Source organism: Zea mays, chromosome 4 (assembly GCF_902167145.1).
Source record: "Zea mays cultivar B73 chromosome 4, Zm-B73-REFERENCE-NAM-5.0, whole genome shotgun sequence".
Lineage (NCBI taxonomy): Eukaryota > Viridiplantae > Streptophyta > Magnoliopsida > Poales > Poaceae > Zea > Zea mays.
Genome location: NC_050099.1, coordinates 195260937 through 195333025, shown reverse-complemented (window position 1 = coordinate 195333025; position 72089 = coordinate 195260937). Strand labels below are relative to the sequence as shown.

The following is a 72089-nucleotide window of genomic DNA, read 5'->3' as shown; positions in this document are numbered from 1 at the left end:
GGGGCTCGACTACGAATAATGATGCTAGTATATATGCTATATAGTACGTTTAGATAATGTTTAATTTTTGTAGGACTTGTTGAATTATTTCCAGTGGTAGTGGGCTGGGCTTCTGAAGCCATGGAACGAGGCTTTACGTTGGCAGTTGGCACGGTGCTACTACCACCTAATAATAAAACATAAATAAGCCTAAGCCCAAACATTATTTCCTAGCACAATGTCACATAATCACATGGGAGAAGTTTCTTTTGCCCCTTAAGGGCTCATTTGGTGACCAGAGATCACGGGAGGATTGGAGGAGATTCCGATCCTGCCGTGAGCCCGTGATCACCTTATCACCAAATCAACCCTAACTATCCATGTGGTCTCAGAATTTTAGAAGACCGAGCATATCTTTTCTTTGTTTAAAAATCTTACTGTATTTACCAATTTTTTAACTTCTAAACCTTAGTCACAGGTTTTAATAAACTGCTGCATTAATTATTTGTGTTTCTTATGCCAATTAGTTATAATCCACAAGTGCACGGATTCATGTTGTAGCCTTTCACCTAAGACTATTCCAGGGTACTGAGATCCATAGGGAAGCGATAAGTAAAGAAACACAGACTAACCATAATCGACTGATAAATGAAGCTAGAGTGTAAAATGCACATTAAGGTAGAGCAGGCTTTCTATTTCAAGGATACACATTTAACTTCCTAAGCATACTAGTATCAAGCCAATCTAGATTACTTAGACACTGAGGCTATAAAACCACTTCCAGGCACTACTAGAGTGCTGATGACCCAGAAGAGAAAGGCAGGCAATATAGAAACTCAATATACCGTTAATGTAAACTATTCGAATGATTGGGTCGGGATACATAGGACACACACCCGTTGTCCTCAGGTGGGACTACCAACCAAATCTATGTGGGATGGAACAATCAACCACTTGGTAAAACTTAAGCCTAAACACCAAAACAAAAAGAGAAAAGAAAAAACCCTCACCTACCTCCTTGATCGGTCTACGACCCACCTCCTCACCCAAACCACCTTCTCACAATCTCACCCGTGTCCTCTACCTTGCTGTCACGCTGGGCCCGCCTGTCGGTGCCATCCCATGTCCCTCGGTCCTTAATGATGTGTGGAGGGGAGGAAAACGCTCGTATCAAGTAGTTTCAGTGAAGTGGAAGCATCATAAATAATTACCATATATAGACTCTAGGAGCTGCTCCAATCCTCTTTCGTTGGAAACCAAACATTAAAAAAACAGTAATGTAACCGCTCCATTCTCGTCCGCTCTTCAACCAAACACAACCTAAGTAGGAGGATCTGAGCTCTGTGCGTGCCCCCGCTCCTCACACACCCAGGCACTCCGTAGTTCCAATGCTCCTGCACGCTGCACGTCGTCGCCGACAAGCCAGTGTTCCGCACCACTGATGAGTCCCCGATGTTTCCTTTGCTTTGGTAAGCACCACCCGATAGGGACATACCCCGAACACGCCAGAGTTCCTTCCCTTCCTGACATCCTGTTCCCTCTTCTCTGCTCCTGCTAAGCCCCTCTCCTAGTGCAGGTTTGGAGCAGTGACATCAAATAACATGAACAAGGCGGTGCGATGTAGGAGCCACTGCCGGAGAAGAAGGTGTCGAGCGGGGGATGGTTCTGGATGGGGACACGGCGCGTCCGTTCGACATCATCATCGGCGGCGGCACCTCGTCTAATGCCATGCTACGGGCTACGACCCTTTATCATTGCGGTGGGAACAGTCTAGAAGCGTCGCGACGATGGGAGTTGTTGAGGCAGCCAGGCCGATTATGCCCGTTTGATGTCAATCTAACGACTCTTAGAAATCACGATGATGTGGATGGGCTAATAGGCGCCGTTTCCGTCCGGCTTTAATAATAAGGAAAAGAAAACATCTCGTAATATATCTCATGGTGCACCGTCGGTATACCAAACACTGACAGCAATCGAGCAGTCAAGATGAACGCGCAGAGTAATCTAGAATTGTTCCAGAGGATGGCCTGGCATGTCATCTAGACAGCCAGTGAGAACAAGCAAGCAAAGTAGGAAGAAGTAAAAGACGAAACACGTCGTCGTACTAACGTAACATGTCAAAACGGCAGCGCGTGGCTCCCTGGTCAGCGACCATGTATGGTATTGCTATGGACACTGGACGTATATGGTCGCCCGGCCCCCAAGCCAAACAGCGGCGCGGCCGAAACCATCCAAACCACACACGGATTTGAAAGTTGAAACCATCCAAATACTGGTGCATGTCAACGCAACATTGCATGCCGAACACAAACGCGGTCTCGATCACGGGCGGCGGGTAGGACATGGAGCCTCCGATCCTTCCTTCCGCCGATGCGACACGGTCTGCCATCACAGACCACAGCCGGGACCGGCGGCGGGCCGGACGACGGCTGCTGCCTCCTCTGTAGCTAGCAGACGGCGACGCCCGAGCCGCCCGCCATGGCTACGTGCACCTGCAAGCTTTTGCCTTTTTTATTACGACGGGGAGAGACCAGTGTACGGTACCACTAGGCAGCCTTCGTCATCATCCACATCCACCTCAGCCAGTCAGCCTCAGCCCCAATCACCCTGGCTGACACGCCGGGCCGGTCAAAGGCCGCGGTCGACCCTCACCGTGGCCCACGCGCGCCAGCGACGACGACCTCGGCACCTCGCTTTCTCGCCCTCCGATCCATCCCCAGGCAGCCTACCCATTTACTATAAACCAACGAACTGGAGGTCATCAGAGACAGACACCACAAAAACCTTTTCCTTTCCCCGGCCGGCCTCCCGCCACCGTTCTCATGGGTGTTGGTGCGATGGAAGCATCTTCCCCGGCCTGCGACGACGCCGGCACGACCATATCGAGGACCTCCCGGCGGACGTCCTCGCCCTCGTGCTCCGCCGCCTCGACGGCGCGTCTCTGGCGGCGGTCGGGTGCGCGAGCTCGGGGCTCCACGCCCTCGCCACCGACCCGGCCACGTGGCGGGCGCTCTGCCTCGCCATGTGGCCCGCCGTCCGCGACCTCCCCTGCGTCGACCACCGGGCGCTGTTCGCCGACGCCTTCCCGGTCCCGTGCCCCGTCTCCCCTCCCACTCCCACTCCGCAGCCCCTGCCCGCGCGCCTCGTGTCGGCCGTCGACCTGCGCCACGCGGGGGCCTGCGTCCTGTCGTGCGTCGTGGGCACGGATGCCGCCTCCGACTGGTTCCTGGGCGCGCCGTTCCGCGTCGACGTCGACGCGCCGCTGCATGAGGGCTTCGCGTCGTCGCCGGCCGCCGTCGCGCCGGCCGACCTCGAGCTCAGCTGGGTCCTCGTCGACCCGGCCACGGGCCGCGCGCTCAGCGCCGCCAGCCGCCGCGCCGTGTCCGTCGACCGCAAGTGGCTCACGGGGGACACCGTGGCGCGCTTCGCCGTCGTGATCGGCGGCGGCGTCGCGCTCGAAGCCGCCGTCACCTGCGACGACGGCCGGTACGGCCACGTCCGGGAGGTCAGCCTGCGCGTCGAGGACGCCGACGGCGCTGGCGTCAGCGGCAGGGACGGGCTGGCCGCCGTCGCCGCCGCCATGGCCGCGCCCAGGCGGGGGTGCCGCGGCGCCGGGGAGGACGCGGCCAGGGTCAGGTACGAGGACTTCGTCAGGGAGAGGAGGGTGCGCAAGGAGTGGAAGGCCAGGCGCGAGGGCATCCTCGACCTCTGCTGCTCCGGCGTCGGGGCCGCTGCCTTCCTCGGCTTCCTGCTCATGCTCACGTTCCGGTGATGAGACAGTGCGGTTGACATGTACAGTGTAGTTCAGGGAATATTGTCAATATCATTGAAAGTCAACATCATATCTTCTTTGCCCTTCTATAATTCAATTTTTTTCAGAAAGCGAAGTTTATAGGAAATAAAAAAATATATCAAACTTCTAGAATCCCAGTGTCGTAATTTGTCCACGCCAAGTAGAAGGATCTATTCTACTAGCGACACTCTGTATTCTATTTCTAGGCTCAAATGAAATACTGTTGCCTGCGTACACGTACCAGATCAAACCTGCTGAGCCTGTGGCCTTAGTCGGTCCAAGCACGACATGCCATGTTTCTGTTTTTTTTCCTTATTTTTCTATATATCAAGTAATTATATTTTTTACTTTCTAATTATTAATGTCTATATATTTAAAACATCTCACTTCACTACACCATAAACGCACAGGTGCCCTAGCGGTATAGCCTGTTGACTTTGAGCTAACTTAGAAGGTGTGGGTTCGAACCACAAGCTCACGAATCGTATTAATTCCATGTTTCAAATATAGATAATTTGGTATCTAACTCGATAAAGACAAGCTGTAGACCCAAATTGAACGTCAAAAAATCGTCCAAGAGTAGCTCCACAGCTTATAGAGTACTAGGTATATGCACATGCGTTGCAACGGCACACAATCACATAAACGAGAAGTTAGATTTTTATAGAGTACTAGGTATGTGCTCATGCATTGCAACAACACAAAATCACGGAAACGAGAACCTAGATTTTTTCGAAAACTACAAAAAAACATATTGTCGAGGGGTGATAATTAGGGATACCTAAATTACCACCTAACAAACGCACTCATAGAGAAAAAGACTAAACTCCCGAGGGGTGGCAGCCGAGCCACCTATAAAAGCCGAGGCATCCCCTCGAGCGGCTCTTCGCCTCGCCCGAGAACAACACCACTCATTATGTCTCGCCCGAGGTCGCCTCAGCCCAGTCCGTCTCGCCCAAGCTGGTCTCGTGCAGATAAGACAAGGGCGCTTGGAAACAGGTAGGGAACATGGGCATTTAATGCGTGTGCCAAACCGTGTCGTGGCAGCAGAGCATAGTGGTGGATAAGATAGCAATCACGTCTAAACGTAGCGGTATGATTACACCTATGCCAAACAGTGTGTGCACGTCGCGTGGCACCCTCTGATGGGACGCCTAAATACAACAAGCCGGGTGGGCGAGTCTTCGGGGACTCCGTCTCGCCCGACCCTAGCTCAGTACTAGATATATGTAGGATTACGGGGAGGCTACGCTAGCGCAAAACAAAAATTTTCATCCCCATAATACCAAGAACTACTGCGGTTATAGGTCATGGAATTACCACTAGACGCGCAGAGCAGCGGAAGCCGTCTCGATGTAGACGAACGCGTCGAGCAGTGCCGTGCAGTCGCCGGCGTCCTTCAAGTCCTCGCGCGGTTCGTCCAAGTGCTCCAGATGTAGCACCTCCGAGGTATCCACACGTACAGGGAGGAAGCGCCGCGTACCGAACTGCTAGGTTCGCGACGGCGGCTTGGCGAGGGCGAGAGGTGGGCGGCGGCTGTCAGTTTGCTGGTGGCGAATTAGGGTTATCCTTAACCGCGCCCCCGCCCCTCATTATATAGGCGTTATGGTGGGCTTCTGACGCCGAGGCCCATCATTAACCCTAAAGCCCAGTCTAATTTCGGATCTAATCCGAATTAGGCTTCCTTCCCCTTAAGTGTGTGACCCTATAGGTTCACGTACAAATAGACATAGCCCGAGTACTCTTACTTGGCCCAATAATTGACAGCGGCCTCTAGCAAGACATGTCAACTCCTATGTGTACGTAAAGATCATATCAGACGAACCATTGCGACATTAAGTACATGCTGTTCCCTTTGTCTCACGATATTTGGTCTGGCTCTAAGCTGACCTCTCTTTCTCGATACTGTGAATTGGAATCCTTTCAATGGTTAACTCTTAACCCTAGCACGGCCATGCATTTCTTAATCCAATCACTCGAGGGGCCCAGAGATATCTCTCTCACAAAGAGAGGGACAAATTCCATCTTGACTGACCATGCCTCATAGCATGCTTCCTGACAAACCCAAAACTACCTTTATAACTACCCAGTTACGGGATAGCGTTTGATAGTCCCTAAGTAAGTCAATTCACATCTTGAGAACATGCGACAATCTCAGGTCTAAGGATACAGTATTCATGTTGCAAGAAGAGAACTTTATTACAATATCTCACGTTGGGTCGGTCCAGCCTCATGTCATACATGCGCCCACATTATTAGTTTAACATCTCCATGTTCATGACTTGTGAAATGTAGTCATCAACTAATACATGTGCTAGTCATCGACTCTGACTAGGGACATCATTTAGAATAACCATATAAGTAAAGAATCTCACAAACAATTCACATAATTGCTAATCAATACAAGGTGCCTTCCATGGATATTCAATTAAGCAATATATATATCATGGATACAAAGAAATATGCTCATCTCTATGATTATCTCTAGGGCATATTTCTAACAATATATGCCCATGCATTGCAACGGTACACAATCACAGAAACGAGAAGCTTGATTTTTTCGAAAACTACAAAAAACATATTGTCGGGGGCGATAATTAAGGATACCCAAATTACCCCAAATAAATGCACTGATAGAGAAAAAGACTAAACTTACGAGGGGTGGTAGCCGGGCCACCTATAAAAGCTAAGGCATCCCCTCGAGCATCTCCCACCTTGAGCGGTCTTTTCTAATTTAGCTCAAACGTTGGCTTTCTATGAGGAATTCTAAAATGTTACTCCCTCCGCTTCATTTTAGTTGTCGCTGGATAGTGCAAAATTGAACTATCCAGCGACAACTAAAAAGAAACGGAGGGAGTACCTAATATATAGGACCGATGAAGTAAATGTATATATTTTTAAGTACCAAAATAATCGCATATACAAAATCTAAAATTCAGAGGTATATATCTTATTTTTCTCTCGTATTTTCATATAAATCTTATCTTTATCCAAATATATATATATATTATTATTTTTTAAATGGGCTAGCAAAGAAAAGAAAATTCGACCAATTCGTATGCACCGAATTCAGATGAAACCATTTATGACAAACTAAGGGTCTGTTTGGTTTGATGCCTAACTTGCCACACTTTGCCTAACTTTTCTGCCTAAGGTTAGTTCTTCAATTCGAACGACTAACCTTAGATAAAGTGTGGCATATTTAGTCACGAACCAAACAGCCCCTAAAACATATAGAAAACATTTAACCATAAGCCGCGTAAAGTACTTGTGCATGATCCATAAACAGTAGTCGCAGTAGCCCCTACGTGTACAAAATCGCACTTGCTTCGGTAGCTAAAGAAACCAGCGACCTTGAGTTCTGAGCCGATCCATGGACTAGGTGCAGCAGTGCAGCGCTATGCAACGCGAAGCAAGAACGCTGTCGGCATGGGAAGCATGCTGGGTGCTGGCGCGGCGGAGATGAAGCACGGTTCAGCGTAGATGGCCCGTGGCTTCCATACAATCTCCTCCTTATCCGTGTCAATGTCGTTGCTGGAAGCAGTACTGCTCTCGCCGTCGTCCAGCGCCACGGCGGCCTGCGGCGGGCGATATTTCTTGTGCACGTCCCAGCGCTCTGCAGACGACGACGCGCGGCTCATCGTCCACTTGCCGCTGCTTACGTGGGAAGACGTGCCTGAAGACGACGACGACGACGACGAAGCTGGGATTGCCGTCTTCTTGTGCGCGTCCCATCGCACAGCGGAGTCAGCTCGGCCGGGCTTGGGGGGCAGCGCTGTCGCGCTTTTGCAGGAGGATCCGCGTCGTTGGGCGCTGCTCCAGACGCTGTCGGCGGTGGAACGAGGGCTTGACGTTGACGATGCTGAGGACTGATCTGTGCTGGCGGCCAAGCCGGTCATTGTCTTGCGCACGTCCCACCTCTCGTCGGAGTCGGCGCGGCCGGGCTTAGGCGGCGTTGTCGCGATCTTGCGGGAGGCAGATCCGCGTCGTCGGGCGCTGCTCCAGACGCTGCCGGCGGTGGAACGAGGGCTTGACGATGTTGAGGACTGATCTGTGCTGGCGGCCAAGCCGGTCATGGTCTTGCGCGCGTCCCACCTCTCGTCGGAGTCGGCGCGGCTGGGCTTGGCGAGCGGCTTCGGGAGGACAACGGCGACGCACGGCGTCGGGAGCAGCGGCAGCATCTCGCACTTGGGCGGGGTCGGGACGAGCGCCGGGAGTGCTGCGTGTGCCACGGCGAGGTGGACGCGTGCTACCGGTATCGCCATGGTACGGTGGTGATGGATCCAAGACGCACGTACGGAGTCGGGTGGTGAGCAGAAGAGACGAAGCGGAGCTGCGATGATGATCGGTCGCTGGTGGCAACAGTAGATAGATATATATAGGTCCCAGCCACAGAGCGCGCATGGACGCTGGGCGAGTCCGATCAAAATCACGCCAGGTGGCAACAGCAGATATAGATTTAAATTTAGTTAGATTTGATCCGCAATTTTGGAAATATATTGCTTTTCGGCCAGAGGCGACTCGAATTGTAAACCCTGGTGCCATCTGGTCTGGTTTACGTCACCCGTGCTCATCATCATTGCACTAATCCACACGCGCGAATAAATAAATAGTTCATAAATAAAATCTAATTTACAGATAGATTATATTCTAGTATAAAATCTAAAGGTTGGTAATCTAATTTGGAAAACAATACAATCTCTCTCATCACACTATAAAAGTGGGGATTTCTCGTCAAGCATGGTTGATGATATTACTAAGCAATGACAGCATATCACCGATAAATTATACTCACTCCGTCCTAATTTTTCATTTGATAGTTTTTATATCAAGCTTGTTGTTCATTTTTTTAAAAAAATCAAAGCTATATCTAAATATATTTTATGCTAAATGATATCACTGTAACTTTGTAATAGTTATGAATTTTTTAAATAAGACGAGTCAGTTAACCTTGGGATAAAAAAACTGTCGGGTACCATAATTATGGGTACCCAGATCACACCTCTAAAAACCACTAGACGCTTAAGTAAGAAGGGAACACGTGCAAAACACACTCCCGACCAAACCAAGGCAAGGGATCCAAATCCCACCTCGCCCGAGGCCAACTCCAAATAGGAGACCCGAGTCATGAACTCGCCCGAGGGTGGCCTCGGGCAGGAGACACAATCATAACCGTGACTCTCCCCAGGCTAGCTTCGGGTGAGATGCATATTTTTGATTCGCCCGAGGGCACCTCAGACGATGCTCAGGAGCTATCCGCTTCGGCCAACCACTTTGGTTCCAAAACGTGCGTTCGTATATTCACCTGCCTCGCTGAGGGCGCCAAAGTCAACAAAGAACGACATGACTACGGTCTTATCTACTTTCACCGCCCACGATGACGCATAGGGCGTGAATACCGTGTACTCGGTAGATATTCCACATTCCGCCGTCCGTAGAGGCCTATGAACAATTTCAACGCCTTGTGGGTGAACTGAATAATCATCAAATAATGGATAGATATGATGTGTGGACATACCCAAAAGGGGCCTCCTGTTATTCGTCTCAGAAAACATAGAGATTTATGACAAATGCACCTCCTGCCCCCATAACATTCGCCTGGTTGTGGAGATCCTAGTGCCAACCCAAAAATAAGCTCTTCTTTTGGTTAATTCTGCAAGATCGGCTGAATACAAAAGACATGAATAAAAACACTGTAATTGATGGTACAAATGTCATGAATAAAAAGGGAAAATAATGTAGACCTCACATACAGTAAATTTATTTTTTAAAAAAGCTGCCACAACTTTCCCTTCTCTTGCTGGCGTTCCCCTTTTTTGTGTGTGTGGAGTGTGGACGAGCTCACGACTAGGGATGAAAGTGTTAATCTGAACTGTTAGGACAAATTTAATATTTTAAAATAGATATGTATAAAATTTGATGTTGATCTTTTCTTATGTTATCAAGCACATTAGTACAAATATGAATAAAATATTACATAAAATGTTTTATGTATTATTTGGTCCCTACAACACAAATAGTTGAAAAAATTACCGAATTTGTTTCCGAATCCATACCGAAGTTTATATCTATTATTTAAGAAAATATAGGATGAATTTAAGGTTTATCTTTTATGAATCTTTACAAGCTGGATGTTAAAAACAAGAATACAAATTTGTATTGTAGATTCTATATGCTATTTATTCGCAATCAAAGAAAAACAACTAAAAAACTCATTACCGAATAAGTATCGTTTCTGACCGTTTTCATCCCTACTCACGACTATGACAGAAGTAGGCTGCTAGGTCCAGGTTGGATGCACGAGAAACATGTGTATGCACTTCAGTTCCTCTGACTATGGCTAGTACACTCGTGGACAATGCAGATGAAACAGGTTCATAGAACTGCCCAAATGCTACATATATAACCAATCTGCAACTACATCATAATATCAGAGTGGCGCAGCGGAAGCGTGGTGGGCCCATAACCCACAGGTCGCAGGATCGAAACTTGCCTCTGATAAAATAAAATGTTTTGTTTTTTTACACCTACGATTTGGCTTTTGCACGACGCACCTCATAATTGTATGCCTTAACGAACGAACGGTGTCATTTCACATGCGGTACGGTAAAAACCAGATTTTGAACACTGATATTATGAATGCTGGGATGTTCCATATTAAACAACACACCACCGTACCTCTCTTAATTTGGTCTTCTGTTTTTTGACACACGTTCTATTTCTCTCCTCTATTTCTCTCTTGGACTCCATACAATAAATAAAATCAGAGATAATCAGTCCTTATACCGAGACTTACCTAGCACAGACTTTTATATGGAGTTAAACATCGACCTTCACATAATTTTGATTTTGATGTGCGCTCGCTATTCCTTTTTTGTGATTCATTCCATGGACCATCTGATGAATACATGAAGACTAAGTAGAATAAATGTATCAAGACTAAGTAGAATAAATGTATCAATATAGCAGGTGTTGAGGACCATTTGTGGCACTAGACACGATCGGATAGTCCGGGCTGCGGAAGGTCCACCTTTAGGGTATGGCCGATTACAACACCAACAATCTAACTATAATCAATATATCTTCTGTTCTTTACCTTTTGCCCTAGGGGTAGACCGTAACGTAGCTTTCTCCCTCTAATCTTCACCTCTCTTATGCTCTACGTCGTATAGAGACGTCTTAGATGGCCTGCCGATTCCAAGACAAACCCTAGGATCTTTCCTCCCCGATGGGGTTCCTCCCAGGAGCGAGATCCAGGGGTTGTTGGCGAACGCCGCCGACCCTGTGCACGCGCGGACCCAGGAGCGAGATCCAGGGGTCGTCAGCAGGGAATTCCTGCCTCTGCGCAAGGTCGCGGACAGTCCCCGCTACCGCAGAGAGCACCACCACCGGTACATATCGCAGTGATTGGCGCCTAGATCAGCGCCAACACACTTTTTGGTGACCCTGTTTGGGATTTACGTGAAGATCTATCAGATCGGCCCTCATTGGCCGGCTCAAAAGATTGTTCTGACATCTCTTCCAGCAACATCATCGAGCCGACTATGGAAACTTTGTCCGGTGAAGATTAGCAGGAGTTTGAAGAACATAAGGGAAGCAAAGGTGAAATTCCTGGTCAAATTCAAAGTGTACAGGAATCACAAGGTCGTCCGACAGCAGGCGACTGATCTGGCTTCACTCCGACCTGCTATAGCTACCCCCAAGGTAAGCGAGATAAATGAAATCTAAACTCTTATAGCTTATATAGATGAGCAACGAGAACAAATGCAACAAATCATAAGGAGTATGCAAAATGATTATAAGAGGCTAGCACGTGCATTTGATAAATCTATTGTCTCAATTTTTCCATCGCATGAGGTTGAAACCGGGAAAACACGCGCAATTCATCGGCTGCATATTGGCATGACCAATCATATCCCCTTTACGGGATACCGATAGACACATATTATGGACAACCATAGTGCCAGACAGTCCGAATACATCACCGGACAGTCCGGCTATGCGACCGGACAGTCCGCGCACACAGCCTGACGGTTCGCGTGTTTGACCGGACGGTCTGGCGCGGAGTATACAGAACCTAACGGTAATTATTATTACCCATCTATACATTTGTCCTAGCCAAACCTCCTGGTACATCCTACAACACCTCAACACCGTAATATGACATCCTAGACACGTGGTGGCGACAGGAGTTTGCTTTGCTGAGTGTCTATGAGCCGGGTACTCAGCAAAGGCTCCGCCATCGTCGCTTGGCATCGTCACGACGATTTTTCTTTGCCGAGTGTCAGCTGACACTTGACAAAAAATTTACGGAGTGTTCGATTTAAAGTATCCAGCAAAGAGGACGTTGCTGACAGTTCACCGAGACCTTTTTACCGAGTGCTCCACTCGGCAAAACGTTTGCGGAGTGTTATCGAAGCTCGGCAAAGAACTCTGTTCCAGTAGTGAGTGAAGAAGGTTCCTCCATTCATGTATCATATGCATGCATTTGGCTGACATTGTGACACCCTTATGCATGCGAAAGAGTTGTGTTGCGTCATGCGTGCAACTGAGGCCCGTCATAAGCGAGCTCTTCCTGTCGGCCAGCTCGTATGGCTGCATGCGTATGCATATAGGATTACATATAGCTAGCTAGCTTGTTGTTGCTCTTCTCCTCTGACTTGTACTATATAGTTGTATATCTGAGTGTGACGTGGAACGAGAGCTAGCGATTTGTGAGGTGGAACGAAGAGCAGCACACAGCGGTGTGCATTTTCTGGACTCTGAAGAAGAGGCGTTCGAAAAGAAAAAACGTCAGAGACTTCACATCCTGTGCTGTTGATTATAAACACATGCAGCTGCTGCATGCAGACCTGCAGTGATATGATAGAGTAGTGTTGTATGCCCATCAACCTCATTTTGACCGCTGCTCAGCATTGACGATGAAGTGGTCGGGCATTATTTTATTCATATTAATTGCAACGCACATATATACTATATATATATATATATATATATATATATGCACCTGGATGCATTCTCTACATTGAATGCACCCACCTGCAATAACACCCCGAGCACGCCCTTGGCCCTCCTGTACGCGCGCCTCCCTGCCCGCCGCCTGCCTCCCTGTCCCCGCGCCACCCTCTCCCCCACCGCCGTCGAGCGCCACCCTCTCCCCCACCACCGCCGGGCGCCTCCCTGTCCCCGCGCCGCCGAGCGCCTCCCTGTCCCCGTGCCGCCACGCGCCTCTCTGTCAGCGCGCCTCCCTGTCCACCGCATTAGGTGTAATTGCAACTGATGTATAATTCTACTCAAATATCTGTTAAAAATGTAAACAAACTGATTGCAACTGCTGGTGTGTTGTAATTGCAACTGGTGGTGTGGTGTGGATGCAACTGCTGAGTTGCTCTGATTTGATTGCAAGTACTGAATAACTCTGGAAAAATTTGTTAAAAAATATAATTGCAACTGCTGGTCTGGTGTGATTGCAACTTCTATATAACTATGTCCAAAAATCTGTTAAACAAACAATGATTGCAACTGCTGGTCTGGTGTAATTGCAACTGCTAGTCTGGTGCGATTGCAACTTCTATATAACTATGTTCAAAAATCTGTTAAACAAACAATGATTGCAACTGCTGTCTGGTGTAATTGCAACTGATGGTCTGGTGTGATTGCAACTTCTATATAACTATGTCCAAAAATCTGTTAAAACAAACAATGATTGCAACTGTTGTCTGGTGTGATTGCATGTAACACCCGGTTTTAAAGGGACTAAACCGGGTGCATCTCATACATGCGCCAAGAAGACAACATATATAATAACAGAGTGTATAGAGATAAATGTCATAAAACATCAGAGTACTTATTACATAGCGGAAGACTTATTACAAAATAAAAGTGTAAACATAAAACGAACTAAGGATCGTCGGCGCCAATGTCGACTGAGAAACGCCACCTAGATCAGATCAAACTCCTCGCCTTGTAGCTCCTCCTGAACCACCTGCTCTTCTCCTGTGGGGGGGTGTGAGACAGCAAGAGTGAGCTCACATACGTTCATCGCTCAACAAGTTGTGGGGAATGATGTGGCATAAACTCACCAAAGGTGGGAGTTCATGTAGTGTAAGGCTAATCAATGGAATAAAGGCTGAGGCTGAGCATTGCTTTTATAAGTTGGTCAAAATTTTATTAGCAATTACTAAGTGTAAGTAAATACCAAACCTTAATAATAATAAAGAACAATAATAGTAAAATAATCCCAAATGCGATGCAAATGTCAAATTGAATTTAAGTTCCATAATTAATCATGTGAGGGTCCGAGCCGCTCTTGACCGTGAGCACGGCTAGTATACTAGTTTTACACTCTGCAGAGGTTGCGCATCTTTACCCACAAGTCGTGTATCCCATGTCGCCTGGGTTTGCAAGGCCCTTAGACACTACCGAGGTGAATGGCTAGGGATCCACTACGAGGCCTTTACAAAGTTCCACTAGCTTCCGAAAACCCGCTACAGTTTATAGGAAGATCCAGTACAGGGTTCCTGGCTGACAGCCATCGCAGCAAAATCAACCAGGGACCTCCCCGCACTGACCTCTCCCCTACTGCCCTTGCCCCTTTCGGGTAAGGTAGTCTTCCACTAGCTTTCCTAATTAGTCAGCCAAGGGCGTCCCATTATACCCTTGTGGTAGCACTGTTTTCCCGGGTGGTCGCTCCATGTTCCCATTAATTTAATGATCTTAACATGAACAATAATAATAACAAGTTAATAACAGAATAATCATGAATAGTGTATCTCCATACCCAATCCACATAAAGCAATAGCAAGTACTACCCAAAAATATTTCAGGGGTGAACAAGGTATAGAGGTAATCAAAACTGGGGTAACATAAAGGCTCCCATCAAAATTATCCTATGCAGATCATTAAAATTAATAAGAACATGGCTGGGAAAGTAAGTGATCAAGGGCACAACTTGCCTTTAATGAGCTCCTGCTCAGCTATCTCTACTTGTTGAAGCTCAGGTTCCACAGTGGGTTGCTCGTCTACTCGCATCAACACAATACATACATAGTATAGCCAAAATCAACATCACACCAAACAGATGAATGAAATATACAGTAAAAATCTACACATTAAAATGAAACCATAGGAACTGGAATCACTAAATTTTGAGTTATAGAATTCAAGTTATGAATTTCCTAAGATTTAAGGTGATTATAATAGGATTAGATGATAAATTAATTTTCTAACAGAGTTCATGTCGAAACAGTGATTCTAAATGATAGAGAATATTATTACCAAATTTTAGGAATTGGAATGACTCAATTTGGAGCTAAAATGAATTTTCTATGAATTAACTAAGTTCTAGGAATTATTTTTGTATTAATAATACCTTTACTAATTCATTTATATGTTTTAAACGTGCTCTGGACTGGGCATCAATATCTGTGAAGCGCAGGGGCCTCGGGGATAAAATTCCAGAGACCCAGAGCACAGTGCCCGAGGACGGCGGGTTCATTCACTGAAACCCGAGGGGCTCTTAAGGAAATGTGCAGGGCCGAAGGGGTATGAAGCGGTCCTAGCCGTTCGATTCCCAACCGAGGGCCCAGATTAGATCTAATATATACCGAACCGGTAAGCGACACGAGCGCTCGGATCAACATCCAACGGCTCGAATTTAATGAAGCCGAGATCTCGCCGCGGCCCACGGATCTCAATCGCACGGCCCACATGAATCGACGTCATAATCAATCGTGAACCCTACGATCCAAATCTAATGGCCATGATCACCCTGAGTGAAACGATACACAGATTCTAATCTCAACCGTTGGCCGCCAGATCAACGGCTGGCGATCTCTCCCCTACCCCGAGCACCCGAGACGGCGGCGCCGCCCCGCGCCTACGGCGGAGGCCATGGCCGGCGGCCCAATTCCCGTGTTCCAGCCCCCCAAACCTAATTCCGAGCTGAGCTAGACGTAGAGGAGAGTAATACAGAGCGTAGGGAGTTGATTTTTACCTCGGATTTGGGGTAATGGCGGCACGACCCCGAGGTTGCGCGCCCGCGGGTCTCCGGTGAGGAATTCCGTGGCCTCTGTAGACACCCCTTCCTCACCGATGCCGCGGATATTTCCGCCACAACCAGATGAAGCCTCCGCACTCTCCAAGACCGACCGAGGTGGCGACGAAGAGCGGTCCGACGTCGAGCTCGCGGTGACCGAACACCCGTAAGCGACCCTCCTCACGATTCGCGTAGCGGAGCTGTGCCCTGGCCGTCACAGTGATGAAATAGGGCAGGGGAGGTGCGGCGCGTGGGTCCTTATGCCCCGGGGCGCGCGGAAGACTCCGTCCCCAACTCCCCGATCGATCCGCGCGAGTTCGTTGTAACGCCCGAACGCGAACTATGCGGTGAGGAAGACTCTGACCGCGTGGGTCCCGCCAATCAGTGGAACACGGCCGCGCGAGGTGGGGAGCAGGCAGTCCTGACGCGTCGGGCCCACCAACCAGTGAGATACCGCAGCGCGCGCGTGTGGGAGGTTAGATGGGCCGCGCGTTATAGTTTTCCTGGGTGGGCCGAATTAGATCCCGCGGCCCAGGTTGGCTTTTAATTCTTTTTCTTTTATCTTTTTCTTTTTTTTTCTTTTATTTTCTCCTTTCTCCATTCTTTCACAAATTCAAATTTAAATCCTAATTTGAATTCAAACTTGTGTCAAGTTTATTCTTAATTTATAATGTGACTTTAAAAGTATTAAATTTTGGAAATATATATTAATTTTCTTTACACTTATATTCTTTCCTCTTCCCATTTTCATTTCCAAACCCTAATTACCATTTGGGTTTCAATTTCATTTATCTCTTGTTATGCCTTGATTAGTAGTGTTGAGATGGTTGTTAATATTTAAATGCATAACAAACAAAACTCCAACGAGATGCACTTCTTTTATTTTAGTGTCTTTGGTTTGATTTAATCACTCTTCAATTTATGTATGCTCTGTTCATGATGCAAATAAGGCACATAAAATGAGGAAATCTCCATATAATGCTTTTATATCATTTTGAGTATTACAAATCCTACCCCCCTTAAAAATAATCTCGTCCTCGAGATTTAGGAAGATCTAGGGAAAAGGTGGGGAAAATCTATGTGAAGCTCTTCTTCTCTTTCCCAAGTTGCTTCATCTTCTCCGTGGTGACTCCATTGGACTTTGCACATCTTTATCACCTTATTTCTTGTAACTCGAGTCAAAGTATCTAAAATCTTGATCGGGTACTCCGTGTAAGTCAAATCACCTTGAACACTGAGCTCATCCATGGGTAACTGCTCCTCAGGAACACGGAGACACTTCTTAAGTTGAGACACGTGGAACACATTATGCACATCTGATAGACTAGCAGGTAACTCAAGTTGGTATGCCATCTCTCCAATTCTCCTAAAGATCAAGAATGGTCCAATATAGCGAGGGGACAATTTGCCCTTAACCTTGAATCTCCTCATTCCACGAAGTGGTGAGACCTTGAGATACACATAATCTCCTTCTTCAAATTCCAGTGGCCTTCTTCTATTATCAGCGTAGCTCTTTTGCCTGGTTTGAGCCACACTCAAATTCTCCCGAATTATACGAACTTGTTCCTCTGCTTCTTGAATCAGTTCAGGCCCAAAGAATTGTCTCTCTCCAGTCTGATCCCAATATAAAGGAGTTCTGCACTTCCTCCCATATAAAGCTTCAAAAGGTGACATCTTCAGACTGGCCTGATGGCTATTGTTATAAGAGAACTCAGCATAAGGTAGACTCTTATCCCAACTACCACCATGCTTAAGGGCACAAGCTCTTAACATATCCTCCAGTACTTGGTTAGTCCTCTCAGTCTGCCCATCAGTCTGCGGATGGTAAGCCGAACTAAAATTTAATCTTGTATCCAATGACTCGTGCAACTTCTTCCAATATCGAGAGGTAAACTGCGATCCTCGATCAGACACGATCTTCTTTGGCACACCATGTAGGCAGACAATCCGTGCCATGTACAACTCTGCTAACTTGGCTCCAGAATATGTGGTCTTCACTGGAATAAAGTGGGCTACTTTAGTTAGCCTGTCCACAATCACCCATATAGAATCATATCCAGTAGACGTGCGGGGTAATCCAACAATGAAGTCCATGCCAATCTCTTCCCATTTCCACTCAGGTATCTTCAGTGGATGCAGTAGTCCGGCTGGCCTCTGGTGTTTAGCTTTAACTCTTTGGCATACATCGCACATAGCCACATGTGCAGCCACATCTCTCTTTAGTCCATACCACCAATACTTTTGCTTCAAATCCTGATACATCTTAGTACTCCCAGGATGAATAGAATAAACTGAATCATGTGCCTCCTTCAATATAGTTTCCCGAAGACTATCAATATCGGGAACACAGATCCGATTCTTGAACCATATCGTGCCTTGCTCATCCTCCGTGAATTCCGGAACTCGACCCACAATAATCAGATCCTTAATTTCTTTTATTTTAGCATCATCAAGTTGACCTTTGCGGATTTCTTGCTCCAAAGTAGGTTCCACATCAATCGTAACTCCTTTAGTATGAGCAACTATCCCCAGGTTGAGTCTCCTGAAGTCCTCGACAATCTCATCAGGTAGCTGGGCAACAATAGCTGAATGAACATGCTCCTTTCGACTCAAGGCATCTGCAACCAAATTTGCCTTGCCCGGGTGATAGTGAATCTCCAAATCATAATCCTTAATAAGCTCCAACCAACGGCGTTGCCTAAGGTTGAGATCCTTCTGAGTGAATATATACTTCAAACTCTTATGATCCGTATATACTTGGCACTTGGTCCCCATGATATAGTGTCTCCAAATCTTAAGCGCATGCACAACGGCTGTCAATTCCAAGTCATGAGTGGGGTAGTTCAATTCATGTTTCCGTAACTGACGAGACACATAGGCAATCACATGTCCTTCTTGCATAAGCACACATCCTAAGCCTTGGCCACATGCATCACAATAGATATCAAATCCTTTTTGTAGGTCGGGCATAACCAATACTGGTGGCGACATCAATCTTTTCTTCAATTGATCAAAGCTGTCTTGAAACTTCTCGTCCCACTTGAATTCTTTCCCTTTCTCCAAAAGCGATGTCATGGGCTTAGCAATCTTAGAAAATCCTTCAATAAATCTCCGATAATATCCTGCGAGTCCCAAGAAACTCCGAATCTCAGTAACTGTAGTGGGCACTCTCCACTCCATAATCTCCTTTACTTTAGCAGGATCCACAGCTATTCCTCCATTAGAAATAATATGACCAAGGAATGGCACCTTGTCAATCCAAAACTCGCACTTGCTGAACTTAGCATAGAGTTGATTATCTCGTAACTTCTGTAGCACCAACCTTAGATGTTGTTCATGATCACTTTCATTCTTAGAATAGATAAGAATATCGTCGATAAACACCACGACGAATCTGTCCAAATACTCCATAAACACTTTGTTCATCAAATTCATGAAATAAGCTGGTGCATTGGTTAATCCAAATGACATAACAATAAACTCATATAATCCATATCGAGTTGAGAAAGCCGTCTTGGGAATATCCGATGGTCTAATCCTCATCTGATGGTAACCCGATCGGAGATCAATCTTCGAGAATACCCTGGCACCTCTCATCTGACCAAATAAGTCCTCAATGCGGGGTAACAGGTACTTTTTCTTCACAGTGCCATCATTAAGGGTCCTATAATCCACGCACATCCCTTGCGATTCTTCTTTCTTCTGTACAATTAGAACTGGCGCTCCCCAAGGTGAGGAACTCAGACGAATGTACCCCGCTTCTTGTAACTCAATTAACTGCTTCTTAAGCTCCTTCAGTTCTTCTACAGCCATCCTGTATGGTCGTTTAGAAATAGGGGCAGTTCCAGGTAACAGATCAATCACAAACTCAACTTCCCTATCTAGTGGCATCCCTGGTAACTCTTCTAGAAAGACATCCGGAAAATCCTTAACCACACGGATGTTGTCACCAACAAACTCCTCATCTACTAAGAATGTCGCTAGTCTGATGGGGGTAGTTACTGCAACTTCAACTTCAAATCTTTGTCCTTTGGAACTGGTGAGTGCTACGGTTCCCTTAGCGCAGTGTATAAACTGTCTTTGCCCTCTTTTTTTTTAACCATGACATACCAAGGATCATGCATATAGTGCTCTCTTCTAACACTATAGGGGTAGTCCATCTGGGATAGAAATACAGGGTAAGAAAGGAAGAATTGTAGACAAGGCAGTGATTACGAAGCATGTTACTTCGAGGGATTTATTAGCTAAGTAGATTAGTGTGTCACCTACTAATGCTAATACATTACCTTATGGTGGAACATGCTAAGATGCCCGTCTATACTATTTCAATCAATCAAAGAAGCAAATCAAGCATTTATCATCAGAACAATCAACCAACATTTTTTTATAGAGAAAATAGTTTTAATTTTTGTCTTAGGTCTCCTATCTCTTAAAAAGTTCATAAATGTAGGATTCCAAGGTGTGAAATCCGTCTTGTATCAGAATAGAAAAGGTAAGAATGATCAGAGTAAAACAGTAGAAGGTGAGACAGGATCAAGATAAGTATAGAGAGAATCAGAGTAAGGTAAGTATAGAATGAATCAGAATAAGGTAAGTAGGTAAGGGTTTGTCCATTTCTAACTAAGTTTCGTCCTACAGTCAACATTTCCTCTGATACCACTTCTGTAACACCCGGTTTTAAAGGGACTAAACCGGGTGCATCTCATACATGCGCCAAGAAGACAACATATATAATAACAGAGTGTATAGAGATAAATGTCATAAAACATCAGAGTACTTATTACATAGCGGAAGACTTATTACAAAATAAAAGTGTAAACATAAAACGAACTAAGGATCGTCGGCGCCAATGTCGACTGAGAAACGCCACCTAGATCAGATCAAACTCCTCGCCTTGTAGCTCCTCCTGAACCACCTGCTCTTCTCCTGTGGGGGGGTGTGAGACAGCAAGAGTGAGCTCACATACGTTCATCGCTCAACAAGTTGTGGGGAATGATGTGGCATAAACTCACCAAAGGTGGGAGTTCATGTAGTGTAAGGCTAATCAATGGAATAAAGGCTGAGGCTGAGCATTGCTTTTATAAGTTGGTCAAAATTTTATTAGCAATTACTAAGTGTAAGTAAATACCAAACCTTAATAATAATAAAGAACAATAATAGTAAAATAATCCCAAATGTGATGCAAATGTCAAATTGAATTTAAGTTCCATAATTAATCATGTGAGGGTCCGAGCCGCTCTTGACCGTGAGCACGGCTAGTATACTAGTTTTACACTCTGCAGAGGTTGCGCATCTTTACCCACAAGTCGTGTATCCCATGTCGCCTGGGTTTGCAAGGCCCTTAGACACTACCGAGGTGAATGGCTAGGGATCCACTACGAGGCCTTTACAAAGTTCCACTAGCTTCCGAAAACCCGCTACAGTTTATAGGAAGATCCAGTACAGGGTTCCTGGCTGACAGCCATCGCAGCAAAATCAACCAGGGACCTCCCCGCACTGACCTCTCCCCTACTGCCCTTGCCCCTTTCGGGTAAGGTAGTCTTCCACTAGCTTTCCTAATTAGTCAGCCAAGGGCGTCCCATTATACCCTTGTGGTAGCACTGTTTTCCCGGGTGGTCGCTCCATGTTCCCATTAATTTAATGATCTTAACATGAACAATAATAATAACAAGTTAATAACAGAATAATCATGAATAGTGTATCTCCATACCCAATCCACATAAAGCAATAGCAAGTACTACCCAAAAATATTTCAGGGGTGAACAAGGTATAGAGGTAATCAAAACTGGGGTAACATAAAGGCTCCCATCAAAATTATCCTATGCAGATCATTAAAATTAATAAGAACATGGCTGGGAAAGTAAGTGATCAAGGGCACAACTTGCCTTTAATGAGCTCCTGCTCAGCTATCTCTACTTGTTGAAGCTCAGGTTCCACAGTGGGTTGCTCGTCTACTCGCATCAACACAATACATACATAGTGTAGCCAAAATCAACATCACACCAAACAGATGAATGAAATATACAGTAAAAATCTACACATTAAAATGAAACCATAGGAACTGGAATCACTAAATTTTGAGTTATAGAATTCAAGTTATGAATTTCCTAAGATTTAAGGTGATTATAATAGGATTAGATGATAAATTAATTTTCTAACAGAGTTCATGTCGAAACAGTGATTCTAAATGATAGAGAATATTATTACCAAATTTTAGGAATTGGAATGACTCAATTTGGAGCTAAAATGAATTTTCTATGAATTAACTAAGTTCTAGGAATTATTTTTGTATTAATAATACCTTTACTAATTCATTTATATGTTTTAAACGTGCTCTGGACTGGGCATCAATATCTGTGAAGCGCAGGGGCCTCGGGGATAAAATTCCAGAGACCCAGAGCACAGTGCCCGAGGACGGCGGGTTCATTCACTGAAACCCGAGGGGCTCTTAAGGAAATGTGCAGGGCCGAAGGGGTATGAAGCGGTCCTAGCCGTTCGATTCCCAACCGAGGGCCCAGATTAGATCTAATATATACCGAACCGGTAAGCGACACGAGCGCTCGGATCAACATCCAACGGCTCGAATTTAATGAAGCCGAGATCTCGCCGCGGCCCACGGATCTCAATCGCACGGCCCACATGAATCGACGTCATAATCAATCGTGAACCCTACGATCCAAATCTAATGGCCATGATCACCCTGAGTGAAACGATACACAGATTCTAATCTCAACCGTTGGCCGCCAGATCAACGGCTGGCGATCTCTCCCCTACCCCGAGCACCCGAGACGGCGGCGCCGCCCCGCGCCTACGGCGGAGGCCATGGCCGGCGGCCCAATTCCCGTGTTCCAGCCCCCCAAACCTAATTCCGAGCTGAGCTAGACGTAGAGGAGAGTAATACAGAGCGTAGGGAGTTGATTTTTACCTCGGATTTGGGGTAATGGCGGCACGACCCCGAGGTTGCGCGCCCGCGGGTCTCCGGTGAGGAATTCCGTGGCCTCTGTAGACACCCCTTCCTCACCGATGCCGCGGATATTTCCGCCACAACCAGATGAAGCCTCCGCACTCTCCAAGACCGACCGAGGTGGCGACGAAGAGCGGTCCGACGTCGAGCTCGCGGTGACCGAACACCCGTAAGCGACCCTCCTCACGATTCGCGTAGCGGAGCTGTGCCCTGGCCGTCACAGTGATGAAATAGGGCAGGGGAGGTGCGGCGCGTGGGTCCTTATGCCCCGGGGCGCGCGGAAGACTCCGTCCCCAACTCCCCGATCGATCCGCGCGAGTTCGTTGTAACGCCCGAACGCGAACTATGCGGTGAGGAAGACTCTGACCGCGTGGGTCCCGCCAATCAGTGGAACACGGCCGCGCGAGGTGGGGAGCAGGCAGTCCTGACGCGTCGGGCCCACCAACCAGTGAGATACCGCAGCGCGCGCGTGTGGGAGGTTAGATGGGCCGCGCATTATAGTTTTCCTGGGTGGGCCGAATTAGATCCCGCGGCCCAGGTTGGCTTTTAATTCTTTTTCTTTTATCTTTTTCTTTTTTTTTCTTTTATTTTCTCCTTTCTCCATTCTTTCACAAATTCAAATTTAAATCCTAATTTGAATTCAAACTTGTGTCAAGTTTATTCTTAATTTATAATGTGACTTTAAAAGTATTAAATTTTGGAAATATATATTAATTTTCTTTACACTTATATTCTTTCCTCTTCCCATTTTCATTTCCAAACCCTAATTACCATTTGGGTTTCAATTTCATTTATCTCTTGTTATGCCTTGATTAGTAGTGTTGAGATGGTTGTTAATATTTAAATGCATAACAAACAAAACTCCAACGAGATGCACTTCTTTTATTTTAGTGTCTTTGGTTTGATTTAATCACTCTTCAATTTATGTATGCTCTGTTCATGATGCAAATAAGGCACATAAAATGAGGAAATCTCCATATAATGCTTTTATATCATTTTGAGTATTACATTGCAACTGCTGTCTGGTGTAATTGCAACTGCTGGTCTGGTGTGATTGCAACTTATGTGAAGAGGTTGAGCCGTTCGCGGAGAAAGAGGGCCGTGGGCGGGAAAGTGAAAAGGTTCTGTCGGGAGCGTGCGGGAGGGACGAAGACATGCGGGAGGGACGAAGACGGCCTGGGTGGGACGGTTGGCTCGGACCTGGGGCGTAGGTTCGGTCTGGGTGCATTCTCTATATTGAATGCACCCAGGTGTAATATATAAATACAGTATATATATATATTACAGGTATAACGGAGCCTGGGTGTCGGCGTTTCGAGACCGGGGGGTCCCTAAGCCGACGAGTGAGTGTGCCGCGTGCCCCAGCCCAGATGGGTCGAGCGCGTGGGCGAGCGCGAAGGGGGGAGAGCGAGGTGGCCGGAGACGGGCGTGAGAGAGGTGGAAATCTCGCGGCCTTCATGTTCGACCCGCGCCCAGGTCGGGTGCGCTTGCAGTAGGGGGTTACAAGCGTCCACGCGGGTGAGGGAGGCGAGCGGCCCCAAGAGAGCGCCTGTCCCGTCCTCGTCCCCGCGCGGCCAACCTTCTCTAAGAAGCCCCTGGTCCTTCCTTTTATAGTCGCAAGGAGAGGATCCAGGTGTACAATGGGGGTGTAGCGGAGTGCTACGTGTCTAGCGGAGGGAGAGCTAGCGCCCTAAGTACATGCCAATGTGGCAGCCGGAGAGATCTTGGCACCCTGCTGGTGTGATGTCATGGCTGTCGGAGGAGCAACGGAGCCTGGCGGAGGGACAGCTGTCGAAGCGGTTGAGTCCTTGCTGACGTCCCCCTGCTTCCGTAAGGGAGCTGAGAGCCGCCGTCGTCACAGGGTTAGCGGGGCGCCATCATTGCCTATCTGGCGGAGCTAGCCGGATGGGACACCGGTCTTGTTCTCTGCGGCCCGAGTCGGCTCGGGGCAGGGTGATGATGGCGCTTCCTGTTGACGTGGCGGGCCTGTGCCCTAGGTCGGGCGACGTGGAGGCTCCTCCGAAGCCGAGGTCGAGTCTGTCTTCCATGGCCGAGGCCGAGCCCGAGCCCCTGGGTCGGGCGAGGCGGAGGTTGTTCGGCAGAGGCCAGGGCGGAGTCCGAGCCCTGGGGTCGGGCGAACCGGAGTTCGTCATCTTCTGGGGCCTAGCCCGAGTCCGAGCCCTGGGTCGGGCGGAGCGGAGTTCGCCGTCTTCCGGGGCTTAGCCCGAGTCCGAGCCCTGGGTCGGGCGGAGCGGAGTTCGCCGTCTTCCGGGGCTTAGCCCGAGTCCGAGCCCTAGGTCGGGCGGAGCGGAGTTCGCCGTCTTCCGGGGCTTAGCCCGAGTCCGAGCCCTGGGTCGGGCGGAGCGGAGTTCGCCGTCTTCTGGGGCTTAGCCCGAGTCCGAGCCCTGGGTCGGGCAGAGCGGAGTTCGCCGTCTTCCGGGGCTTAGCCCGAGTCCGAGCCCTGGGTCGGGCGGAGCGGAGTTCGCCGTCTTCTGGGGCTTAGCCCGAGTCCGAGCCCTGGGTCGGGCGGAGCGGAGTTCCCTATTGCGCCTTTGGCAGGGCCTGACTGCCTGTCAGTCTCACTCTGTCAAGTGCACTGCAGTCGGAGTGGCGCAGGCGGCGCTGTCCTTCTGTCAGTCCGGTCAGTAGAGCGGCGAAGTGACGGCGGTCACTTCGGCTCTGCCGGGGGCGCACGTCAGGATAAAGGTGTCAGGCCACCTTTGCGTTAAATGCTCCTGCGACTTGGTCGGTCGGTGCGGCGATTTAGTCAGGGTTGCTTCTTAGCGAAGGCAAGGCCTCGGGCGAGCCAGAGATGTGTCCGCCGTTAAAGGGGGGCCTCGGGCGAGACGGAAATCCCTAGGGGTCGGCTGCCCTTGCCCGAGGATAGGCTCGGGCGAGGCGTGATCGAGTCGCTCGTACGGACTGATCCCTGACTTAATCGCACCCATCAGGCCTCTGCAGCTTTATGCTGATGGGGGTTACCAGGTGAGAATTAGGCGTCTTGAGGGTACCCCTAATTATGGTCCCCGACAGTAGCCCCCGAGCCTCGAAGGGAGTGTTAGCACTCGCTTGGAGGCTTTCGTCGCACTTTTTTGCAAGGGGACCAGCCTTTCTCGGTTGCATTTTGTTCCGGTGAATGCGCGCGAGCGCACCCGCCGGGTGTAGCCCCCGAGGCCTCGGAGGAGTGGTTTCACTCCTTCGAGGTCTTAATGCCTTGCGTAATGCTTCGGCTGGTCTGGTGGTTCCCTCATGCGAACTGGCCGTAGCCCGGGTGCACGGTCGGGGCCCAAGTTCTCGGGCTGGTATGTTGACGCTGTCAACGGTTCGGCCGGAACCGGGTTTGCGAGAGCAGCCCCCGAGCCTCCGCACAGGGCAAGAGGGCGATCAGGGACAGACTCGGCTTTTTTACATACGCCCCTACGTCGCCTTTCCGCAAGGAGGAGGGGGGAGTGCGCCATGTTACCCTCGATGGGCACCGAACATGGTGTCTCCGGTGAGCTGCAGGCGGGTGATCCGAGTGGACATCCGTGCCCCGTTCGTTGGGGGTCGGCTAGGGGCCCAGAGGCACGCCCAAAAGTACCTGCAGGTGATCTGCCGGACCCGGTCCCCTGGCGACGGGGTCCGAGGGCTCGATGCCTCCCTCTGATGGGATTCCGTTACAAGATCGCTCCCGCTGGTCTCGGAAATGTCCTAGGGTACCTCGGGAGCGCAGCCCGAGCCTTGGTTATGTATCGAACGTACCCCTGGTCATCCCTCGCTCGGTGTCTGAGGCGACTGTGAACCCTTCGGGGGCCAGCCTTCGAACCCCTGATCAGTAATGGGCGCGGAGCCCGAGTAGCCTGAGGCGGCCGTGGAGCCCTTCGGGGGGCCGGCCTTCGAACCTCTGACCAGTAGTGGGTGTAGGGCCCACGCGATCTGAGGCGACTGTTGAACCCCTCGGAGGGCCAGTCTTCGAACCTCTGATCAGTAGGGGGGCTCGGAGCCCGGTTCCTTCGCAGGGAAGGATTCCTTTCGGGGTATCCCCCTTTCCCGGTCCCTGTTGCAAGAGATAGAGAAAGAGGAAAAAAGGAAAAGGATGTGAAATCGAACGACGTGGCGTACCTTTTTTGGCGCGGTTATTACGGCGAAGGCGAAGCGTCGCCCGCTTCTCCTGCCAGACGCGCCGCCTGTCCCGCCGCGGAGTTAATGCGACGGGGCGAGTAGTTGGCAGGGCGGCCATTGCGCGTGCGCGAGCCGTTTGAGGAACGGCTGTTTCGCTTCGCGTTTTTTGAATCCCGCGTCCGGTCCGGGCGGAGCGCTGGAAACGGTCTCGCCCTGGTCTTTATATACTCGGGAGGGGGTCTGGTGACGGTTCTTCGCTCCGCTTCCTGCCTCTTCCTTTAGGTTTTCGCAACCCGAGAAACTTTAGCCAGAGAAGAGGAAAACTGCCCTTCCTGCCCCTTGCGCCGCCATCCCTTCCGTTTTGGTGATGGCCGATCGGGTGACCATAATCTCCCCGCGCGATCCGTGGCCCTTTTCCACGGTGACGGCGAGCGATCTGGAGGAGCTGGTCGGCGAGGGTTTGCTTCGCCCCCTCACCGATGAGCAGCGACCAGAATGGATTCCTCCCGTGGGCGGAGTCGCTCCATCCCCACCGCCGGGGTACGTCGTGAGCTTCGTCTCCTTCCACGAGCGGGGATTCGGTGTGCCGACGGGCCGCTTTATGCGGGCAATCCTGTTCCATTATGGGGTGGAGTTGCATAACCTCACCCCCAACTCCATCTCGCAGGCCGCTATCTTCGTAGCGGTGTGCGAAGGGTATTTGGGATCGCCCCCCATTGGGATTTGTGGACTCATCTCTTCTTCGCCGAGCTTTTCGCCGAGCTTTTCGCCTTGCCGACGGGGGAGAGGAAGGTCCGTGCAGCGGTGCAGGCCGGCGGCTGCACTCTCTTGCTGAGGCAGTCGCGGGCGTCGCAGTACATTCCTGCCATCCTCGCGTCCTCGAACAAGGGGTGGCAGCGCCGGTGGTTCTACCTCCGGAATGATGGTGAGTTGCTCCCGCCGTTCTCCCAGCGAGTAGTCACCGCTGCCACCGACGCCTGGCGTCACGGGACCCCGCACGAGAGACAGAAGAACCTCGAACCCCTTCTCCAGGCCCTGAAGGCGTTGCGGGAGGGGGGACTCACCGCTGCGGGAGTGGTTGCCGCCATCCACCGTCGGAGGGTGCTTCCCTTGGCGGAGCGGCGGCTGCCGCTTTGGGAGATGACCCCGGAGGCTGACTGGGAGGGGTCACGAATGTCCCCTGATCCTCTTCCCTTCGACGCCCTCCAATGGCGGGTGTCGGCTGCGATGGGGAAGCCGGACTCCCACGCCTACTCCCAGCTTCGGATGCGCCCCGACCAGGGGTGCGTAACTCTGGTGAGTGTTCGCTCCTTCCTTCTTCATACATTGGGTTGCTCCTGGTTCTTATGATCGGGTTTCCTTCTCCCCTTCTTTAGGAGGTGGGGTGGCACAAACCCTCCCTGCCACGGGTCCCGGAGGACGCGGTGGACCGGGCAGCGAGGCGGGTCGCCGCGGAGGAGAAGTAGAAGAAGAAGGACGCGGAGAAGGCCCGGGCCTGTGAGCGGAGGCGGGCTCGGGACGCCTTGGAGAAGCGTCGTCGCCAGCAGGAGAGGGAAGGACTCCCGAGGGAGCCGTCGCCGGAGACGCCCGACGACGACGATGACGACGATGATGAGGAGGAGGACGACATGGCCGCCCGTCTCGGCCTCAGCCCCGGCTTGGGGTGTGGCCAGGAGCCGTTGAGCCAGCCCCCGGGCGGGCCGACACCGTCAGTCCCCGGAGTCGGGGCGTCGGGGTCCCGGCCCGAGGCACGGGGGCGACCCGAGAGGTCACCTGACCCCTCGGCCGGAGGAGCTGAGGTGGCTCCGGAGGGCCAGGTCAGGGCATCTGCTCCCGAGGGGCCACCGCTCGTACCGGCAGCGCATGGGGGTGACCCTCAAGTCATCGCGACCGCGCCCGGGCAATCTGCTCCCCGGGCGTCCAAAGCAAGGGTGGCGCCGAAGTTGACGGTGAAGCGGACCTCGGCGGCTGTTTCGGGAGCCGGGATCCAAGAAACCTCCCCCCAGGCGCGGTGGATCATGGCCCGAAGTGGGTGAGTATCTCGGAATGTCTTCGTCTTGGCTTCCCATTCATATGTCTGGGCCGTGATTTTCCTTTTCTTTTTCTTTTTTTTATATCCAGCAAGCGAAGCCATGGCCAGACCGACCTGGCACCCCGGAAGGCCCTTAAGACGGCGCCGGACTGCGCGGCCAGCGCCGCCCCGGGCCTTGTCGTTCAGCCGACCCTTTCGCAGGGCGTTCCACCGCAGGGGGCTCGGGCGTCGCCTGTCTCTGGGGAGCGGGTTCCCGAGGCTGGCTCTTCTGTCGAGGCGGCCATCTTGATAGGGGAGGCAGCTGACGCCGACGTGGTCCCGAGCCCGCCTGTCGTGCCGGCCATGCCGGCGCCTGCCGCTACCGAAGTCGCCGTCGTCCCAGTCGGAGAGCGACCGGTTGCTGCCAGTGTCGGGATGGCTGATGCGTCGGCGCCCAGTGCCTCAGAAGAGGTGGGCGTGGACGCGCGATCCGCCCAGCTGGGCGGCAGCCTCATCGCTGTGCGGCGGAGCCCCGAGGCCCGGCGCCAGTTGCTCTGATTCTGGACCCGCGAGGCCTCGGACCCTGTCTTCGTCCTCGACGATGAACAGGAGGACCAGTCCTGGGATGAGCTCCGCGAGCATGCTGAGGCAATGGTGGGGTCGCTCCGGTCGTCGCTGGAGGTTTTCTGCAGGGACGTCCCCAAAATCCTCCAGGTAGCGGTTTCAGGCATACCTTTTCCTTTCTGTGAGCGAGACGTTCGTCGTGACGCCTTGTTTCCCTCCCCCAGGATCTGACGGACCGGAGCGCCGCCAAGTCGTCGTTCATCCGCCGCGAGGTCGGTGTCTGGGGCTCGCTGCGATCCCTGAGGACCTCGCTCGCCGGGGCTACTGCGCGCCTTTCTCAGCAGGATGCCAAGGTAGCGGACCTCCAGTTGCTCTGCGCTGACCTGAGAGCCGAGGCGGCAGTAGCGCGCGCGGAGGCGCAACGGCAGCGGTCGGAGTTCATCCAGGTTGTCGAGGAGCGGGACCAATCTCGGGGTCGGGCTGCCGAGGCCGAAAGCCGGGCTGAGACTCTCGCGGCCGACCTAGCCGCAGCCCAGGCCGCGGCCTCGGAGCAGCGTGCCCGAGCCGGAGGTACGCCTTGGCCGTCCCTGGTTCTTGTTCTTGTCTGTTTCCTCTGCTTGTGCTTGAGGTCTTTCTTCTGGTTGTTCGCAGAGCTCGAGTCCGCCCTTGACGAGTCCGCCAAGGCGCTCGCCGAGGCTCTTGCCGGAGCTGCCGAGCAGAGGGAAGCTGACCTCACGGCCATGTCCGAGGCCGTCTCGGACGTTTATCGGATCCTCGGCTCCGGCGACGTCCCTTCAGGAAGCTCCCCTCAAAGCCGCCTCCAAGCCTTGGGTGATCACGCGCGCGGCAGAGTCCGCGAGGCGCTACACCACGGCGTCAGGCGGGCCTTCGCCGTGCTCGCTTCCCATTACGTTGTGGACCTGGAACGGGTTAGTGAGGGGTATTGTCTCCCTGACGAAGACGAAGCTGCCCTAGCGGAAGTTCAGCGGCTCGACGCGGTCGCCGCAGGTCCGAGCGCGGCGCTGGCGACCACCTTTGAGGCGGAGATCCTCCCCCCTGCGCCGTCGCCGGAAGCCGAGATGGACCTTACCGACGGCGGGGACGGAACTGAGGGCGCGGCTCCTTCCCAAGGCGGCGCCTAACTCTTGTTGGAACAGTTTCTGTTGGATGTGTGTCTCACCGCGGCCGCTAAGGCCTGAACACTTTGTCTTTCTTGCATGAAGTCGTACTCTCCTTTCTTTCAATTTGCGTGTCCGGCCTAGCTTGTCAATAATAGGGTGGCTTCCCGAGTTGGGTCATTTTTCGTGGCAGGTGATGAGTGAGGTGTCCCTAACCCGGAGGCACAGGAGTTCCTCGGCTCGGTCGGCCTCACCACTTACATGTACCCACGTTCGCTCCTCGGGACCCTGCTTCTGACATAGCCGGGAGAACGCAAAAGCCCCTTTTTGATCGAATTTTTTTGATGCGGAGAAGTACACCCAATCTCGACGCAAAGGGGTTCCCCTTTTTAGCCCCCGAGGGAGGGTCGGGCTCTGCCGAGGCGAGGCCGACCCTTCCTTGACGACTGAGGCGCAGAGGCTGCCTAACGGGTCGGGCCCCGGCCCGAATATCTGGCGGGTGCTTGGCGACATCCCTCGGTATGCCGGGCATGTCCGAGGGACTCCACGCAAAGACGTCGGCGTTTGCGCGGAGAAAGTCGACGAGCACTGCTTCCTATTTGGGGTCGAGCCCGGAACCGATCCGGATCTGCTTGGAGGTGTCGCCACTGGGGTCGAGAGGGACGGCCTTAACCGTCTCCGCTGGCTCGAAGTTGCCGGCATGACGCTTCACGTCTGGCACCTCTTTGGAGAGGTTCTCCAGGTCGGCGATGAGGGCCTCGGACTCGGCGAGGGCCTCGGCGTACTCCACGCACTCCACGTCGCATTCGAACGCGTGTTTGTACGTGGGGCCGATGGTGATGACCCCGTTGGGGCCCGGCATCTTGAGCTTCAGGTAGGTGTAGTTGGGGACGGCCATGAACTTCGCGTAGCATGGCCTCCCCAGTACCGCGTGGTAGGTTCCTCGGAACCCGACCACCTCGAACGTCAAGGTCTCCCTTCGGAAGTTGGAGGGCGTTCCGAAGCAGACGGGAAGGTCGAGTCGTCCGAGGGGCTGGACGCGCTTCCCAGGGATGATCCTGTGGAAGGGCGCAGCGCCTGCTCGGACGGAGGACAGATCGACGCGCAGGAGCCTGAGGGTCTCGACGTAGATGATGTTGAGGCAGCTGCCCCCGTCCATTAGGACCTCGGTGAGCCTGACGTCGCCGATGATAGGGTCGACGACGAGCGGATATTTCCCCGGGCTCGGCACGTGATCGGGGTGGTCAGCTTGGTCGAAGGTGATGGGCTTGTCGGACCAGTCTAGGTAGACTGGCGCCGCCACCTTCACCGAGCAGACCTCCCGGCGCTCTTGCTTGCGATGCCGAGCCGAGGCATTCGCCACATGCCCACCGTAGATCATGAAGCAGTCGCGGACCTCGGGGAACTCTCCTGCTTGGTGATCTTCCTTTTTGTCGTCGTCGTGGGCCCTGCCACCCTCTGCGGGTGGCCCGGCCCTGTGGAAGTGGCGCCGAAGCATGACGCACTCCTCGAGGGTGTGCTTGACGGGCCCCTGATGGTAGGGGCACGGCTCCTTGAGCATCTTGTCGAAGAGGTTAGCACCTCCGGGGGGCTTCCGAGGGTTCTTGTACTCGGCGGCGGCGACAAGGTCCGCGTCGGCGGCGTCGCGTTTCGATTGCGACTTCTTCTTGCCTTTCTTCTTGGCGTCGCGCGGAGTAGACGCCTCGGGAGCCTCTTCCGATGGGCGGCCCTGGGGCTGCTTGTCCTTTCGGAAGATAGCCTCGACCGCCTCCTGGCCAGAGGCGAACTTGGTGGCGATGTCCATCAGCTCGCTCGCCCTGGTGGGGGTCTTGCGACCCAACTTACTCACCAGGTCGCGGCAGGTGGTGCCGGCAAGGAACGCGCCGATGACATCCGAGTCGGTGATGTTGGGCAGCTCGGTGCGCTGCTTCGAGAATCGCCGGATGTAGTCCCGGAGTGACTCTCCCGGCTGTTGCCGGCAGCTTCGGAGGTCCCAGGAATTTCCGGGGCGCACGTACGTGCCCTGGAAATTGCCGGCGAAGGCTTGGACCAAGTCATCCCAGTTGGAGATCTGCCCCGGAGGCAGGTGCTCCAACCAGGCGCGAGCAGTGTCGGAGAGGAACAGGGGGAGGTTGCGGATGATGAGGTTGTCGTCGTCCGTTCCACCCAGTTGGCAGGCCAGGCGGTAGTCTGCGAGCCACAGTTCCGGTCTTGTTTCCCCCGAGTACTTTGTGATAGTAGTCGGGGGTCGGAACCGGGTCGGGAACGGCGCCCGTCGGATGGCCCGACTGAAGGCCTGCGGACCGGGTGGTTTGGGCGAGGGACTCCGATCCTCCCCGCTGTCTTAGCGTCCCCCACGCCTGGGGTGGTAGCCTCGGCGCACCCTTTCGTCGAGGTGGGCCCGACGGTCGCGACGATGGTGCTCGTTGCCGAGGTGGCTCGGGGCTGCAGGCGCGGTGTTGCGCGTGCGCCCGGTGTAGACCGAGGCTTCCCGCATGAATCGGGAAGTCGCGGCATGAGGTTCCGAGGGGTATCCCTGCCTTCGGGAGGCAGAGCTCTCGGCCCGTCGGGCCGTAGCGCCTTCCAGGAGATTCTTGAGCTCTCCCTGGATTCGCCGACCCTCGGTGGTTGATGGCTCCGGCATCGCGCGGAGGAGCATCGCTGCGGCTGCCAGGTTCTGACCGACCCCGCTGGATGCGGGCGGCGGCCTGACCCTGACGTCGTTGGCGACGCGGTGCTGGAAACCTTGGGGCAGGTGACGCATTTCTCCGGCTGGGGGTTGGCCCGCCCATACCTGCCCGACGTCCCGACGGATCGGCTCAAGCGCTCCTGCTCCCTCATCGAGCCTGACCTGTGCCCCGCGGACTTGCTCGAGCTGTGGGTCGTGACCCCCCGCCGGAACGGGGACCACAGCTAGCTCCCGCGGGATGTCGACGCGAGGCACCGGCCTAGGAAGATCACCGTCCTCCGGCATGCCGAGATGGTTGCCTTCGGAGGGATCCCCTAGCTCGACGTGGAAACATTCGCGGCTTGGGCCGCTGTCCTCGTCGTCAAGGCTGCGGCTACCGTCGGAACAGTCGGAGAGGCAGTAGTCACATGCGGTCATAAAGTCCCGCATGGCACTGGGGTTGCCAAATCCGGAGAAATCCCAACAGATGCTGGGATCGTCGTCTTCCTCGGACCCAGAGGGCCCGTAGGTCGAGACGTCCGTCAACCGGTCCCAAGGCGACCGCATACGAAACCCCAGAGGGGTTGCACTCGCCTCAACGAGAGCGCCCGCCAAAGCAAGGTCGCTAGGCGGGTTGAGGCCGAGTCGAAATGACGTAAGATGGGAATCACTCAGTACCTTTTGGTCGACGAGGAGCGACATAGTCGCGTCGGGGACTGGTTGCACCGTCGTCTCAGGTACGAGGGCGACGTCCTGCAAGCTCTCCGCGAGTGCGCTGGCGTCGTCCACTTGCCCAGGATTGGCGTGTTGCGGGGGGACGACGCTCGCCTTCGTCTCGAACGCGAGGTCGACGTCTGACGTGCCCCCCGTTGGGGCGCTGGGGACGTCGATTCGCTCGACAGCTGACGAAGCGCGGCCTCCCGCTTGGCCTTGGTTGCCCCGCCTCCTCCTCCGTTGGCGGGGGAGAGGACGGGACGAGCTCGAATGTTGTTCTTCCACCATGCGGGGAAGACGTCATGGATTCCGCCGCCGGCGGGCGGGTTGTCGGCCGCCATCGTCGTTGTCGCGTGGCGGTGGAAGGAGTATCATGTCGTAGCTGCCGTCGAAGGACATGAACTCAAGACTCCCAAAACGGAGCACCGTCCCGGGCCGGAGAGGTTGCTGGAGACTGCCCATCTGGAGCTTGACGGGAAGCTGTTCGTCAGCACGCAGCAGGCCCCTACCTGGCGCGCCAACTGTCGGCGTTTCGAGACCGGGGGGTCCCTAAGCCGACGAGTGAGTGTGCCGCGTGCCCCAGCCCAGATGGGTCGAGCGCGTGGGCGAGCGCGAAGGGGGGAGAGCGAGGTGGCCGGAGACGGGCGTGAGAGAGGTGGAAATCCCGCGGCCTTCGTGTTCGTCCCGCGCCCAGGTCGGGTGCGCTTGCAGTAGGGGTTACAAGCGTCCACGCGGGTGAGGGAGGCGAGCGGCCCCAAGAGAGCGTCTGTCCCGTCCTCGTCCCCGCGCGGCCAACCTTCTCTAAGAAGGCCCTGGTCCTTCCTTTTATAGTCGCAAGGAGAGGATCCAGGTGTACAATGGGGGTGTAGCGGAGTGCTACGTGTCTAGCAGAGGGAGAGCTAGCGCCCTAAGTACATGCCAATGTGGCAGCCGGAGAGATCTTGGCACCCTGCTGGTGTGATGTCGTGGCTGTCGGAGGAGCAACGGAGCCTGGCGGAGGGACAGCTGTCGGAGCGGTTGAGTCCTTGCTGACGTCCCCCTGCTTCCGTAAGGGAGCTGAGAGCTGCCGTCGTCACAGGGTTAGCGGGGCGCCATCATTGCCTATCTGGTGGAGCTAGCCGGATGGGACACCGGTCTTGTTCTCTGCGGCCCGAGTCGGCTCGGGGCAGGGTGATGATGGCGCTTCCTGTTGACGTGGCGGGCCTGTGCCCTAGGTCGGGCGACGTGGAGGCTCCTCCGAAGCCGAGGTCGAGTCTGTCTTCCATGGCCGAGGCCGAGCCCGAGCCCCTGGGTCGGGCGAGGCGGAGGTTGTTCGGCAGAGGCCAGGGCGGAGTCCGAGCCCTGGGGTCGGGCGAAGCGGAGTTCGTCATCTTCTGGGGCCTAGCCCGAGTCCGAGCCCTGGGTCGGGCGGAGCGGAGTTCGCCATCTTCCGGGGCTTAGCCCGAGTCCGAGCCCTGGGTCGGGCGGAGCGGAGTTCGTCGTCTTCCGGGGCTTAGCCCGAGTCCGAGCCCTAGGTCGGGCGGAGCGGAGTTCGCCGTCTTCCGGGGCTTAGCCCGAGTCCGAGCCCTGGGTCGGGCGGAGCGGAGTTCGCCGTCTTCCGGGGCTTAGCCCGAGTCCGAGCCCTGGGTCGGGCGGAGCGGAGTTCGCCGTCTTCCAGGGCTTAGCCCGAGTCCGAGCCCTGGGTCGGGCGGAGCGGAGTTCGCCGTCTTCCGGGGCTTAGCCCGAGTCCGAGCCCTGGGTCGGGTGGAGCGGAGTTCCCTATTGCGCCTTTGGCAGGGCCTGACTGCCTGTCAGTCTCACTCTGTCAAGTGCACTGCAGTCGGAGTGGCGCAGGCGGCGCTGTCCTTCTGTCAGTCCGGTCAGTGGAGCGGCGAAGTAACGGCGGTCACTTCGGCTCTGCCGGGGGGCGCGCGTCAGGATAAAGGTGTCAGGCCACCTTTGCGTTAAATGCTCCTGTGACTTGGTCGGTCGGTGCGGCGATTTAGTCAGGGTTGCTTCTTAGCGAAGGCAAGGCCTCGGGCGAGCCGGAGATGTGTCCGCCGTTAAAGGGGGGCCTCGGGCGAGACGGAAATCCCTAGGGGTCGGCTGCCCTTGTCCGAGGATAGGCTCGGGCGAGGCGTGATCGAGTCGCTCGTACGGACTGATCCCTGACTTAATCGCACCCATCAGGCCTCTGCAGCTTTATGCTGATGGGGGTTATCAGCTGAGAATTAGGCGTCTTAAGGGTACCCCTAATTATGGTCCCCGACACTGGGCTTCTAATAGTTAAAGGAAGCCTAAGTCGATCATCCCTGCAACCTGGTTTAACCCAGCGCACCGACTGGACCAGGCTGTCGGTTGCACCACCCGCGCCTACGTCTGTGCGCGCAAAAAAGGAATGCATGCATGAGTCAAACACGTCCCCTTACATGCGCATAAATTTAGGAAAGATATGTGTGACGGTTTCTATTTTTAAATGCTTTATTTCCTCTATAAATTTAGGATCGCTGCAACAGCCATGCAACTAGACTCGTAAGTACCATTTTATGATATATGCTGCTACTAAATATGCTATCCTGTGTAAATAATTATGCAATTTAGTATACTGCGTAAAAATCTGTTACCAGCTGCATGCACACGAATTTATGATAAAAATAATGTGCAATGAAAGGAAATGAATTGCACGCATAGAAACAAAAAATCATATTTAATGTTTTATTTCCTTCATAAATATAGGATCCCTCGAATAGTCATGCAGCTAAACACATTAGATCTAGTTTATGATATATATTGATACAAATTATACTACATGGTGTAGCTATTTATGCAATTCGTTACACTGCGTAAAAAATCTGGCATGTTGTTCACTGGTGGACGCATCTCCGGGTTGGAGCGTAATAACCTTAAGTTTTGAGCATAAAATCCTTCAATTATAAGCGTAAATACCGAGCCAATGTGAGAGGTTGATAGCTCTAGTAGGTTGTTATTACGATCCTATTTTTATGGCAGATCCGAAAAACATGGCAGTCGCATGCATGCGGTTATACAGATCCAAAAATTATGGCAAAATGCATGCATGAGCCAAACACGTTCCCTTGCGTGCGCGTAAATTTAGGAAAGATATGTGTGGCGGTTTCTATTTTAAATGCTTTATTTCCTACATAAATTTAAGATCGCTGTAACAGCCATGCAGCTAGACTCGTAATGACCATTTTATGATATATATATACTGATACTAAATATGTCACACTGTGTAGATAATTATGCAATTTGATATACTGCGTAAAAATCTGTTACCAACTGCATGCACACGAATTTATGATGGAAAGAATATGCAATGAAAGGAAATGAATTGCATGCATAAAGACAAAAAATCGCATTTAATGTTTTATTTTCTTCGTAAATATAGGATCCCTCCAACAGCCATGCAGCTAAACGCATTAGAACTAATTTATGATATATACTGATACAAATTATACTACACGGTGTAAGTATTTATGCAATTCGTTACACTGCGTACAAAATCTGGCATGTTGTTCACTGGTGGACACATCTCCGGGTGGAGCGTAAAAACCTTAAGTTTTGAGCATAAAATCCCTCAATTATAAGTGTAAATACCGAGTCAATGTGAGAGGTTGATAGCTCTAGTAGGTTGTTATTACTATCCTATTTTTATGACAGATCCGAAAATATGGCAACCGCATGCATGCGGTTTCTATTTTTATACAGATCCAAAAATTATGGCAAAAATCATGAGAGTTTCCATTGCATGCGCGCAAATTACGAACAACATAAATCAAGGAATTGCATTTCCAATGTGCATGCAGTAAACTGATATACGAACTCCGTGTTTAAGCATAAAATCGTACAGTTTTTGGCGTAAATAATACATGTGGTAGACATAAAACACAATAATCGAAAAGAAAACTACGCCAGATCGGAGGATGTCACGCGCGATCATCGTTGCGCGCATCTCGGGCCTTCCGTGACGCCGCTCGCTCGAAGATCGCGCCTCATGCGTCGCCGTCGCTACTCGCACGTCGACGGGCGTCGCTTGCTCGCCGGCCTTGGAAGTGCCGCCTCCTCGGGACCTCGGGGACGCCGCCGCTTGCCCTCTGGATCGGGGAGCTGCCGCAACCGACCTGGGAACCACCACCACTACTCCAGATCGAGGAACCTCCGCCACCGCGCGTCGAGGTCATGGAGTTGCGGCCACCGGCTGGGGGTCCACCGCCGCGCATGCTCTGGGGCAACCGTCGTCGTCGCACGCGGCGTCGCTAATGAATCGGGGTGGAGCGTAAAAAACTGAACCCTAGCACTCCGGTCCTGTTTTATAGACGTACGGATGTGGTTCGGCTCGACCGGATTGCACCGTCTGACCTGGGCTTCCTCTAGTTACCGGAAGCCCAGGGCTCCTAATATATAAACTATATATATATATATATATATATATATATATATATATATATATATATATATATATATATATATATATATATATATATATATGATCCTTAGTAACGACGACGTATTAAAATAACTACAGCTATATCTATACTATACTTAAAAGCACAAATTTCAACGGTCGTCCCACGTCATTTTTTACAAATAACCCCTCACAGCTATTTTAAATTAACCCGATGCACGCCTATAGATGGTCAAAAGGCGGCCCGGCATTGACCAGACGCCCGCGGGCCACAACTCTGGTCCAGACACGTTATGCCGACCTGCTGATTGTGTCGTTTTTTTACAATATTAAAACACCTACGTGGTTTTTTTTACAAAAAGACCCTGTGCTTATTCCAATTCAAACCCAATAATCACGAGCGTCGATTTTATTTATATTTCTTTGCTACATCTAGCTAGCTTGTCTTATAAATGTGCAGTGCAGTACATCAAAAACCCAATATATAATCACGTGAAAAGTGTGACAACGTCTCTTCTATATCCCCTAACTATCAGCATCCGTGGGACGTTGACGACGAGCAGATCCATGTATTCCATGTAGCAGTAGGCCGGGTGGTTCAGCGGCGGCGGCGGGAGGCTCACCAGCACCACGGCTGCCATCATGGAGTACTTGACGATGGTTGTATTCAGCTTCAGCATCGTGTAGAGGAACTTCTCGACCTTCTCTTCGTTAACCACGACCTGCCTGCCGTCCTCCATCAATGGCCGACCTTCCCTCTGCGCATCCTCCTTCATCTGCGACAGGTACGCTCTGATTCTATCCTGGGCGCTCGCGTACTCTTCCTGGGGATCCTTCTTAGCGTTAGGGCTGATCTCAGAGTGCGCTTCCATCGACTTCATGGTCACAACGATGACCTCAGCTCGCATCCTCAGATCATACAGGAACTTCTTGACGTCAGCCTTCAGCTCCTCGGCTTCCGTGCCCTCTTCCGCGATGCAGAACACCTGGATCTTGCAGCTCTCGAAGCCGTCTCTGGCGAGCAGGAGCTGAGACAGCAGAAGCATCAGGCCCCCGTCCCTCACGATCCAGTACAGGTCAATGGTCCCGTACAGCCTCTGGAACTCGTTCGGCCACTCGTCCAGCCCTTTCACGATGACGATGGCCTTGTTCGCGATGATGCAGTCGTTTATGATGCTGGTGAACGACGACGGAATCTGCGCCAGGTTCTCGCGCCGCCATATCTCCGGGTACCGCATGACGACGATGTTCGGCTTGAGGTTGCCGAGCCCCATGATCTGGACGATGCTGCGGAAACCGTCGGATATGGAGCGAGCCACGATGATCTCCGCGACGCCCTCGCACTGCTTGTAGTCGATGTAGGCGCTGAGCTGGCGGTACGCCGCGTTGGCTTCCTCGACCGATTCGTGGTAGTCGCCGTCGATGATCGAGACGAAGATGGACATGCCGCGGCCCTTCTTCTTCATGCAGTTGGCGAAGTCCGCGAGCTTCGGATGGCACGGGACGTTCTCTGGAAGCTTGCCCCAAGGGCGGCAGAATATGAGAGGAATCGGGTACCAGTTCTTTGGATGTACGCTGTTTGCTGCACCAAGATAATGAAGCTAGCTCTAAATAAAGTTTAATTTCCATGCAATATAATGAAGAAATAATATATATGTATATTCTACGTACCTCCCAGCGATCTGAGGCTTCGCAGAGCCAGCTGAAAGTATGCGCTTTTGAATCCATCTCCCCAGTCCCCAGCCTTTCCTTTTAAGCTCACGTAGTAGTAGATTAGGCTTGCGAGGGCGAGGGACACCACGGTAAATGTCCATGAGATCATAAACATGATAACTGCATATTTAGAGGGGAAATTATCTACCTATCTATCTACCATTAGACTCCAACAGTTCAACAATGTAGGGACGAAGAAGCATACCGATACATTGAGTTGCACCGACCAGCGAGAGGAGCCAGTGGTGTATCTTCCAGCGAGGGCGCCAGCTAGGAGCGTCCAGGAGATCCAGAAGAAAGCACGACAAGTTAACACCAGCATAGCACAGAAGGAAGAACATGGTGATGGTGGGCGTGATCAGATCCAGGTTCCCGATCACGACACAGGCAACGCATATGAAGCTCGTGAACAGAGTCGCCACATGAGGCTCAGACCCTTCGTAGGCCTTGAAACAGTTGAGGATGGGGAGGATGTCGTCGTTCGCTATCGCCGCGAGTAACCTCGGAGCCCCTGTCATGCTCTGTAGCGCTGCGCCCAAGGTGGACAGAATGATTCCAATGTAGATCATTGCTGGACCAGGCCACGCGATCGCTGCAGCGAGAAGCCTGCATACATTAGGCGTGCATGCATGTTTAGGGAGCTGACTACTAACACAAGGCAAAAAAAGGCAGTTAGTATGAAGAAACAACAAAATTTTACTTTATGGAATTGGAGAATTCAAGCTTTGAATATTCAAGTTGTTTGATCATATTATTGTATATTAGTTTCACTGCCCCCTATAGAATATGAGTACCTACTAGTTACATTCAAATTCAGTGCTTCAGACTTCAGGCATGAACAATTGTTGCTTTTCTGAATTAGTTTTGCCCTTCAAATTCAAGAGGCAAGAAAATTACATACTTCCATTTCTCATTATATAGCACTTCACATGACACTAACAGTGGTAAAGGTGCAGCAACAATATTACTAGATAAATTCCAATAACCATCAGAGTTTACCTTCCTTGCACCAAGTGCAGTAGGATAGCAAGAGTGCTAAATGGCAAGGTTTAGGAAACATACTATCAACAGTTAGTAGAATGAAATAAGAGTGGTGCCATATTTCTAATTAATGAATATGGAACCTGTCAGTTAGAAGCTCTTCTCTTGTAGCCAAGGCTCCAAAAATAAACACAGATAGCAGGTACATCACAGTAGTCGAAAGGGTAGCACTTAACGTTCCAACTGGTATGGAACTCTGTGTGTCTCTTAGTGATGCAGACCGGTTTGAACCAGCCATGATTCCGGTGACTGCCGGGAAAAAGAGTCCTAGCAATGCACTGAAAATAAAATAGGAAAACTGTGAGTAGGTGTTCATGGATTATAGATAAATAAATATGAATAATTCACACTATCATGCCACTAATTGGAAGGTTTCAAAAGGTAAGTTTCAAGAGCAGAGAAAGTCCTACTTGAAATCCCAGTATATCGATCCATTTGGATCAGGAACACCAGCATCGTTTGTAGGTTGGTACTCTGAACCCCAGTTCTCCGCAAGTGTGACGATGCTCAACCCAGTGATTCCCTCTAGGTAGAAAGCACATCAATAAAGGTTGAATGCAAAAAAAACGAGACAAAATACTAATAGTCGAAGGACTGCTTACTTGAAGCACCAGGCTCTGGCGCAATGGAGACGCCAATGTAAATGCATAGTATTGAGAAGAGGACTGGGACCAAGAAAGCAGGTGCAACCTTGTTGATGATCTTGACGCCTCCGAATACAATAAAACAGAGTAATATGGTCACGATCACACCGTAGATCTGGAGGTCATGCAGACTTGGTGTTGATATAGTTGTTGCGCCACTTTTTGTTGTACCATTTACTAATGTGTTGTTGACCACCGTTATAGTCTCTGCTTTTAAATAAATTTACACGAGTTAATTCAGATAAAAAATGTTAGATAGACAAATCTTAGGATGAAGAACATGGTCACTGCAAAAGTTAGATTTCCACAAATTCAGCACTTGGAAGAAACAAGTTCCCTTGTGCTACTAACTGTTTGATTTAAACTTTTTTTGTATTTTTTACAAATGCAACAAATAATGTTCTAGATATTTATTTCATAAACAATAAATTATTTATAATTTATACTTGCACCTTCAATTATCCCAACCCATGTGAAATATGAATATGTAATTTTTAAACTCCACAAATTTCCGGTATTTGTTGCCCAGGCACTTCCTAAGATTGGTTTTGAGCTAGTGGATACAACAAAACGGTGGTCGTTATAATAGTGTATCCATCTGGCTTGGATAAAAAGAACAATGAAAAATGACATCAGGTTTCCCTCGACCCTTTCCACCACAATTGCAACCATTTGACAAATAATGTCAAAGAAACATCCAAATTCCATAGTTCCACCAAACTATTATAACAAATTTGTGATCAAATCTCAATTTAGTTATTGCTCTTAGCACCAAGGGTAAATAGGCTTTTTTAGTTTAAATTTGGTAGTAGCTATTTTTATGGGAACATGCACATAAAGTGCATGTACAAACAAACTATATGACTAGCATGTTAGCATTACGTGTATCGTTGACAACAATGGACATAGAATGATTGAACTGTTCATTCTATGGTATTGTCTTTCAGCATATACAAATTGACCATCCACGCAAAAATATTCATATAAAAACCAAGATAAAACTTGCTCGAGTACCTTGGAAAAATCCAGCTGACGGAATAGCATCTAGAAATGTTTCTACAGCTCCCAACACATACCTAAAATTAGGGATCACAAATAAGCATATAGTAGGTCATAATATCTCCATGGGAGAAGGCTAGCAAATAGAAAAAGATTAATGTATCCATGCACTTCCCACATAAAAGAATGGAATTGTGCACTCAAGATTACTATATCTGAAACTTGATTAAGCTCACATTGCAAGAACCAAGATTCATTGTTCACCATGTAATATTATAGTAATTTCCTCCTTTAGTTCTCAATTGACAGTTATTAATGAGCATGTTTTAAAGAACATATGCACCATGAGGGGTTTGGACACAACCAAAATATTGCTAAAGATAAAGATGATGTTAAGATTTTAGCAGGTCCTACCACAAAATAATAATTAATAATTAAAAGTGTATCTAGGCCACTAAGGCCCTGTTTGGGAACAAAGTTTTTGAAAACCACAGTTTTTGAAATACTATACTATACTTTAGTTATGACAATACCGTAGTTTATAATACCGCAGTTTTGAAAAACTGAGGTCCAGAGCTAAGTTTAGAATGCCTTAAAACAACTATAGTATTTGCAATACTTCAGTTTTGAAAACAGAGATTTTACCCAGCTTGCCAAACACCATTATGTATATAATACTGCAGTATTTGAGAATACTGCAGTATTCTTCCAAAACTGCAGAAAAACTTTGTTCCCAAACACCCTCTAAAGGGTTTTGTTGATAAGATGACAAAACACTTATAGCTTTAATTTGATTTGTTGAGCTTTGAGTAGTATTTTAGAAGATCAATTCACCATATATGTGCAAGAAAACAAGCACTTCAAGCTTAGTGGTATGATATGTTGAGTTTAAGCATTAGTCAGTTGTGCCAAGATTTGAATTTAATTTTGAAAGTGTGTCTAGACCCAATGTAGGTTTTGGTCGATTGAATGACAACACGATCAAGGGACAAAGGTGTTATTGGATTGATCATATGTAGGTACTTGGTCCTAGGTTTATTGTTGTGTTGGACTCAAATGGCATGAAAATGAGAACTATGTCCAAATATGGATTGACAAAATGAAGAATTTACAAGCATGGGTAATAACAAAGAGACATGGTTTCATGAATATCAATTGGTCTCGCACATGAAGTATTTTCATTATGTAAAGATATTGAAATTGTGATTACAAATTGGTCAAGTATTATTGATATTTAAGTTTGATTGTCTCAAGATAGATATTCAAGTGAAGATCATAGTATTGAAAAATGGAATCTAGTAAGTGCTTAATGTTGATTCAAGACATGGTGTGATTTGGAGATGGCTCGATAGGGTGAAGGTGGCATGAAAATAGCTTCGAGACACTAAATGAAGGTGAATCAAAGATAGCTTGGTGGATGAGATACCATGGTTAATATGAAGATGAGAGTAGTTACATTGAGCTAATGAACAAATCGAGCTATTAGGAGTCATGTTATTTAAAAAATCATTGTTGGATTATATAAACAAGTGACTTATGGATGAAAAATGTAGTCTTGATCACATGATTTGGAATATCCAAAACCAAAAGCTTAAGCAAGACATGCTCACAAAAATGGAAGTGTTGAAAGCCGCAAGATGATGAAGATTGGACTGATCACACAATTTCAAGAATTAGAGGTTCCAGTATGTGTTAATTGCATATCTTTGATTTCGAGAATAGGTGTGTTATATTATCAAAAGAGATGCAACACTAGTTACTAGACATGACCCAAAAATCTATGAAGAAACTAAAATGTTTAAAACAGTTTTAGAAAAGAGTAGACTCCCTCATCCGACAATGTAACCTCTTTGCGATCAACAAGGAGAGACCATAAAGTAGTGGTATATGTTAGGCAGCCCCTGGTTTTGAGAGTTCCAAGTTTTCAAACCATGTTTTTAAACTCCAAAAAGCTTTGTATGGTTTGAAACAAGCCCCTAGAGCCTGGTATGAGCGTTTGAAATCTTTTCTGCTTTCTAAGGGTTTTAAAATGGGCTCTATGGACAATACTATTTTTCTCCTCAAGCATAATAATGACACCCTTTTAGTCCAGATTTACGTGGATGATATCATCTTTGGTGGTTCTTCTAATGCTCTTATGTCTAGATTTTCAGATCTTATGAGCAGGGAATTTGAGATGAGCATGATGGGCGAGCTAAATTTCTTTCTTGGGTTGCAAATCAAGCAGACTCAAGACGGGACCTTTGTGCATCAAGGCAAGTATACAAAGGATGTCCTAAAGAAGTTTGACATGGGCGAGGGCAAGCCTCTTTTGACGCCCATGTCCACCTCGACGACACTTGACACTAATGAGGATGGCGAACCCGTGGACCAGAAGGAGTACAGGAGCATGATTGGCTCTCTCCTGTATTTGACTGCGATGAGGCCGGACATACACTTCGCAGTGTGTTTGTGCGCTCGTTTCCAGGCTTCCCCACGCACATCTCACAGAAAGGCTGTGAAACGGATTATGAGGTACCTATGTTTCACTCCTGAGTTTGGTTTGTGGTACTCCTCACAGAAAAGCTCACAGTGCAAGAACCAAGCGTCATTGTTCACCATGTAATATTATAGTCATTTTCTCCTTTAGTCCTAAATTGATAGTTATTAATGAGCATGTTTTAAAGAACATATGCACCATGAGGGGTTTGGACACAACCACAATATTGCTAAAGATAAAGATGATGTTAAGATTTTAGCAGGTCCTGCCACAAAATAATAATTAAGAATTAAAGTTTATCTATGTCCCTAAAGGGTTTTGTTGATAAGATGACAAAACACTTAAAGCTTTAATTTAATATGTTGAGCTTTGAGTAATATTTTTAGGAACCTAACTCATAGAAGATCAATTCACCATATATGTGCAAGAAAACAAGCACTTCAAGCTTAGTGGTATGATATGTTGAGTTTAAGCATTAGTGAGTTGTGGCAAGATTTGAATTTAATTTTGAAAGCATGTCTAGACCCAATGTAGGTTTTGGTGGATTGAATGACAACACAATCAAGGGACAAAGGTGTTATTGGATTGATCATATGTAGGTACTTGGTCCTAGGTGTATTGTTGTGTTGGACTCAAATGGCATGAAAATGAGAACTAAGTTCGAATATGGATTGACAAATTGAAGAATTTACAAGCATGTGTAATAACAAAGAGACATGGTTTCATGAATATCAATTGGTCTCGCACATGAAGTATTTTCATTATGTAAAGATATTGAAATTGTGATTACAAATTGGTCAAGGATTATTGATATTTAAGTTTGATTGTCTCAAAATAGATATTCAAGTGAAGATCATAGTATTGAAGAAATGGAATCTAGTAAGTGTTTAATGTTGATTCAAGACATGGTGTGATTTGGAGATGGCTCGATAGGGTGAAGGTGGCATGAAAATCGCTTCGAGACACTAAATGAAGGTGAATCAAAGATAGCTTGGTGGATGAGATACCATGGTTAATATGAAGATGAGAGTAGTTACATTGAGCTAATGAACAAATCGAGCTATTAGGAGTCATGTTATTTAAAAAAATCATTGTTGGATTATATAAACAAGTGACTTATGGATGAAAAATGTAGTCTTGATCACATGATTTGGAATATCCAAAACCAAAAGCTTCAGCAAGACATGCTCACAAAAATGGAAGTGTTGAAAGCCGCAAGATGATGAAGATTGGACCGATCATACAATTTCAAGAATTAGAGGTTCAAGTATGTGTTGATTGCATATCTTTGATCTCGATAATAGGTGTGTTATATTATCAAAAGAGATGAAACACCAGTTACTAGACATGGCCCAAAAATCTATAAAGAAACTAAAATGTTTAAAACTAGTTTTAGAAAAGAGTAGACTCCCTCATCCTACAATCTAACCTCTTTGCGATCAGCCAGGAGAGAGACCATCCAAGATTTGTTGATCTCTTACATCTTTGGTAGATAGGTCAGGTTTATTATTCTTCATAGATTAGGGTTGAGCTCCATCAACCAAATTTCTACTAGCAAATTTTAAAGGTGGTGATACCAGACAATCAAGTATGTACCTAAAAGATGAAAAGGGCTTACTAGACTCATTTCCCTAGTGGCCTAGGAAATTTGGAAGCACGAGAATGAGTGTATTTAATGATGTAAGCTCAGGCATCACCATTTTATTGTAAATGACAATCACAAATGAATGCATCCTATGGTGCTTTGCTAGTGCAAAAAGACTGTAGGAGCTATTGACTAGGTAACTTATTATTGATTATTTTTCCTAAGTTTTTGTTAATACTATTTTTTGCTTTGCTTATGCTAGACTAGGTCTTGTATCCCATAGTCATAGGGTTTATAGTTGGGAAGGCTAGTTGCACTATTCGAATGTTTCCCTTAGGGAGAGGGTTCTTCTCCCTCTTTCATACTTTTCTTATTTTTATGTTAATGAAAAAAATGTGTTGCTCTCCTACATGTTCAAGAGAAAAACGAAACTAGGAAAACTCATCAAGGTAGTTTTGCATAGGTGTGAGTAGCAATAGCTAGTTTTTGAAACAAACTAACTATGTCGGTTTTGACTAATTTCACCCCCAACAATTTTTCCTTGGGTGTTGAGTTTTTGTACTCAACCCCTCCCACTTTGAGGGTTTATTGATGCTTTGAGGTCTACCTAATTTTTAGAAAACCTTAAGAGCATCATATATTCTTCCCTTCATGTGCCTTGAGTCTAAGTGAGATATATTTTGAATTTAGAGGAGCTTTTGATTGTGTGAGCATAAGTGAGAATTCAGGGACTGATTCCAAGATTCTAGAACTTTATGGATGTGTCAAGTAATGATGAAAGCATTTGTTAGTCTTGAAGCTTGGCTCGTAGATGGCTAGGCATTGTTAGCAAGCACCCATGGCTATGGAATGCAACAAGATAGTTTGAGAGGGTTGCGACATTGCCCCTACAAGAGAAAATATTGATGATGTAAGTGGTTGAAAGTGACTAGACATGAAATTGACCTTTAGGGTCACTCAATGGAGACATAAGGACGAAATACATGATAGTTCGCAAGCATGGTTGGTATAGTTTTTACACTACATATTATGGTACCATGTTGTCTCATGTTTTGATTTACCTCACTTTTATGATTGTATCACCTCTTTGTGTTTTCACTTGTGCCTATTTGGCTTTGATTTCAAGTGTGAATGTTTGGTTATGCTTGTTTGTGAAAATAGGAGCTTAATGAACCTATCAAGGAACATCTGATGAAGTAGCACACCAAGTTTAGGGTTTAGGGTTTAGGGTTTAGAGTTTAGGGTTTGGGCATAGTTAGCCCATTGGAGCTTACAAGTAGATGAACCTGAGAATTTGTTGTGCCATGCTAAAAAAGTTAGTGTTTTAGGGCCAAATATCATGCCCACTAACTCGATAACTTTCATAGTCATAGTTGGGTCAACTTTTTTCGAACTAGGACCGTGCATGGGAGGTGTCATTCATGTGGTGTTCTACCCAAGAAGGGCAAGCTATATGCAGTGGTTAGAGCTATCTCGTTGAGTCACTAGTTCACAGGTCTCGAGCAATCTCTCTGCCTTTGCTGGCAGAGGCTTGCCTTGGTTTATCCCTTTCTCAAACTCCACTTGTGTGGGAACCTCTATCACTGGGTGTCCCCTTGAATCCCTCCCTCACCTTTCACTAGAACTTTTGATGTTGGTACCATCTTCCTCTCTCTCTCTCTCTCTCTCTCTTTTTCTCTCTCTTCAAAACCATATCTCATCTCCAAAACTCCCATTCTAGCCATGGTCACACAAGGCATAGCTATCTAGCCATTTGTATCATTTCTAACTCATCGCAAGTTGACAAACACCGCATTACTCCTGTATCCTTGTTGTCACTCCTTGTAGGACATGAGGCAAGGAGATCCATTTCACTAATTAGATTGTACATGTGCATGGGGGTACAACATCTAGTGAACAACAGCGGTTGCGTGGCACTGCTCTAACCTCCACCTTCCCCTATAATCCTTTTGTATCATGAGCGTACAGCGACCGACCATTGCTGGTGAACTTCAAGGTGGTAACTTGGTTAGATCCAATGAAAGTTGCCCTTAAACCCTAATCTTAGTGGCCTCATATGGTGTCCTTCTGTCATGGTTTCGGAAACCGAGGGACAATAGATTTGTGTTCGGTGGGGGATGCTAGCATGGACTCACTCTAAATGGCGAATCTTTAGGACTCGAAAGATGAACTTTGGACACAAAATTATACTGGTTCAGGCCAGAGTCCTAGTCCAATGTAGTGTTAATCGTAGTATTGCGATGGAACGTGTTACAACTTGTGGGTGCTGGTGTCCCAAAAGAAGGAGAGGGGTCTGCACTTTTATAGCTCAAGTGTTGGATCTTACAGAGGAGATTGGTCTTCTATGAGAGAGAGAGAGAGAAAGATAAATCTGCTCCTCCGGGTCATCGTAGTGGGCCACCCTCCGTAGGATCGTGCGTAGCCGTACTCCTGGTATGGTATACAGCCTCCTATAGCGAGTCCCCTGTTGACATCTCCTTGGTAGTGCATGGCGGGTCCTGTGAGTCAGCCCCCACGGTGCAGCCGTGAATGGCGCGACTCCGTCTCTTGTCACGGGCCTACATCACCCGCTCGCATGCGTAGGCATACATGTGGTATGGTGTATCTGTCACGTCCTTTTGGGTATGTGAGTCACTATAGCGACTCTGATGGCGAGGTCCCTAAAACCAGGGTTGACTAGTCCCACACGTTAGTGGGGACCTACCTGAGGCCGTGCATGACGATGTGCCATCGGCGTGTTGACAAGGACCTTTCAACACTACACCCGAGGCCCAGACATGGCTCGGTGATGACGTGTCTTGTCTGCTGACGCGGTGCAACATCATTGGATGGGCCCTTCTCTTACACTGGTTTGATCGGCAGGTGACCTGATCGCCCGCCTCGCCTTGCGGGCTTGCTCGGCTAGGGACTTGATCATTCGCTCTGCCTTGTGGGTTTGCTCGGCAGGGGACTTAGTCATTCGCTTCGCCTCGCCGACTTGCTCGGCGGGGGACCTGGTCGTCCGCTCCGCCTCGCAGACTTGCTCGGTGGGGGACGGGAGAAGAAGTTTACGGCCTTGTTCTAGGTACCCTGTTCCTAGGTACCCGATACCTTCCCTATCATTTAACAACCTCAACAAGGCACCTTGACCAATATTGCCTATCCTAGCATCTCGATGGTCCACCTCTATGGATACCTACACTTTATTTGCTTTGATTTATCTATTTTGTTTTCTATGATTATTTCATTTGTCAGTTTGGTTGGAACCAATGACTGAATTTGAAGTGTCCAGGCTTGAATTTTTTCAAGAACTAGTCGGTTTATAATTTCAGGTAACTAATAATTGCAAATGACTGAGAAACTAACCAATTTGGTCCAACTAAAAGCATAGACCTTTTGTAGGTCTTTGCGTCCTCCTCAATAGGGGCATAGAGAACCATTAATGGATTGACCAAATCTCAGGATAAATCTTGTGTTCTATTAGTGATCCATGTAAGGCCTTGTTCGGTTATTCCTATCCCATGTGGATTGGATGGGATTGGAAAAATTATGAAAGATTTTGACTTGTTTGGGATTGAAACCTACCCAATCTACATGGATTGGGAGCAAAATAAACAAGCCCTAACTATGTTATCCTTATGTTTTTGTGTTTCCCTTCATGATATCTCTTATGTTTATCATGTGCACTTATGCTTGTAGGTGCTCCAAGTCATGAGCTACATTAAGACATCATCTTCATGGTTAGGTTACTCATCAATTCATATAGAAGTAGCTTGTAGTTCCTAGGAGTAACTTCTAGTTTGCTAGCAGTATAGGGCTAGGCTATTTCTAGTCTTGTTAGATACGACTCGAGAAACACATAATACTTGTTCTTGTTGTAGGTGTGTGCTTAGGTACATTTTGAGTTGTAGCTCTAAGTGATTTACTTTCTTATAAGTTTATTTTCTTATGTTGACCACTTGGTTGCAAAACCAATTGAGAAAAATGTTACTAGTCATGTTCCCACAAAATTCCATAAAAATTTGCAGATCCACCAATTTCATTCTACCCCCATCTAGGAAATCATTAGCAATCAGAATCCTTTCAGTAATATACATCTAACCATGAATAATGATTTTAGGGGGGGGGTTAGGCCCTGAGGGTCACATTTTATTTCTCTATCATTCACATGCATGACAAAAAATAAACATGTGAACTTACATAGCTCCAGCAACTGCATTTCCAAGGAAGAAGCACAATCCAATACTAATCCCAACTTCTGGACCAAGTGCACGACCAATTAGATAGTAAGGGCCACCACCCTAAGGATAAAAAGAAAAGATATCTATAGTAGGTGTTTAGATTTTTAGGCCAGTCATTCAAATACAATAAATTGTGGACTAATTTATTCATTTATTATTTGTTAAGTTGTGGGTGACTGATAAAATATAGAGAGGATATGGAAAGGCAAATAATATAATATATTTTTAGTTTTTCTAGTTTTGAGTTTTTTATAAATATGTTTACTATTTGTTAGGTTTTAGGTTTTGACCCTATTGTCTCACATATTTCACGAACATAGAATAACTAATTGATTTGCATATGAGAATTGTACATCCTACTTCAAGGAACTACTAACTCTACTCATATTCAACATACCTTCATTGCTCCATTCGTTGCAATTGCACTTAATGATAATCCAGTTAAAAATGTGCATGCACCACAAAATGCGACCAATACAAGTGACTGCCATATGCCTCCCATGCCCACAATCCTATAGTATATAAAAATAAATTGTGAATTCTTGAACATTGGAATGTATTGTTAGTTTGTGCACAAGAAATAGGCAATGCCATGAAAACAAATTTTAAAATGAGTAAATGACAAATCTTCTTAATGCTAAAATAGAATAATATTTTGAGGCACTAGTTTAAACTATTGACTTACTATATCTAGACTTGGTTATAAGAGTACTGCCTTACAATTCTAAGGCTTTGGGTAGCTATGAAAATATATCACTGCTAATGACTAAAGAGATAGCATAAATAGCATGAAGGATATTTGCCAAAAACTGATAGTTATATTTTACATGGTACTTGCTAACATAAGAAGATATGAACACCGTAATAAAAGTTGGTGTACTTAAGTTGTAAAACAAAATAGAAACTACTGCAACACATACACAATATGAATGACAGTAGAAGTATACCAAGTAAAACGGATATAATATATTATTCCCAAGATGTTCTGCAAACATGGAACAAATACACCCATCAAGGTGCCAAGTTTAGGCTCAGTTTCCTACACACCAGATAAAATAAATGTTATCGTGGACAAAGTTATGTTTATGAAGACTTAAGTGTTTTGGCCACATCGACCCAAAAAACCTTAGGGCATCCAATGGTTATCTCCACATCATCGCTATCCGTTGGACTGGATGGTGCTTGAGGCTGTTCTCCTGCCATACTGTTCATAACCAATTAGATAACTAATATGTTCTTTTCAATTGTATAGTAAAATAAATGGCCTTAGGTTTCTAGCCATTTCATTAAAAAACAAGTGGTTAACAAAAGAAAACACAAAGTGCTACCAAAAACACCCTGGCTCTAGTAAATATGGTGAAAATAGTAGAACATTTGGCCATACCTCTTGAGTCCCAAAATGTTGACTAGAGAATCAAAACCAAAGAGCTCGAGCTTTGAATCATTTTGAGATACATTAGGTATGACATGACCATTTGAAGAAGCCATTTGCGTTCTTTGGTCAATACTTTTATTAGTATTATGCTTCATGACCTATCAAATAAATAATATAAATGTGTAAGTTCTTGCAAACTTTACATCAAAACTGATTACTTGTCTTTTTAAAAACCTTAAATGGATAATAGAGGAACATGACCTGTTTTCTAGAATAATTGGAAAAGCTCATGATGGTACTATATTGTTATAATACATTAGAATTGATGATAGTAAAAATATAGGTGCAGTTTCAACCAACACAAGGAAAATGCACTTCTAGTCTAGGCTCTAAGCTTACATAATTTCTTTATAGAACAAGTGAACAAACAAATGTTATTTCAAAGTATACAACTATAGGTCCAAACTGACATGTCCAAAAAAAACTCCAGTCATTTAGAATTTTAATCAAACAACAAGCTCTTGTTTAGAGTCCAACTATAATTTAGTTTGCATACTTTGTATGGCCAACGGGTTCTATACAAGAGAAAACAATAGACTGGTATTCAGTGTTCTAAATAGTCTGCTATGACCTTTAGTGCGCTAAATAATTTAGCGGGTGGGCAAAAAACATGTTAAACATCAGGGAATTTTACACATATCTAAACAAAAAAGATGAACAAGATACTATAAATACCAACTAACAAGTGATAGTCTAACAAACACATCAATTTATAAATGATTATCTTTGGTCAGCTAGTTTGGTAGTCCTTTTTGGTTCCCCTCGCCTGATTTGCGGGCTAAATGGAGCTCTATCTAGAACATTTAGTGTACTAAATTCAACTAATAGCTGCAAAAAGTGTTTAGCTCTAAAAGTGGATTAGCTTAACCTCTAGCCTTCCTAGAGGCTAAATTCAGCTAGTATTTCAATCAATGAACTATTTATCTCTAGCCCAAGGCCAACATTGACAAATCACCGCAATATTAAATAAAATTACTAAAAAAGAACAACTCAATGCCTTGGGTTCCAAGCCTCACTTGACCCATTTTGGATCTCACATCTATTGCCCATGGCTATGGCATCAATTGATAGCTCCATCCATTAGCCTTGGAACATGAGGGAATCATTGGTGTGTAAGAAAAATAACATATAATCTATGTTCATATTCTAGTGGTGCATGTATGTACTTCTTACAAACTAGAGTGACCTATAATTAAAAGGCAAATGCCAATCCATTTTAAACAATTAATCCTCGTCAACTAAAAAAGAAAACATGTATTTGTTTATACCTTAACCTTTTCATTCCACAACTCTTAAGGGCCCATTTTTAAGAAACTAGTTTATGGAAACTAGAGTGATTCCAAACATAATGGTTTATGCTCTAGTTTATAGAATCTAGATCCCTAGTTTCTTAAAATCCAGAAGGTGACCTCTCCCAGCTAAAACTAGTTTGTCTGTTTAATTACATCATGCCCTTATTTATTTCATGACATTTACATTTATTTCCACCCTCACCCAATTTATAGAGGAAGGATAGGCTAGACATTGTGTATCAAAAAATTAGAAATTGTTTTTCTTAGAAACCGGGTTTCAAACACCCTCACCTCTTTTTTTTAGAAACCAATTTCTAGAAACTGGATTCTTAAAAACCAGGGTGCTTCCAAAATAATCCCTAAAAATTGTCCAAATTTCAGGGTCACCGCTAACCTTGGGTCATGGATCTTCAAAGTCTTCCCTGCTCTAGATTCAGCTTTGTGAGCATCGGTACCACCTATTTCTATGTTGTCCACGATAGTAGGATCCCTGCCAGTTTATTCTTCAAAATTTAACATGATTTGTGTGTGACCTTATGCCCTATTCTAGCTAGTAGCTAGTGATCTCTTCCTAAACCATGTCTATTCACGCTATATGTGCACTGGCATCCAATTTTGCAATGGTTTTCCTTTTTGTCCCTTTTTCCATCTATATATAAAATTAATTATTGTCACAACCAACTAGATATTCACTAGCATTCATGAAGATGAGAAAATGAAATGTACATGACTATGCAATAATAAATAGGGTCTGCTTACTATTACAACTAACTATAGATGACCATAAGGCTCGAGTCCTAGCCATCAACATGACCCATAGCCTGATGTTTTGCCATAATCGTCATGCTTATGTTGGCCTAGCCGACGCTTGCACAATGCCTAGGCCATCCCCTTGGCACACGTGCCAGCCTGACGCAACATGGCCCACTACTTTAAACCCTAGCTTATATAGTATATACCAACACCACCCCATCGAACTCTCACTCGGACACCTTATTTTTATTCCCTCTCCTCTCATAATCCTAATCCCAATCGATGACCTCCCAGATCCTATCCCTAGAAAAATCACCTCCCGAGCTCCTCTCCTACATCATACTCCCTAGTCAATTTAATGTCACATCTCCTCTCGAAACGAAATATGTCCTCTAATTGGTAATGTTCCTTCTCTCACTAATGTCTATTAATTCCTCTCGGTTTGTCCTCTCATTAATGCCCACCAAGATCCATGGTGACATGTTCCCTCAGATCCATGTGTAGGTGGTATTGTGGGCCTCCTTCCCTTAGATCCGACCGCATGGATAGGGTGATGCATCATCCTTCCTGATTTGTGCAGGGGTGAGGCAGTGACTTCACCCCTGATCTATGCAGGGGTAGGGTGGTAGCCTCCTTCTATTTAGGGGTAACTTCGGGTCTATTTGGTTCAACTGTAGATTCCTAAAAAATCGGATTCTAGCTGTGAGCTATGAGAAAACTGCTGTGAAGGGACGATTGTGGAAAAACTGAAAATTTGAAACAACTATCAATTATATATTTTATAAGAGAATGGTAGCTTATAGCATAGATAATAGGAATCTAAAAATCTGGGGTAAAAGGTGATTCTGAATTGAACTAGAGAAATATGTCGATTTTCAGGAATCTATTATGTTGTTGTACCCATTTGTTTGAAGTTCCAAATTTTTGGCAACGAGTCTGGTTCAGAAAGCTGAACCGAACACAACCTTAGTGGCATAATAGATTTGCAATGCTTCAAGCACAACGGGCTCGTGTGTCAATGGGCCAACCTAGTAAGGCTCAAGGTTTATGGGGTTATGACCAAGGTTATAACCGAGGCACATGTGTAGCCATGAGTAGGTGCAACACAACCCAATGTGTTAGTTAGTCACACTCGTGTGTTGCTCGCCTGACAACTATTGGGTCCTGTCTTGGTCAGGCTTATGCGGGTTCAGATCAGATGGTTTATTTGGCCATCTATACAAGTAAAACAATGCATGAAAATTTTATGAAAATGAACAAATTAGAACATAGAAGAACATGACGATCATGAGCACTAAAAACTCATAACATGGCAGCACTTATCAGGCAAATTCAGAACACAACAAGGCATATCAGTGCTAAACAAGTTAGGCATGTTGTACAATTTTCTACTAAAATATATTATTCCTAACATGTAGCCAGATGAACTACAGTTGTAGATCAAAGCATCATCAACTTAGCTAGAGCTACTAGTAATCAATCTTGTGTTTCTCTTTAAGCTACAATTGTTAAGGCTAGTCTCAACGGGGAATTTGTATCCTATTTCCAAGACTATTATGTGTTGAAAATAGTGTGAACTAGTTTCATGGCTCTCCATCAATCGTGTGTCATAAGAAACTTTCATAAAATCCCCACTGTTATTATATTAGCAATTGCACCACCTATCTAGCTATGGCACATAATGGTTGCCACGATAATCAAATCATGTGCACTTGGTCAAGGGCCTCAGGGAAAAAACTGCAACAAGTTAATGTAAAATTCTTGCCATCTAAATTGTAGTAGCATTAATTTGTAACCTCTTAGGGACCAACACCTTTCCAAATCTGCTCAGGAGAGTAAGGAGGAGAGGATGTTCATATATGTCGGCTGTACGACAAGATGAGTGGCGCAGATCCAAGGTAGAGGTCATCGCCTTGACTCTTGTGCATGGAAGAGCAGTAGCAACATCGTAGGCAACATATGAGCAGGTTTGTCATCACCTCTTCTAGAAACTTCTAGCGATGAATATAGGAGTGGATATATGTGATGGCTGGCGCCCTATAACCTAGCTGGAGGCGCCGGGGAGCGATCGAACAACATGCCCTAGCAATTCCAGTTGTGGGGAATGCCACATGAATGGCATGCAAAGTTTGTTTTCAACTGGTGGAAATTGTGGTGAATATTTAGTTTTTCTAACTCGCAACCATCCGCACAAAAGCTCCTCTCCTGCCGAACCAAAATCTAAGCCGAAAAAGCTCATCTACAATTACTTCTCACTTACTGATAGTTCATATTATTAATTTCTTGGAAGCATTGGTTTTATTGTGCATTGGAAGTTAGCTTATTCATTTCTAGGAACCATGGGTGACCGAAAGCTAGAATTTGGCATGCATATGAATGTTTTATTTTTCTTAAATGTGCAACATTGTAAGATGCACCTGGAAAGCTCCACACATATGTATTTGAGCTCATGCATACATGCTATTGATATTCGAGCACACCAAAGATCACAACGAATTTTATATGCATGTTTCTAAAACTATCGTATGTTGAGAATAATGTGAATTAGTTTCATGGCTCTCCATAAATCATGGGTCATAGGAAACTTTCATAAAATCCTCAATGTGACTGTCAATTGCAACACCTATTTAGGTATATATTAGCACATAATGGTTGCCATAGTAATCAAGTCATGTGCATTAATTTGTAACATCTAAGCAACATCTTTCTATATCTAATTGGGAGAATAAGGGGAATAGAGATCTGATTGGGGGAGCAAGGAGGAGAGGATGCTCATACTAGTGGAGCCAGCTTGAAATTGAATATTGGACACCACTTCCTGACGTCCTAGCCCACTTGGGCACCTATGTGTTGGGTCTGGCGTCCTAACCTTTGTGTTGGGTTGGCCTCCACGTAATACCTCGGTCAAAGCTCGAGCATGTGCCGAGACATATTGGAACTTGGCTTCGACACTATATGTGTGAAAAAGTGGGCATACATCCAACATAGAGCTTGGACTATGCATCTAGCACCAACAACAATGTGGGAGACGGTCGGGTGCTGACGACCATTAGGATAGTGGACAAACGGGTTTGTGGCTGCCATTGCTCGAGCTCGATATCTCAGTCCTTGCGGGTTATTTGTCTAACAAATGCATCAATAAGACACTTATGTTCATTTAAAATATTCATTCTAGACATTATGCTTATTATACTTTAAAATGAGTATTTGGACTTTGCATTCTACAGAAGCTAGAATCGGTGAAGCACCTATTTTTCCATTGTGGGTTTGCAAAGCGTTGTACCAAAAATTGGAGTTACTTTCCAAAGAGGAGGCTCCCACATCCAGACCATCACTGCAATAAAATCTGCTTTGGGTTTGCCATTTGCAATGGACATCATCATCATTATGATGTGGTCAATCTGGACTCAAAGGAATGCTTGGCTATTCTAAGGCATAAATCCTTCAGTAATGAACTACTATAATAATTTCAAAGATCTTTTTGATTTGTTTCTTCTTAGAGTGCAGAAGAAAAAAATGTCTCTATCATATGTGCCTGGCATAATTACTTAGATTAGTCAAAATGTAATAGTTTTGATGTCAACTTTTTAACTCGTTGTATTTTTACTTTTAAATATTAATTTCACTAGGGGTTCTCACCCATCCTATTTCATCAAAAAAAAGTTTTATAATTTTCAAGCTCTACAACTTTTATTTTGGCCATTTCTTCATCTGAGGTGGTTTCAAAATTTTGAATTTTAAATATGATTCAAATATTTAAAAAATTTAAATGTAATTTTATTTAAAGAAATTATTCAAATAAAAGCATATCAACTTTAAAGTTGCATAACTTTTTGTTATCTACAACATTCATTTTGTTCATTTCTCCATATGAGGTTGTTTAAAATGAATTTTAAAAGTGAGCAATTCAAGTGCAACATAGAAGAACATGGCAATCTTGAGCAATGAAAAAACTCATAACATGGCAGCGCAAATTCAGAACATAGCAAGACATATAAGTGTTGAACAAGTTACGCATATTGTATGATTTATTACTAAAAATGATTCTACCTAACATGTTGTCAAATAAATTGTTGTTGAAGTATCAAAGCATCATCAGCTTAGCTAGAGCCACAAGTAATCAGCAGTGTGTTTTCTTTTTAAGGTGCAGTTGTTAAGGTAGCTAGTCTTAGTAGGGAATTCGTATCATGTTTCCAAGACTATTATGTGTTGAAAATAGTGTGGACTAGTTTCATTGCTCTCCATCAATCATGTGTCATAAGAAACTTCCATAAAATCCCTACTAAGATTAGCAATTGCACCACCTATATCTAGCTACGGACCACAATAATCAATTCATGTTCGCTTGGTCAAGGCTCTCAAGGCAAAAACTGCAACAAGCTAATGTAAAATTCTTCCTGTCCAAAATTGTAGCAGCATTAATTTGTAATTTCTAAGTAAGAAACATCTTTCTAGATTTAATTGGGGAAGCAAGGAGGAGAGGATGTTCACATACGTTAGCTTTGTGGCAAGAGGAGAGGGCACAGATCGGAGGTAGAGGCCATCGGCCCGACTCTTGTGCATGCAGGAGCAGCAACAACGATGTCGTAGGCAGTTGGGTGCCGATGACCTTTACGACAACATAAGAGCAGGTTCGTTGTCACCTCTTCTAGAAACTTCCGTTGAGGAATGGAGGAGTGGATGTACGCGGTGGCTGGTGCCCTATGACCTGATCGGAGGCACCGCCGCACCGGATAGTGGTCGGACACCGAGCCCTAGCAATTCTGGCTATGGGAGAACGCCACATGAATGGCATGCAAAGTTTGTTTTCAACCGGTGGCAATTGTTGTAAATTAATATTTAGTTTTCCTAACTCAGAATTAGCCGCACAAAGCTCCTCTCCACCCGAACCAAAATCTAAGCCGAAAAAAGCTCATCTCCACTCACTTCTCACTTACTAATACCTTGCATTGTTAATTTCTAGGAAGCACTTTTTTATTGCGCATTGGAAGATGGCTTAATAATTTTAGGAAGCGCTAGTTCTCATGCACATTGGAAGCTGGCATTTGGCCTATGTACGAATGTTTTATTTTTTAAATATGTTACACTATAAGATGCTCACAAAAAGCTCCATACATATGTGTCTAAGCTCATGCGTGCAGGCTATCGATATTTGACTACAATGATCAATCATGGGTCATAGAAAAATTTCATAAAATCCTCATTGAGACCGCCAAATACAACACCTATTTACCTATATATTACAATATAATGGCTGCCATGGTAATCAAGTCATGCACATTAATTTGTAACCTCTAAGCAACATCTTTCTAGATCTATTTGGGAGAGTAAGAAGAGAGATCTTATTGGGGGAGCAAGGAGGAGAGGATGCTCACACTAGTGAAGCTAGCCTGAAATTGAATATTGGGCACCACTGTCTGGTGTCCTAGCCCACTTGGGCACCTATGTGTTGGGTCTGGTATCCTATCCTTTGTGTCGGGTTGGCCTCCACGTAATACCTCGAACAAAGCTTAAGCATATGCCTAGACAGATTGGACCTTGGCTCCAACACTAGATGCTGAAGGAGTGGGCGTACACCCAACGTATAAGTTGTACTATGCATGTAGCACCAACAATGTGGGAGACGGTGGGTACTGACGACCATTAGGATAGTGGAGGGACGAGTTTGTGGCCGTCGTTGCTCAAGCTCAATATCTTAGCCCTTGTGGGTCATTTGTCTAATCACTACATCTATAAGACACTTATGTTCATTTAAGATATTCCTTCTAGACATTACATTTATTGTACTTTAAAATGAGCATTTGGGACCCTAAATTAATTCTTATGAAAGAATTGTCAACCAAAAAGTTCTATAATTTTTTAGATTTACAATTTTTTATTTTGGTTAATTGTATTTTGGTCATTTCTTCATCTGAGTTTGTTTCAAAATTTTGAATTTTAAATATGATTCAAATGTTAAAAAAAGTCAAACATATTTTTAATAGATGATTCAAATAAAAAGGTTATCAACTATAAAGTTGCATAACTTTTTGTTATCTACAATTTCTATTTTGGTCATTTCTCCATATGAAGTTGTTTAAAAAACAAATTTTAAAAGTGGGAAATTCAACTACAACATAGAAGAACATGGCGATCATGAGCAATGAAAAAACTCATTACATGACAGCACCTACCACACAAATTCATAACATAGCAAGACATATTAGTGTTGAATAAGCAGTTAGGCCTATAGTACGATTTGTTACTGAAAAATGATTCTACCTAACTTGAAGCCAAATGAATTGCACTTGCAGTACCAGTGTAGCGTTAGCTTAGCTAGAGCTACTAGTAATCAACCTTGTGTTTTCTCTTTACGGTGCAGTTGTTAACACTAGCTAGTCTTAGTAGGGAATTTGTATCATGTTTCCAAGACTATTATGTGTTGAAAATAGTGTGGACTAGTTTCATTGCTCTCCATCAATTGTGTGTCATAAAAACTTTTATAAAAACCCTACTGAGATTAGCCATATTGCACCACCTATATCTAGCTATGACATAGAATGGCTGCCACAGTAATCAATTCGTGTGCGTTTGCTCAAGGACATCAAGGCAAAAACTACAACAAGCTAATGTAAAATTCTTCCCATCCAAATTTAGCAGCATTAACTTGCAACTTCTGAGTAAGCAACACCTTTCAAGATCTAATTGGGGAATCAAAAAGGAGAGGATGCTCATGTACGTTGTCTTTAAGACAAGAGGACTGGGTGTAGATCGAAGGTAGAGGCGGCTCTGACTCTTGTGCATGCAGGAGAAGCAACAACGACGTCATAGGTAGCCGGGTGACGATGACCCTTACAACAGGAAATGAGCACGTTCGCCGTCACCTCTTCTAGAAACTTCTTTCGAGGAATTGAGGAGTGAATTACGTGGTGGCTGGCGCCCTGTGACCTAACTAGAGGCACTGGGAGCAGTTGGACAACAAGCCCTAGTAATTCTGGCTATGGGAGAACACCATATGGATGGCATGCAAAGTTTGTTTTCAACCGATGACAACTGTGGTAAATTAATTTTTAGTTTTTCTAACTCAGAATTAGCCGCACAAAGCTCCTGTCCACCCAAACCAAAATCTAAGCCAAAAAAAGCTCATCTCCACTCACTTCTCACTTAGTGATAGCTCACATTATTAATTTCTAGTAAGCACTTGCTTTATTGCATATTAGAAGATGGCTTATTATTTTTTGGAAGAATGGTTCTCGTGCAAATTGGAAGCTAGTGTTTGGCATGTATATGAATGTTTTATTTTTTAAAATGTATGACAATGTAAGATGCCTGCGAAAAGCTCCACACATTTGTGCCTGAGCTCATGCATGCGGTCACCGATATTCGACCACACCGAATATTTATGCCTATCTCTAAAACTATCATATGTTGAAAATAATGTGAATTAGTTTCAGGGGTCTCCATCAATGATCAATTGTGGGTCATAGAAAACTTCTATAAAATCCTAATTGAGATTGTCAATTGTAACACCTATTTAAGTAATTATTATCACATAATGGCCATCATGGTAATCAAGTCATGTGCATTAATTTGTAACCACTAAGCAAACGCCTTTCTAGATCTAATTGGGAGAGCAAAGAGAAGAGGATGATCAAGTACGTCAGCTTTGCGGCAAGGAGTGGGCGCAGATCCTACATAGAGGCCAAACTATGCATACAGCCAACAACAACAACATTAGGCGGAGACGATCAGGTGTTGACGACCTTTAGGATAGCAGATTATGGACGTCGCTCGAACTCAATATCTCAGTCCTCATGGTTATTTGTGTAACTATTATAGCTATAAGATATTTATGTTTATTTTGGATATTCAGTCTAGTCATTATGTTGATTCTATTTTAAAATGAGTATTTGGAACTCTAAATAAGTTTAAATAAGAGAATTTTCAACCATGAAGTTTTATAGAGCTACAACTTTCATTCTAGTCATTTCTTCATCCGAGGTTGTTTCAAAATTTTGAATTTCAAATATGATTCAAAATATGATAAAAACTAAACATAATTTTATTTTGATAAAAGATTTTCAATAAAAAGTTTATCAACTACAAAGTTGCATACATTTTTGTTATTTACAACTTCTGTTTTGGTCATTTCTCCATCCGAGGGTGTTTGAAAAATACGGATTTTAAAAGTGGGCAATTCAAATGTAATTCAATTGGATACATGATTTTAAATGAGAAGTTGTCAACTACGAAGTTGCATAACTTTTCAAGATCAATAACTTTTATTTTGGTCATTTATCCATCCGAGATTGTTCTCTATCACTACGCATCCACTTGTATAGTCAATAGTGACCGTAGAGCATATGGAATCTTTTGGTATAAACTTTATAAAATCTTGTGATCAGATATTTTAGAATTAAGATGACGCCAAAAAAAAGGTCGTAAACAATAAAGTTGCATAACTATTCAAGTTCTTTCTCTATCTGAGATCCTTTCCTACCACTACACACTTATGTGTGGCTATATAGAACATGAAATCCGTGTATTAGCTCTACGGGTCTGTTTGGTTGTGGATCAAAGAAGCCCGACCAAAATTTGGCAACTTACCAAAGCTGGGCTAAGCCAAATTTTGGCTCAAGTTTTGGTGTTTGGTTTGTGGCTAAAATACGTTGGGGCCAAGCCAAATTTTGGCAGCTGATTTGTTGGCCTTGGTTTTGGCCAAAAATTGTCATAGATTTGTATTGGCATTGCCAAATTTTTATGGGCATGGCCAAAATTTAGCCTACAACCAAATACTAGCCAAAATAACTTGGCAAGGCCAATATTTGGCATGGCACCTTTGGCCCTGCACCCAAACACACCCTATATAATCTTGTGAATCAAATATTTTAGCACCAAAATGTCTTTAAATGAAAAAGGTATCAATTACAAAGTCTCAGGCATCACACCGTCTTGGAAAACTATGATGACTCAGATTCATACTCCAAATTTTCAGGGTCTCGGTTCATGTTCATGGTGGACATCGAGCAAGAAGAGCACCTATCATTGGTGGACAAATAAGACTTGGTGGACACAAGAAGACCTACACTGGAGTGGTCGAGAGGTCCACTGCTAGATCTATATGGTCGAGTTCCAACGACAATCAATCTATACCACTCTGACACAAAACATCATGATGACCAAACTCTTGTTAGATGGGATTACTCCACTCCTACCGCAAAGGCAACCCACATGCCCTCGAAAGATTAAAGAAGATCTAGATAATGATGTCATATGCTATGGTGTGCGCGTGCACCAATGTGACTCAATGGTCGATCCGGGATAAGTACAAGTTGACTCAAGGCCTGGTCATACCTGAGTTAGGACATACTCCTAACACCTAGAGCTACAACGATACAACTTTGCCCATCCACTACCAAGATGGGACTCGACCACCGTCTCCATCCTTTCGCTGAGATTGGATTCCTCCATGAGGCAGGAGCCATCACGTTGAATCATATTTGGCGGCCGATCAGACACATCCTAGGCACCTACATCACGAATACGATAGCTACGACGTTGGACATGATGACTCATGCTATGAGGTTCCGCCCTATACCTAGCAAGGTCGGAAACCTAGTACCCTTGTAGATATAATGGTCAAAGATTTCATAGGACTACTAAGCCATGTTAGCTTGTGAGGTCCTCGTTAATGCTGGTATCAAGGCATTGACCTCTCGTGTCGTTCTTGTATTGTGGGTCTAAGGGGCGAAGATGTGTATGAGTCCTCGACTCGGTGGGACTTGGACAGTTGGCCTCTTGACAAGCTGATCCAAACTTTGGCTTTGTAGGGGTGGCTCTAAGGATTGAACAGGGGGGGTCTTCGAGCTATTTGTGTGAACACTCCCTTTAGGGAGTGGATTGTTTGATGGCTCTTTGCGAGGGGAGGGGATCTCATTCTTGTTGGGTGGTTATGGATGACAGGGGCTATCTCCACCTAGGGCGATGGATTTTGATCGACAAAGGTGACTCTTGCTCTTCCTACATTGCTAGCAGATACTGCCTTCATTGTCGCAGACATGGAGCAGGTTGTGACCACGTGCTCATCTTCTTGGGAGGCATTGTGGGCTTGCTTTTCAAAGTAGACACGGTGGACGCCAAATGTTGGGTTCTAACAAGTGAGAACCAAACAATTGGAAGTAGTTAGGGCAAAATAATGAGACAAACTAGAAACAATGGCTCTCAATATGTCTTGTCAAGCGTGTCCTCTCTCCGTTCTAGACGAGAGTATTTATAGGGTAATCAAGGGGCATGACCCTAAAGTACATACATACCCTTTGTTACCTATCACATTCCTAGAATATACTGTACAACAGCATAATGTGGAACAATGACAAGTGGGCCTTTCACGCTCAATGGAAGGCCCACCATATCCTTGCTACTCAAACTTGGCTCTTCGACCTTAGGTGCTGAAAGTCATGACTCCAGGGTCTCCGCAAGTGCCTTTCTAGTTCGCTCTCCGTCACTGCATGCCATAGGTGAGCCAAGAACTCTGTTCACAATAGAGGTGTCAATGGGGAATTCCCTACCGGTTTGGACACCCCATCACCATCCCCATGAAGCTATACCCATCACCATCCCCATACCCATACCCATAATGAGTATAAGATTCATCCCATACCCATCCCCATTTGGGTATCGAGTCCCTAATGGGTCCCTATTTCTGATAAGAAAAGCATGGTCACATTGTATTTCATATGACATTAACAATCATACGATTATACGACACCCAACAACAATACATCACAAATAAATCTAACATGTAACAAGAAAACATTATTGAACCATGCAAACACAACAAAACAAAGTGTCACGTGGACTGGTGGGCGAGGCATCTGGCCGCTTGGGTTAGTTGGATGCATGTTAAAAGGGTTGGGAGAGGTAGGTTTAGTTGTTGGACTTATTGCCTATTAGGTTTCACGCCTAATTTTATTGGGTGAATATTATCGATGGGTAATCGGGTTTGGATTCTACTTTCCCATACCCACCATACCTAATGGGGGAAGGATTTCTTCCAACTTTATACCCACGGGGATTAAAATCTTCCCAAACCCTAACCCTAATAAAGGAATTTCCAATGGGTTAACGACTATCGAGTCCCCATTACACCTCTAGTCCACAACTGGGCCTTTGTTTAGACCCTTGCAGTTCATTTTAGAGGAAGCAACCATCGCAGACATCCAAGCTCTTCGAAGGGCTAAGTTCTTGATAGGCAAAGTCCATTTAGTGGTCCCGATCTCCAATAAGTCTCCAACTTTCAACTTGGTCTGTCGGGGTTGGTTCGCGAGCACGCCTTGGTCTTCGATAAGTGGAGACAATGACGAGGGTGTTGTCTCGTGCCAGAGGAGTGGCACGGTCTAGGCGAAGCCTCCTTTGGGTCATGCTCGGGGCATTCTTGTCTACACTCGCAAACATGAGTTATAGGACATGTTTGGGACTCCTTTATCTTCATAAAATTTAGTGAAGTTGATAAAAGCAGATCATTAGTAGCTTCAGAAAATCGTAAAGCTAAAATTGTAGACTTTTAGAAAACACTAGGTGAGTGCCCGTGCGTTGCAACGGAAACATATAATACTACGATAACGTATATACAAATGTGTTATATTGTTATAAGAAAATGTTTCGTAATCTATTTGTGTTCCTAACCATACATAAATTTTGTTATTTTAATCTAGTTATTTTACCACTATATTGCAAGTCCAACTTGCAGTCTGTCCATACGCACATTTTATTGAAGCATACACTCTATGCATCATCAAATAAAAAGGCAGATCATTAAGCTAGATCAGGTCTAAGACATACCACAAGAATAAGGGATTATCCAAAATGATGTTCAGATTGCCAAGTCAATTAAAAAATTGCACATCAAGCATATATGGTATAAGGCTGAGAAAATATTAGCTTTCCAAGGTTGTCCAAATATCATGCATGGTGGTGGCTTGCATTTAACACCTTATTAAGAAGAAAACAAGAAATATAGTGCAGCCGCCAGCTTCTGTTACTCCTGATTCCTCGTCTTTTTCAGACAACTCTGAAGGGTTCACCACCACCGCGACTTCCTCAATCGGCCTGCACTTCATCTGAGTTCCTCTCCTTTAAGCAGGCTTGTTCCTGCATGCATCAAGCACTAACGTTCCAGTGACTTCTAACCATTCAACTGATAATCCCTCAACTTCATCATAATATATCCTTTGTTCCATCTGCATCATAAAATCACAGAGGTGAGAAGTAAGAAAAATGAAACAAGTGTTCCTTCTGTACGAGAGTTGGAAAAAAATCATACCACAAGCTTGGGCTCATAAACTGACATGAACCTAGGACCAAGTCCCAGAACTCTAGCATTGCATACTACAGTCTGAAAAGATAAATAAATAGCAGAATTTCAAATTAAAGATCACAGAAAAACTTGCTCGAAAGCTGCAAATGGTGATGCACCAGTTACCTCTTTGTTCTTTATCAGAGCCCACATGTAGAGCTTCTGTCCAGCTTCTTCTGCACGGCGACCAGCCCACTTTCTTTCATTACAGTGTTCAGCAATCTCCCCAAGATTTTCAGAGGAAAGAACCTTAAATTTCTTAACTGCAGCAGAAAGTGCCATTTTCCCTTCTTCAGATTCAGCAACATCTTTGCACAACTGAAGGCCTGTAAAACACATATCCATCAATTCACAAGATGCTTTGACTCCATTCTGGTCTGCAGAAGATTTCTTCTGTTACATATACAGTTATTCAGCTTCAATCACCGCATTCAGAGTCCTGTGAACAATTATATCAGGATATCTTCGAAGTGGTGAAGTGAAGTGTGTATACAAAGGGACAAACAACGCATAATGTGCCCAATCATCTTTCTTGCTTATCAGGTCCCCAGTGCAAAAGTATTCTGCTGACTGTATTTGCTTTGAAGCATAAAACATGATAATATCAAACATAACATGATCCTCCTGCAGCTTTTCCTTTATTCTAGAAAGTGAAAGTTGTTGAGGTCGCCTGAGCCAGGTCGCTGCCAGCAGGAGGGGGTGCATGCCTCCTCTCAATCATCTTATAGCCTTAAAAATTAAGAACACCAAATAAAACTGTAATGACATGCTTCTTGTAGCTGCTTACAAAAACTGAAGTGTGCATCATTCATGAAGAAGGCCAGTATCAAAGACAGTAATTGGCAGAGAAAACTGTGTTCTCAATTCTCATAATTATAAAACCAAATTTAATAGTTTGTCAATTTAATAAAAAATATAGTATTTTAGTAAATAGCGAAATTATGTAAATGGGTGTAGCAAAAAATGGTTGTGCCATCCAGCTAATGATCAGCTAAATAGCAAATGCAGTGGGTAAATCCATATCAAGTTTAAATAGACAAAAATATGTCAGTTTGGCACATTCTATTAGTGTTCTCTTAGTCATATCAAGTTAATCAACCCTAAAACTACCGTGTCAGACTCAGATCCATTTGCCACAAATACCAGCTCCTCAAGATTAGCATTCCCATGAAATTAAATTGTAACAGAAGTGCAAAGAGGTATCTTACCTGAAGATTTAGGAGCAGAAGGATCTCTTGGTTTAGACCGCAAGCTTGATGCTTGGCCGACTTTGGGTACTGTTAGCTTCTGGACTCGACTTACTACTTTGGCTCTGCATGAGAAAGAATGAAGAAGTTACAGACGACAGCCAAGGCCAAAAACCATTCCGCAGAATTTGCAAGAGCTAAATGTCAAATGAGAGAAAATATTATTAGCTCTAAGATCATAGAGAACTGGTAATACTCACAACCGCTCTTTTCCAGCTGTGCATGTTTTGTCTTGTTCTTGGTCCACAACGTTGTTCGCTGAACTGTCAGTTTCTACACCCGCGGGTATACCACCATCTGATACATCACTTAGCCTTCCATCTGAATCACCACCAGGATCAGCCGAGTTCTGGCTCAGTTGTCAGGCCTCGTCAGTAGAGAGCATAGACCTAGCTTCGGAATGCCTATCACTGGTGTCAGGCCCCGCTACCAAAGCTTGCCACTTTTCCTAGGGATGTCATTCCTTGAGAAGAGGTCGAATGCTTCAACAAGGAGTCACCATGTTTCGTGGACTTCAGTAGGGAATTGCTACTGTTGGCTAGTTGCAGTCGATCAATTTCATCATCCTTCTTTGCAATGGTATCTTTGAGCAGTGAAAGCTGCAGGTGAAAAGTTGGATGTCAACAACTGAATGTTTACTTCTGGATCAAATTCAGCCACCTAGATGACATATATTGAACATGGTATTCTTGATTTCTTTGCATGTCTAAAAGTCAACTCATGACCTTGACATTTTGCATCTACTGTTTCATATCAATCGCCCTAGCAAGTGAAGGAAAAGAAAAATATATGATTACCTGATCCATTAATTCTTGACAGCTTTGCCCTCCTTGTTGGTCCTTGCAGCACCTAGTTCTACACCAAATACACGTTCAGCAAATTTCAGTGTACTTAAAGTCTCAGTGTATGATGAAACATCTGGGTTGACTTGCACAAACATTAGAGTCTTTGCATGCCCACCTAAACAGGAAAACTTTTGTGTGTCAAGAAACCATATACAAAATTATGATGTAATGCAAACTAAATTTCTAGCAAAGAAGATCACCCAAAGAAGTTTGTAAGACTTGTGTAAGCTTGCTATTCATGTATGGTACACGAGCATTCTTTTTGTGATAAAGAAAATATAACATCCCCAAGTGCAGCCAAAGACTTGTTGATATGTTGTGCTTCTTTGAGCCTGTCTCCTGTAACTGCAGATCGGTCCACCCTTTCACTTCCTGCAAGGTCCACAAGATGCAGAGCACCACGCAAAGTGTTACCGGTTTTTAAATCCTGGCCCTGGACATGGATGGTCACAACACCGCACAAAATAAACAAAATAAACAAATTGCCCACAAGCAAGGTCTCTTTATACAAAAGACAAGCAGCACAAGTAACTTACCTGTGAGATCTGCTGCTCCTCTCGTTCAAGGCTGTTGCACTCATGGATCTATTGTTGTGCCCTGTTTGCATTAGTTCAATAACATGAGAAGTCGAATCAATAGGACACATAGTTGCATCAGGAACTGCAAGTCCATTGGGCTGGGTGGTATTCTGGATCCCTAGTGTGCGCAAGTTAAGGAAAACGAGTGGTTTGTTACATCACTTAAGTCAGCAAAAAACAATGGAATAAATTCCTACAAGTAGTATGATGGCAGTAGAATCTGAAAAAGGAGCAATGAGTAACCAACTGAAATTTGAAAGTTTTAATATGGTATCACTTAACTCATTGAGGTTTTAAAGAACTCAGTTTTTTGGAATGATATATTGAGTGGTTGACTGAAGTCTTCCTCCATCCAAGTGCTCATAAGGCCTTGTTTCGATGTTCATGTATCCCCGCAATCCATGTGTGTTGGAGTTAAACCAATAGAACACTTTCTTTTTTTGTTTTGGTCACTAAGCAAGAAACAAAACTGAAACATAAACTGGGAAGTCACTATATTATAAGCAAATATTGACATCTTAAGAAACATTCATTGTATATGCTCAAGTGATAAATAGGTGGCAACACAAGACAAGATTATACTCCAGAATGTGTGCTCTGTATCTTTCCCAACACAAGTGCAAGGAACTTATGTGAAGGATGTTGACAGACCTGAGCATCCTCCCATTGAAGGTGACAGTTTTATCAGAGTGACCATCTATGTTGGCAACGAATGCTGCACAAACTGAACCAGCTATGTATACTGCTGCCTGAAGATAGAAGAATGCAGAAATTTTTTTATACGGACCAGACATTGAAGATAAAAAAAATTCAGAACAAAATTTGCTACATTACTGCAATGCTGAACGTTTACTTATTTTGTAGTCATAAAGACACTTTTTGTTGAAAAATAAAGGACATACCTCAACATTTGGACCTAGAGAAGTGTATGACGGATCAGTTGCTCTGAGCCTCTAAGCACTCATTCGCAGAGCTTCATGGCCTTGTGCACATCCCTTAAGTGGCCCCACTTCATTCACATCCCTCAAGGAAAGTATGTTGTCATTTCCTAGCATGAAGACAATGTCCTATTTTTGAACAAGGAAAAAGTGTCAGTTATCGCAATATTGGATCGCCTTCAAAATACTAAAATAACTAAAAATTCAGTCTCCGACAGCCCATCTAATCAGTTTGGCCTTGGGTTACAAAGTGAGACCAGACATGCCGAATATCAAACTCAGAAGAGGCTAAAATACATTTTCTGGCTATTTTTATAACATAAAAAGGAAGGTCTATTTTATAGTAGTTAGGTCTGAATTTTAAAAAAAAACATGGGTAGTGGAATATATTTAAATCACTGGCGAGCCGCTAGCTGTAACATTCCATCTGAAATGGCACAATGGTTGAAGGATGCACTATATGTGAGCGAGGGCATCTAAAGTGCATAGGATAGGAATGATGCAAAATCGACAGGAATACCTGATTGATCTTGCTTAGTTTATAGAGAACACCGTGTCACACTGATCGTTCGGAGGATCTGGAATAGGGCCAGAGGCGGGACCCTAGGAGGAGTAATGGAGAATAACAACATACATTCCTGAAGTGACTAAGATTACAAGATTTCTTCTATCTAGTGAAGTGACTAAGATTACATGATTTCTTCTATCTAGTTAGATCACAAGGTTCTGTTCTTTTATGATGGTGCATAATCAAAACAGAAGATGGAAAATGCACGAAAACAATTAAAGAGTTCCACTCAAACCTAGGCAGCAGATTCACCAACAGCATTCAAAACCTCTTTTCTTTATTATTTCTGCTATTCCGGCTAGCGACATGCACGTGAAATATAATTTGGAACTGAAAGAGTACTAAGCAAGTAAGCATCATTACTCAAGCAAAAAAATATAAGAGCAAGTGTGATCAGTGAAGTGCAGCAGATCAACTAAAGAAAAAAAAGTGCTATGATCAGTTAACTGGACAGTGTTTGCTTTGATGGCCTGAGAATTAGGACCAAGTGGAGCGTCGGTGCCTTCTCTGTCTGAAGAGCCTCCTTAACAGCAAACAAATTTGTCAAAGTTAGCATACAAAATGGTCCAGTACATTCAATTTCGATTTTAGACTTCCCCTTCAAGAGATAATCAAATGTCCCGCAGAGTTGCCATGTGTAGGAGAAAAAACCAGTTTTGTGTAGTTGTCTTTGGAGCATATGCCTGCAGACAGGATCATCTGACATTCACTCTTACAATCGATAGAAACAGGATCATTTAGTGAGGCAATACAACAAACAGGTGGCTGGCACACATGGGTATCACACGACATGAGCACTGGAGCATGAGGGACTCACCGTAAAGGCCATCTCGACGGTGTCTGCTTCCAGCCGTGCCTAGACGTCGTCGTAGAACTGGTACTGGACTGTCTCCTCCCATGTCTTGAACTGAAGTTATTCCTATAAAACTTACTGACTGTTTCTACTCTGTGAGTTAAGGAAAGCTCAGCGAAAAAGAAGTTGGTTAGGTATGCAGGAACCCATTTGTGCCTTATTATTTCATACAGTGACTGCAGCCAATTAAGAATTAAGTAAATATCAATAA

At 46.1% G+C, this 72089-nt stretch overlaps 3 protein-coding genes and 1 pseudogene across 3 annotated transcripts; 1 reads left to right on the top strand and 3 right to left on the bottom strand.

Annotated features, from left to right (window-relative positions):
- The first annotated feature begins 2815 nt into the window (after positions 1-2815).
- Positions 2816-3820, top strand: LOC100382115 (uncharacterized). Its single transcript, NM_001174876.1, has one exon. It carries the CDS (start codon positions 3002-3004, stop codon positions 3749-3751), a length of 750 nt encoding a protein of 249 aa, NP_001168347.1. The 5' UTR covers positions 2816-3001; the 3' UTR covers positions 3752-3820.
- Positions 3821-7059: 3239 nt separating this feature from the next.
- LOC103654361 (endochitinase A) lies at positions 7060-8109 on the bottom strand. Its single transcript, XM_008681203.2, has one exon. It carries the CDS (start codon positions 8035-8037, stop codon positions 7171-7173), a length of 867 nt encoding a protein of 288 aa, XP_008679425.1. The 5' UTR covers positions 8038-8109; the 3' UTR covers positions 7060-7170.
- A 30629-nt stretch (positions 8110-38738) lies between these two features.
- Positions 38739-59299, bottom strand: LOC103655803 (cation-chloride cotransporter 1). Its single transcript, XM_020552783.1, has 13 exons — positions 59011-59299; positions 52420-52568; positions 52161-52239; positions 51983-52074; positions 51433-51547; positions 50995-51095; positions 42767-42828; positions 41711-41959; positions 41519-41633; positions 41192-41386; positions 40273-40673; positions 40026-40187; positions 38739-39936 (listed from the first exon to the last, which is right to left on the bottom strand). The coding sequence occupies exons 2-13, from the start codon at positions 52563-52565 to the stop codon at positions 38843-38845; spliced, it is 2811 nt and encodes a 936-aa protein (XP_020408372.1). The 5' UTR covers positions 52566-52568; positions 59011-59299; the 3' UTR covers positions 38739-38842.
- Positions 59300-66628: 7329 nt separating this feature from the next.
- LOC103654360 (kinesin-like protein KIN-14D) lies at positions 66629-71854 on the bottom strand (annotated as a pseudogene).
- Positions 71855-72089: the final 235 nt, after the last annotated feature.

Coding starts and splice junctions, on each gene's coding strand:
- LOC100382115 (NM_001174876.1), top strand. CDS start 3,002: ATGTGGCCCGCCGTCCGCGACCTCCCCTGCGTCGACCACCGGGCGCTG.
- LOC103654361 (XM_008681203.2), bottom strand. CDS start 8,037: ATGGCGATACCGGTAGCACGCGTCCACCTCGCCGTGGCACACGCAGCA.
- LOC103655803 (XM_020552783.1), bottom strand. CDS start 52,565: ATGAAGCATAATACTAATAAAAGTATTGACCAAAGAACGCAAATGGCT. Junction 51,096..51,432: donor CAACGAATGGAGCAATGAAG/GTATGTTGAATA, acceptor TTTTATCCTTAG/GGTGGTGGCCCTTACTATCT. Junction 40,674..41,191: donor GAAGAGCTTCTAACTGACAG/GTTCCATATTCA, acceptor TAATGTATGCAG/GCTTCTCGCTGCAGCGATCG.